Consider the following 72089-nt stretch of genomic DNA (forward strand, 5'->3'; position numbering starts at 1 on the left):
TGTTTCAAGCTGACATTACTTAACAAAAGACTCGATGTTATCATGTTATGTCTTTATGTAAGCTCTAAAATATAACATATATTGAAGTACAAGCTATATGTTGCACACAATGTTCTGAATGTGTTCTGTGACCATGGTAGAAAGATAACTTGTCTGTATAAATATTCTAGGCTTACAATCCCTCTCTGTTGTCAGAATGCATGCAGGTTGCTGTACTGTTGCTTGACCCCTGGGCAAAGGTCAATGAAAGAAAACCTGCTTGTGCATGCCAAAAGTTATTTCTGATTTCTGCAACAAGCTTAGCGTCTGATGAGGATATCCAGGAATGACTAGAAGTGGAGTTTGAGATGATCATCCTGGAAAAGTGCATTTCCAACCTTTACCTTTGTAGTGAAAGAAAATCTGTATTAGATTGACAATAGTGCCAAAAGTAGTGATTAGCTTAGCAAATAGATTGAAATAGATTTGTGAGCGTGGAACCAGATCTTGTGAAGAAATTCCCAAAGAAAAGGTGGATTCAAGTCTCCGAATCTGGGTTATAAGAGGGAAAAATATGGTGACAGGGCTATCAGTGTAATGCATACTCTGTAAAATGTTCTGAGTGTATTTGTAAGGAAAATAAAAATGAACAAAGTCAAAAAATCACCTGAAGGCATTACATGTGTAGACATGTAATTCAGAACTTAGGGATAAAAACGGAAACTAATGAAAAGGCTCAGGGGAAAAGTGATTAAGTAATGAATCTCCTTAGAGAAAATCTTTTCTGTATCTCTCCTTAGAGCTTCAGTTTGTTACAGGGAATCATGGCCTTGACTCTGCCCCCGTAATGCCTCCTACTTGACCCTGACCTCCACTGCCATCGTGAAACAAAGATGGACAGAGCACGACGCCAGCAGACTCTTCCAACGATTCATTACTGACCACAGCCGACCACCAGCGTTTTCACATCAACAAGCTGACTCACTGAGAAGGAAAACCACTTCCACGTCAGAGTTTGCTACACATAACCCATCACAAAGGACAGTGTGGGGACCCTCCAGCTGCCTCTCCAGCTACTACTAATGTTTTGAACTTGGCTAAAATTGAAGAAGCCAAGTTACAGCATCTGTGCCAAAACCCCTGACTTCAACCATGTATCAAGCTCCTGCCAGAGAAAGAGAACAGGACGATATGACCTGGAAATCTGTTTCAAGTGCTTTCAAAAGGAACAGTGGGCTGGAGACTGCCTCAACAGGGAACAACATTGCTGATGACAAGCATGGTGAAGCTGATTGAGGACGGGGAGAGGCACGGGAGAAAAGTCCAGCTACTCTGACACAGCTGACGCTTGAAGTTGACAGTATTACACCCAGGATAGTAATCATCCTGTTCTCACACTAGTGACACAAGCCGATGATAAATTGTTCCCTTTTAGTGGCATCTATGAAAGAAAACTTTACTGTACCACTTTTGTGCAGTGATGACTCAGGGAAAAGTGAACTTAATGAATGGATTTTTGCTCTTTGCATGTTGCCATATAAGTTCATTTAGGTTTTATCTAGTGTGCTGTTTTGTTATCATCTTAATTTTAATCTGTCAAACTGGTTAAATCTGAAGGGTTTGAGCCTTAGCCATTTTAGCCATCATAGGTGTGTTCTCTTGTAATAGCTGTATTGAGTTTTCCTGTGGCACATGCTCTCAAGGAAAAATAATAATAAAAAAATCAATTATCAATTAAAACTAAAAATTAAAAGAGAATTAGAAAATACAGAACTATAATAATTCTGACTCTCTCTCTCTCTCTCTCTCTCTCACACACACACACACACACACACACACACACACACACACACACACACACACACACACACACACACAGTGCATGTAGTCTGGCTCTTTGCAATGCACCTCACATATCTCCGTGGGAGTAGATAGTGACTTTGACAAATAGACCTACAAGGACAAATTCAGAAATTAATGCCTTACTATCACACGCTTCTTCTGGTCAAACATAAATGTGCAGCTATCATCGACACAGTTTAAATGTTTAATGTATCAAATCTGGTCCTCCCATATTGCTCTCAACGGATGGGGAGGTTTTGGCCCTTTTCCATGTCAAATACAATATAGTCCTGCTTGGCATAGCAAACAGCACTATACAAAAGCTGAAATGTTTTACACTCTCTAAAAGGATGAATTCAGATATGGACTCTTTACTCTTTTCTAATTTAAGGGTGCTCTCCTCATCCTGATGTTTCAGTGCTTATGAAATCATGTTTGCGAGGTTCCAAGAGATTGGGGTGGGATCTGTTGACCTCACACTGACCACTGTGAAAGTGACATTTTGAGATACTGCAAAACTTTGGCTTTTGTGTTATCCCAGATTCACAGAAAGGTAAAGGAAGTTGTCCCCCACTCTGAATAAACATCAACTTATTCTGGCAAACATAAAGAGCAGGTGGGAACAATGAACGTTCTCTGCTGCACAAAAAAAACAGGGTAGCCAAAAAAGTCTCACCTTTGCTTCGTTGCTTCAGTGGTGAATGAGGAGTGCTGATTGAGCTCTGCTGGTGCTCCTGAACTCCAGTCACTGGGCAACAGAGGAGCAAAGGGTGACAAACTGAATTGCTTCCGTACACAATGGCAAAACAAAGGGATTAATTCTCTTTTTTGTCCATACTGCAGTGTGACAAATGCAAACAAAACCAGGCATGAAAGCTAATATGCGGTCTTATTATCACCAGTGTTATAATTGTGAATACTTATGTATTCAGTGAGTGATGAAAAGAGAGGGAAGCAATGTAATTTTAAATCTTTCTGCTCTGTGTCAAGCTTACCTTATTGAAGACTTTATTATGTCACATTCTCTCTCTATGCAATCTTTCACGTATACCACATGTTGATGTACAAACTATCAACGATGTTTTGGATTTAGTCTATGAACAGGACAGATAGATAGCTTGTCTGTATAAATATTATAGGCTTGTTGTCCCTCTTTGTCAAAAATGCTGTCGATACAGTTATTTGAACCCTTTGCAAAGGGACAAAGGTAACCTGGTTGTTCATACCTAAGTTTATTTCAGATTTTCACAGTATCGCAGAATGAGAAAAATACAGGGTCTTGATTTTTTTACATAAGCTTAGATAAAAGACTTTATTTTGCCATACTGCAGTGGCATGTTTCCCTTTCTGTCCTTGATGTTTTTTTTATTTTATTTCAGTCTTAAGTAAAGAATCTGGCAGTAAAAAAAAATAAATCCTTTCATTCCTTTCTTATATTTGTGCAGTGTCCAAATATAGTAGTGTTTGTCCCATTCCTGATTTCCAGTTTTTAGTATGTTTGCAGAGGTGGGAAGTAACAAAGTACAAATACTTCATTACTGCACCATACTAGTAGAATGCTCAGATATCTGTGTTTCACAGGGAGAGAAAAGAAAAACGAAAGAGCAAACTACACTCAAAGATGCAAAAGATTAGAAATGCAGGACAGGAGAGGAAGGAGAGAGATTATATTTAAAGGTAAGAACTGCTCAGTGGTGTTTGATAAATGGAAATGTAAAACTTACATCTAAGTCTTCATGTTTTTAAATCAGATATTGTGTCTGTACATGTGAGACTGAAGTCAAGTTTGCATTATTATTTGTTATTTTATTATTACTTTAATATAGCATGGTGTTAGTTAGCTTTGCACCAAAAAATTAATGTCATGAAAAGAGATACTGTTTACTTTCTTACTTTGAGCACATTTCAGACCGTGCACTGTTTTTACTTTTACTAATCGAAAGAAGGTGAATCAGTACTTCAACTTTTACTGGATTATTCTTCAACACCAGTATCTGTATTTCTACTTAAGCCCTGAATGTCTGTACTTTTGATATGATCCAAAACACACCAGAAAGGCTTAAGAAAATAAAATGCAGACTTTGGAGTGGCCTAGTCAAAGTCCTGACCTGAATGCGACTGAGATTTTGTGTCATGACCTTAAAAAAGTGGTTCATGCTCAAACCCACTGATGTGGTTGAATTAGAATAATTCTGCAAAGATGAGAGGTCCAAAATTCCACCACAGGGCTGTAAAAGACTCATTTCCTGTCACGATCTGCAGGATCAGCCAGGTGCTGATCAGAATCTCTCCACTCCTAGCCCTCCTTCTCTTCTCTTTTTCACTCTCTCTCTCCCCCTCTCTCCTTCTCTCCCTTGTTTTGCCAGGGCGGAACTCATGGCGGGTTCACGCCCTCGGTCCACGCCTTCTTGGATTGTGAACACCTGGGCCTCATCAGACCAGCTGGTATATTAGAAGGAGGAGATCAGCTGTTCAACGCTGGATTGTTGTGAAGGCTCTAGTCAGTACACGTCTAGCTCAAGTTTCCTGTGCCTCCGTCTCAGAGACTTAACGAGTGTTTCTTTGTTCCTAGATTCCCCGGACCCATCCCCGTGTTTCCCCGTGTGGAGTGTGGAAGGAGTGACTGGTCGCTAGCGGAGAAGAGAGAGATTGAACTGAGTGGGTGTGTGATTTCCCCGTTTTCCCTGGAGCCCTGCCCCTCACGTCTTGTATATAGCACTGACCCCACACTGTCTGTACTTACACTTGGTGAAGATCTGTAAATAAACAGTCTCTGTTTAAACGCTACTCAGGAGTCCTGCGAGTGGATCCTCTAAGCAACCCATGACATTTCCAGTTACTGCAAACAGTTGATTGCAATTGTTGCTGCTAAGGGTGGCCCAAGCAGATAGGTGGTGTGGATGATCTGATAGAGGCGGTTTCTCTTCTCGCAAGTGAAGTAGATTTTTTGAAGGCGTTTGTTTTTTTCGAGGTTGCGGATGACGTCAGGAGAAGGTGATTGGTCACTTGCAATGTTGAACCTGGAACAACATTATTTATGATGACGAGGGAACAACACCAACACGAGGATATCAGATCGTCCAGGAGAGGTAGGGTGCAATCACTTTTTCACACGGGCCATGTAGGTTTGGTGTTTCACACTTAACAATAAATGATTTTGTGTTAAGTTTTGCTATCTTTGTCTAATACTTAAATTTGTTTGATGATCTGAAACACCTAAGTGTGACATACACTCAATAAATAGCAAATCAGGATGAGAGCACACCACTTCACACCACTATAGGTTTTATTACAACAAAATGAATCTGAATAAATTGTTTCACAGGGTCTAGCAGCATGATCATAAACTGTGAAAATATAGTTAAACATCACTGAATCAGTGTTTTTTTTTTTTTAACATTTCCAAACAGTATCTATTTCCACTTTCACTGATTACGTACTATACAGGTTCTCACAAAATCAGATAAATAAATAAATGAATGTGTTATGCCTTTTGGTCAAAAGTCAGTAGTTAGTGCATAGTCTGATTAAGTTACATAAGCAAAGTGATAAATAAGTTCAAAGTTAAGAAATGTTATAAGTAATTCATGCTAAAAACAGTTAAAATGTATGGGTTCGAAATTTGCTCAGAGTGAGACATCGTTATCACAAGCGATCTTCTGTATTGTATGTGCGGAAATGGGAGCGAGGGAGCGCTCTGATCATTCGCCTATCTTTGACGTATTTTCTCCGTTAATGCTTCGGCAGTATTAAAAGAGTGAACGAGTTCATGTACACGCTAAGAGTGCCCTACACGCTTGTACCTTGGGAAACGTTCGTCTTTGTGAGTATTAATGTGTTCAGAAACAACTTTTTTATGTGTTTACCTGGAGTGAACTGCGACGCTAATGTAACGCACGTGTTAAGCTAGGCTAATCAGTAAGTTTCTCATTAAGATGTGTATTAGCTAGCAATTTATTTTCACTTTCTGTATATTTCAGTTACAAATAAGAAATAGCAAGGAGAAGCCTTGAGAGAGGATAAGGCTTTAAAGGAGTTTCATTAAAAGCAAGAAAAGCAAGCCTTGTGTGGAAGATCTGGTCTATTTTGTTCGCTAGCTCTCTAGCTTCACATGGTCACGTGTCGTGAGGGTAGCATAGAATGCATTGTGCAGCTACTATATTCATGCACTGTGGAAAGATATGTGAGTTTATATAGTTTCATACAGCTCCATACAACTTTAAACATAAAGCACTACCAACTCCAGGGAGCTAATTTCAAATGTGTCCTTGGGTTAGAACCTCTGCAGGAGCTCAGTGGAGTACTGGGGTTTGGTCCTATCTGAGAAATTAACACAGTGAGAATGCAGTGATGGAAGGGAAGTATAACCATAACAGTTTCAGTAAAACTCTGGACACCCAGTAGCTCTTTCCACTGACATACTCTCTGGCAAATTTAACAACAGCTTGAAGTCACAGGGTACTTGAAAGGATGGCTATGTTTTTTTTTTTTTTTTTAATGAATGAACAACAACAAAGCTTTAAGCTCTATATGGGTAAAATGAAATACCATATAAAAGCATACTAAATGTGGTGTAATATAATGAATACCATAATATAGGGAATATTAAATGGGAAGACAAAATATTTAGGCAGGTAATCTACTCCTAAAATAGGACTTTAAATAAAAGAGCAGTGATTACATTACTTCTCTAACCACCACCTTTTTGAAGTTTGTCCAAGGATGACCTACAAAAAACGACCATTTGGAAACCTGCTGTGATGTGTTTTTACACAGCGCAGAAGAAAACTTGCCCTGCATGCCAAATGAATTTCACAAGTTCACATTTCAGGACTCCCTTCCCAGTAGAGGCCATAAAAATTATAAATAAATAAAAAATAGAGGTGATAGAAGAGAAAGCTGAAAAAAATTGATGAAAGAATAGTTATCAGAAATTAAACAAAAATGCTTGGAGTCTAAAATGGAATCCTTAACTGTCTTGGTGACAAAGTAAAACCACTGGATAAAATTCATGCACAATGCTTTAAAGCTAAACAATCAAGAGTTTTTGTTGTGAGGGTTTCCATTAGTTCAACAGGCCAGGTCAAATATGTTTTGGTTTTAAGGTTAACTGGCATAATATAGACATTGTGACACTTGCTCTCACATTTTAGTTTAGTAGTTTAATGAATTTATTTGTGCTTGCTGCCATTCAAACTTACTCTTTAAATCCTCCACATCAGAGAAAAGTTTATGGTTAATAAACATCATCCTACTAATCATCAAGACATTCAGCCCTGAGCTTGGTTCTGCTGGAGGTTTCTTCCTGTTAAAAGGGAGTTTTTCCTTTCCACTGTCACCAAAGATCAAGGGGGTCATCATATTGTTGGGTTTTCTCTGCTTCCTTTGTGGTTTTTACCTTACAGTGTAGAGCAGCGGTCCCCAACCTTTTTTGCGCCACGGTCCGCGGATAAATACAACAAAATAAAACTAGTACCGAAAAAAAGAAGATTTATTCATAACACACGTGAAAAGACCCAGGAAAACCGAGTTAACGATAAAAACGATAACAAAATAATGCTGAAAACCGATAAAAACCCTGAAAACTATATATTTCACACCTGAGCCTCAACTCTCGCGGCCCGGTACCAAACGACTCACGGACCGGTACCGGTCCGAGGCCCGGGGGTTGGGGACCGCTGGTGTAGAGCACCTTGAGGAACCTTGTTTTGATTTGGGGCTTTAATGAACTGAAATAAATGAAATCAACATGTGTATCAAAGTGAATATAATCTCACTGTTCAACTTGAACACTGCTCTGTCTTTAAATTTCTAGCCTGTTTGCTTGTATTCTTTAACTTACTGTTGCTGGAAGCTGGATTGAATCTGTAGTGTCTATCTTTATGGCTTAAGTTTGTCAAGCTGAATAAATCTCTGGTCTTTATTGGGAGACTAATGTGCTGGTTTTCACTGTTCTGAGATCAGCATCTCAGATTAGTGTAGCAGTCCTTTTGCACAGGTTAGAGTAAACAAGGAAAACGTTTATGATGAGAGGACACTTCACTTCCTACCATGTCCCACTTTTCTCAGTATATATTGACAGCTGACTATATCACACAGCACTCAACCCTTTTAATTTAGCTGTATTTTTTGTGTGTTTTAATAATATGAAATTTAAAATCAAGATCTAGAGCTCTATTCCTCAGCTCATTTTGGTTTTAGCCTGTTTGCCTTTCCGTAAAACACACCACACACCACAGTTCTACTGACAGTTACATTTTATGTCAAATTTGCTTCCAAGACACAATGTCATGAATGGGCAGTGTCGGGTAAATGTATCTATCTATGAATGCGATATATATAAAAATAATAGGATTTCGCTATAATTTTGATAGTCTGAGGTGTGTTATTCTGTTATGTTTGCCACATATTATGCTTGTGTACAGAGTTTAGTGATCAGTTTGAGGAACTCCCTTTAAATTTTTGAAAACACTTCATCTAAAACTTCTGCTCTTGCATAGCTACAAAACCATCTTGTAGAAAAGTTGACAGGTTTGAAAGTGATAGCCAGCATATCTTGAGTTTAGTCTCTGCCACATGTAACTCTGGACAGTAATCCATTTGACAGGATGACAGATGTGAAGGAAGTGGTAGAAAATCTATGCTAAAACAGGCATTAACTTACTAACTCTCATAGAAACTATTAAGGTGGCTGTAGCTCAGGTGGCAGAGCAGGTCAGCCACTAATCAGAAGGTCGATCCCAGGCTGCCTCCTGGCTGCATGCCAAATATCCTTGGGCAAGATACTAACCCCATGTTTGCCTACTGGTGGTGGTCAGAGGGCCCGGTGGCGCCTGTGTCCGGCAGTCTCGCCTCTGTCAGTGCGCCCCAGGGCAGCTGTGGCTACAATGTAGCTTGCCATTGCCAGTGTGTGAATGTGTGTGTGAATGGGTGAATGACTGAATGTAGTGTAAAGCGCTTTGGGGTCCTTAAGGACTAGAAATGCGCGCCATTTACCAAGTATGTATGCTGTGGCAAGTATGATTAAGCTTTCCATTAATTATTAATTTTGCTATGAACCTAATGCAAGTGTAAGCATGCCTTTTTCTGGATGGAAATCACAACTTCCTCCTCCTCTTGTCCACCTGATTAATGCCAGGTATGCACACAGACCTCTTCTTTTATTTCAGGCCTAGTATGGCACCCTTGCCCACCAGCTGTCACTATTCAGTTTCTTGCTTCATCTTATTACTTGATCCTGCCTACAGCTTACGATTTCTCTCATCTCTTCCAACACCCAACAGTCACTTTTGGAACCTTATTTATTCAAATATCACCTGATGACTCTGTATTGAATTGCCTCTCCTACAGAGGTGTTTATCTATTAATTTACTTAGACTGTAAGCTTCAAACGGACTTTTCCATCATCGAGTGACTATGTAAACTGATCCAAACCAGTGTATTTTGCTCTGAGTTTTATAAGTTCAGTAATTATATAAAGAATATACACTACCTGGTTTCATTATTAGGTTCACTGCTCACTGCAAGGTAACACAAGTATTTAATTCACTAATCACACCATTCAAGTGACCACGTTTTGAATGCAAAGGGGAAGAGCATCTCTCAAACCTCAAAACAGATGGGCTGCAGAGGACCAGGATTAACTTCTGCCAGCTACGAAAAGGAAACTACAAGATGTTTATAAAAATGTTTCCTGATGGTGGCGTAATGGTGTGGGGGTTTATTGTGTTTACATGCTTTAGAGTCCTCAGTACAAAGGAACATTCTTTAAACACCTTAAGGTCAAATGTAGGAATACCAAAGTAATGGTAAATAAAATAGACTAGTAAATTTACAAGCTGCTGTGATATCAGCATGAATTCACCCACTTTTCAAATCCCTAAAAAAGGTCAATCTGACTGTGTCATAATCCTGACACACACTGACATTTTATAATTTTTCATAAACCTAGGATTTCTCAGCAGCAGCTTGATCTCATTTCATTTTCCAAATTCATTTAATATAGAATAACACGCAGGATAGAAAACGGGAAAAAGTGCACTTTGATGTCAGAATATTCTTGGCTAGAGCAAATAAGATATGAAAGCCAGCGCTGCATCTAATTCTTACAGATCATACAATGGCTTTTGCATTTCTAAACTCCGTTTTGTATGACATGAAGCAGCAAGAACAGGTTTTCCCTCTAATTATAATGTTGTATTTTGTCAATGAGTGATGACAATTTGGGCTGAACAGCTTTGCTCCATTTGGCTGCATAATGTCACTGCCACAATGATAAGACCATAATGGGGGAAAAAACACATTAAAATGCACAACATAAAGACAAAGATAATGTTTTGTATTCAAAAAATAAATTGATATTTTAAGAAAGTGTGTATTTTCTTGCTTTGGTGTGTTCTGTAAGATCAGTACACAGCAAGTACTTGGTAAGACAAACAACACAGCCACAAGTAGTTCTCTGGACACTTCATGGTGACAACAATACTAAAGTTATTGTACTGTGCTGGCAAAAAGGGGAAAAAAAGTTACATTTTGTGTAACATTTTTTTTATGACCCTCAGGAAGGCACGTACATAGAGATATACGCACAGTGCTTTAACTGTCACGCACACACATCCACACGCACACTCACTCACGTGCACTCACACATACACACAGGTACGCGCATACACTCACTCACGTGCACTCACATAGACATACGGGTATGCACAGGCACTCACATGCTCATGCACATAGACACAGACACAGAGTTTGCAGCACACCGTGGGGGTTTTATGATAGGGTCACTCCTACAAAACTGTGTTTCACAGACAAAGGAGTGAAGATTTTGCAGAAGGACACCGGCCTGGCAAGTCTTCCCTTCTAGAAGAATGCATGTTTAAATGAAGATGAATGAAGATGAATAAAGATGAATAAAGGTTTTGTGAAATGACTACTGAGTCCGGTGCAAGGTTATTATCGTTAACGAAAACGAACGAAATAACAAATAAAAAACATTTTCGTTAACGGAAGTAAAAATAAAAACAAGACTTTGCAAAAAAAGGAAAACTAACTAAAACTGAAATGACCATTCGCAAAACTAACTAAAATTAACTAAATTTATAGAGAAAATGTGTTTAGTTTTCGCTGATGTGTATGTGTCATACATTAGTCTAGGGTGAGAATGAAGTGTAGTTTCCAGGTTATGTTCTTGCTGTGCCTCATTATGCCAGCAGGTGGCAAGTACTTCAGTCGGGTCGTCTGTGTTGCCGCTCCGTCCACGCGTAGCATCATGTCAGCAAAAGTCGGGAGAAAGTGCCAGAGTCCAATTTGGGATTACTTCGAATATGACTGTGTTTTAGATAAAAGCAAGTGTCTTGTAGTGGAAAGAGATAAAATATGTGGGACATTTTTATAGGGGAAAAATCCCACAAACCTTAAAGTGCATTTGAAAAGTTCGCACAAGAAGGCTAACCTAGCTTACCTTGAGAAGGTAAGGGAGCACGCCCAAGCCTCATCCCCAGAAACAGAAGCTAACCCCAGGCAAGGCAGCGTGATGCATGCTGAGACAACCCCACAAAAAACATTAATGCAGTGCTTCCAACGGCGACCCGATGACTGCTGGTTGGTCAATTCGCAGGAACATCACAAGCGAGAGGAAGCGTTGGTGAATATGTTTATTGAGACTGGGATATCTACACAACTGTGTGAGTCAATTGCCTTCAAAAAGTTTAGCAATTCACTTGAACCAAAATTCCGAACACCAGGCGCTGCAAGAGTTAATTGTCTCATTGGGGCCAAGATGGATATAGCAAAGCAGAAACTGAAAGAACTAATAAAAGAAGCGAGGAAGCTAACACTGTGTGTAGATGGCTGGAGCAAAAGGGGATTAACAGCATCTTTCATGGGTGTGTCGGCTTGTTTTTACCACCCACCTGGAGGCCAGGTCCACCATGCTTTGCTTAACCTGCACTGACTGGAGCACCCACATACCGGGGAGGCCATCGGCCGCTGCATTGATCAGACATTAGAAGAGTGGGCTGTAGGGAAAGAGAAGGTGCTGCTCGTTGTAACCGATAACGGGGCCAACATCGTCAAGGCCGTACGGCTTCTTCAGAATCATAGGCGAACTGATGATACCAACGGTTCTCAGGATGAGCAAAGAGCTGCTGGAGAGGGCCAAGATGAAATGTGGATGGAGTCTGAGTCGGAGGAGTCAGACACGGAGTGTGAGGAACGTGGAGATTTTGGTGAGTGTTTTTATAGGAGCAAACACATTGTCAATTTTTTTTCTTTTTACTCATGTAAACCGTTGCATTAATCAACAGCATTTGCAGCTATAATGTTAGTTTCCTAGTAAATTTTCTGATGCATGTGAATATATGGATGAAATCTACTTCCTCTCATTTACTGTAGCTATATTGCAGACAGCATATATGTTGCAGAAAGGCTGGAAATGGAAACTAGCTGTAGCTTGTAAAGGTTCACTATGTTTTTGTAAATGAAAGTTCCCCAACTTTTTTTTATTTAAACTAAATAATTGCAATGCTGTTTATGCTTTATTCACATAAAAGGCTGCCGACATCATTTGACTCACAAACCCCAGTAAAAGCTTTAATCAGTGCTTCTGCTGTGATCCTGCTCATGGCTAACACTATTAAGAAGTAAAATGTATTGAAACAGGTCTGCTTACTTAAGAGACCTGCAGCACAGAGCTAATGTCCATAGTTTACGAAATAGTTTTTATTAAATCAAATACATACCTCAAGTGGAAATATAACAACATTTTTAGACTATTGCTTCTATGTTTATAATGTTTACACGTTTTATAATTGTCTGTTTTGTTTTTTTAAGACCTTGAGCTGCAAGAATATGGGGAGAGCAGCAAGTTCCACAGAATGCCTCGCCTAGCACACACTCTCCAGCTCACAATCAAAGATGCCATTAAACACCCGACTGCTGATTCAGTCATAACTAAAGCAAGAAAACTGGTACATGCTGTAAGAAAATCATCAGTGGCAAATGAAGAAATGATCAAAAGGTGTGGCAAAACTCTGATCCGGGATTGTACCACTCGTTGGAACAGTACTTTTGACATGTTGAGACGACTGCTAGAAACCAGAGCTGAACTAAACCAACTGCTTGAGCAGCTGGAGATGGATACACTTCTCACAAGTGATTGGGCCAAGCTGGAGAACCTTGTTAAGCTGTTTGAACCCTTTGCCATTCATACAGACCAGCTTCAGCGTGACAGCCAGTCACTCTCACAAGTAGTGCCATGTCTGCTCAACCTTGAGGCACATCTGCTGACGAGTCCTTTTAGGAATCCTTTAGCTCAAGTGCTTCTGAAGTCTTTAAGGGAACGGTTTGCTGGTATTCTTAATCCTGATTCCACACAGTTTGATGCTACACCAGCAGGAGCCTGCCTGCTGGATCCAAATGTTTCACTGATTCTTCAGTCACCAGATACAGCATCGCTGATGAAAGCAGCAAAGTCCTTTGTGCAGAACCTGGCAGCTCAGTATAACCCACGCACTACTTCTCAGGATGATTGAAACTGCAACAGGGGTCCCTCCTAGTGTCCTTCAAAAATACCGCTTCCTTGCATCCCGTATAGAGCTCAACTTGTCATGTGTAAATCAAGATGGTCTGTTTACTGAGATGGAGAAGTCACTGAGGTCAAACAGGGTGTGTTTAATGAGACACCGCTGCATTTCTGGAAAGCAAGACAGGCTGTCTATCCAAAACTTGCCCCAGTAGCTTTAGATCTTGTTAGTGCCCCTGCTTCACAAGCATTTGTGGAACGCATCTTTTCTGTGTGTGGACTCCTGTCATCTGGGCTGAGAAACAGAACAACCACATCTCTGGAGCAGCGAGTTTTCCTTAACATCAACAAAAAATTGTTACTTGACTGATGTACCCTCATGTACCTCTCCTTTTTCACCCACATGCACACTTGCAGTTCAGTGCTTTTTTTTAATTTTTTACTAATGTATAACTAAACACTTAAAAGTTACTCATGATGGCTTGGCTTTTGTGTTGTGTTATTGTATTGCTAGTCAGTTGCAGTGTTTTATCACAGCTGTAATACCAGCATTGAATGTTGGGCTTCCTAATGTTTAAATTAAATTTCATCCAAGTTACTTTAGAGTTGGCTAAGCTCTGTTTATCTACACTACCTGCTTTTCAGATGCTGTTGTAAATGTGTCTACTAAATATTAAAGCCATATATCTTTTATAGTTGCCTGGTATCAATGTTTGTTCATCTGCCCTAAATTAATATTTTTCAAAAAAAGAACCCATAGGTTCCCCATAGGTGTGAATGTGGGTTGTCTGTCTCTATGTGTTAGCCCTGCGACAGACTGGTGACCTGTCCAGGGTGCACCAGGGTATGGTAGCTGGAATAGCAACCTATCCAAGGATAAGTGGAAGAGGATGGATGGATATGATGAAACTGGGATTTTGTTACACTTAATTATTTCCATTTTTTTTAATAGTCTTGTCCCTGGTATGTAGCTCATATTGCAAACAAGACTAAAACTATAACTAATAAAAACTAAACTGAAACGAAGGATTTTCAAAAAATAAAAACTAAACTAAACTACCAAACAAATGGTAAAAACTAATTAAAACTGATATAGAATTGAAAATCTGAAGTCAAAACTAAATAAAAATAAAAACTAATGAAAATTGCAAAACTATTAAAACCTTGGTCCGGTGCATCTCTGGAGGCCCGAGGAATAAAAAGAGCTGGGGTAAAACTGATTTCCCAACAGTTTTGGTGCCGAAACCCAGGATTCGCTCGAGGCTCAGAGAGGATGAATTGGCAGAGCTGAGATCGTGAAACGAGGCGAACAGAGAGCTAGCTTACATGATTGCAAGGTAAGCACCACCTGTTTATTTTCGAAGTGTGCATATTGAATAAATTCTAAATTATCTGTTCGCTAAGTCTAACGTATCGCAGTGTAAATTCACTCAGTAGAAAAAGAGGCGGCTAGCGTCCGACTTTTGCTAAGAACTCAGGTTGATGTTTAGCGCCCCGTAAGAACATCTCAGTGCATTAAAGCAGGAGACGTTTGTTACGGATTAGTAGAATCGGTGTTTCATCCGTCTTAGTTATTAGGAAAAAAGTGGCGGTGTTGTGATCCGTCCTCCTGCGTTAAAGCAGGAAACGTGTGTTACTATTAGTTAGAAAGCGGGGCTTAAGGCCTTGTCACTGGTTAAGAGCCGTGTGAGCTCCGAGTTTGGCAACTCCACCCTCCTTCGGACACCGGGTTGGTGACCTGGGCACTGGGGGTGCCTTAAATAACTAAAGCTAGGTGTTGGATCCTAGTCGCGGTTGATAACCTGCATGAGAGTGGGGGCAAGTTGCTTCTTAGTGAGAGTACAACTGCGTGTGTGTAGATTGCGTAGTGTGTGAAAGCGCAGTTAGAGTCGGCGTCACGTCTGAAGTACGGGAGTCAATTAAAGTAACAAAAATAATTTGTGTCTAAAAGTGTGTGTTTGTGGTGTGCAGAAATCGTGGCAGGAGGCCGTGTCACGAGTTGTTGCAAACTGTGAAGTCAACTGGGGGGTTTAATTTGGTTTTATATTTTTTGGTGAAGAGAAGCCGTGGTATCGAATCCGTGGCGCAGTTTGAATAATTTGTGAGGTGTACAAGAGCAGACGGCACCCGCTCTGTGTGCTGATCAGGGCGTTGTCCTGAATCAGCAGAAGAAGTGTCTCGCAGAAAGTTTGTATGGGACTGCGAGAAGCATGAGGTGTGTGTCAGCCAGCCTCGAGGGGCGGGCTCACTGGTGGAACATAGGAGGAGTAAAATGTGTGTGTGCGTGTGTGAGAGAGAAAGAAAGGTGGGGGGCGAGTGACCAGGCTGTGTGTGTGAATTCCTTGATGACAAAAAGGGAGACAAAGTACATTAGTTGATTTTCTGTGAAATAATAATAGTTGAGAAATCAAAGTGATCAAATAGGAGAAAGTCAACTAAAATAAATACATAAAACTAAACAGTGGATTAGTGTTAAGGATGAATGGAGAATTTGATTGCTGACTGCATGAGAGCTGTTGGGGTGAAAGGAAAAATGAGGTTGGAGGATTGAGTTAACAGGTTAACCCTTTAAGACCTACCATAGAACCAAGTCCGCCAGAGCTTACTTTAGATTTTTACATGCTGTAGTGCCATTTTTGGGAGCATTTCAAGTTGCTATACATCAATACAACTGTTATAGCCCATATTTTAATAATATGTATGCATTAAGTCCATAGTAACTACATTAATTGCAAAAAAGTGCAATAAACTACAAAAAAATTGAAAATCGTTTTTGTTTTTTTACATATATTTCTACTTTGAGAAATTTAAGAGGTTTATCCCTCAAAACGTTAAATACAAAAAAGTTTCAAAAAAATAGTTAATAACAACAGGAAATTTATTTTGAGTGTCTTCCTAGTTTTAATTTTGAGATACACCAATTGTTATATACTGCAGGAAAAATGAAAACTAAACAACACTACAGATCCTATAATCTGATTTCTGTCTTTTAGTTTATTAAAAAGTGAAGCGCCAAATACTAGTTTGTGTCATTATCCAGATGTACATAAGCATGATTACACAGGTACTAGTGGGTTTTGATTATTGATTAAAATCGATTCTAGCTTGGATAACGTGATATCGAGTCATTAAAATCCTGAATCAATTTTTAATATAAATATTACTACCTTTCAACCACCACCAAACAGCTAAAACAGTAAATGAGAGCAGGTACACCGATTCTGCACAAAGACGTAAACACAAAGCGCTGACGCATCAGAATCAGTGAGATGTCGCCTTTCTCACCAGACAGCACGGACACGGTCGGGGCTGAAAGCCGACAGCTCACTGATTCTAATCTAAGGCATCTGCTGTGATGCTTACACATTAGATAAAGTCTCGAAAGTGTCAGCTTTCTTTTTATAGTTATAAAAATATGCAAATGTACTGATCTATGATCTGAATTATACTATTGACTGACTGTCTGAGGCTAACACTTACACAATCATACCAAAACTCTGTCCTGATAGTTTCCACTTTCTCTTTTGTATCACACATACTGAGACAATATTCGGGATGAATAACCAAGAAAACAATTTATTTATTCAGTTTAGAGGTTTACACATCATTATAATCACAGAGCCCGCTTCACTTGAATTGTCCACTTGATGGCGCAGTAGAGCAAATGAATCATCACAATGCTTCGAACCATGAGTCGACCAATTGGGTGGAAAGCTTCAGTTCATCAAGAGGCTTCATCTCACCATCACTAGTATTAACCCTACTAACACAAACACACATGTATTGAAGCTCATTAGGATCAAACACAATTTTAAGTAGGCAATACTGTTACCATCATTCTGTCTGGTTTATTGAGTGGGTTGAGAAGTGATACATAGACAACTCAATTAGTATTATTTTGGGGAATATGATTGAATGATAGCAGAATCCCGCAGCCAGAGTTAAAATGAGTGAAATTAGCAGATTTTTAGTTTTTTGTTTTTGTTTTGTTTTTTGTTTCTGATGTATGGGGGAGGTTTTACCATGGCACACACCTGGGGACAAAATAAGAAACTTATTATTTCAAAGAATATTGCATTTGGGTGAAGTGTGTGGTTGGTTGATGAAAGTTTTGGGGATTTAATTGGTTGAGGTATTTTTCTTTTTCACCAAGTTTTAGATTTGGTGTGTTTTTACTTTTTAGAGAAAGAATATTTTGGGACAAGTCCTAAGACCGGGCTTTTGTATTTTTATTTTTCATTTTCATTTTTTGTTTTTTGAACAGTGCACTGAGAGTTTTCTTTGTGAATTTTTTTCTTTATGCATGATGGGAATTAAAAGCGCTATACGACACGTCAAGAAAACCGTTGCAAGTGAGTTTCTCTAAAATTACAATGCGCTCTGGAGTAAGCCGCTTATTTGGGACAATTAGAAAATGAGAGTCCCTAAAAAGGATTCAGCAAGGTAATCCGATCTCAAGTTCTTCTTTTTCTTTTTGAAATGACGTCATTTTGCTGAGGGTGGAAATGAAATGTGACGATAGTTTCCACTATCAGCAAAGAAAGAATGGATGAATCAATGAATGAATTAATGAATGAGTGGAAAACAAAAAAACTGACTGACTGGTAAAAGCTGACAAAAGCTGACAAGACGTGACCACGACTCAAGGTTAACCTCCACCTAGACAGGACGAAAGGGTGGATGAATTTATGTGTGTTTCTTTTTACAGGAGCAGAAAGATGACCGCAACATCCTAGGTTGCATGAACGTTGGGCTGTGCCGATTTAACTTTTAAATGCCACTTTGTGTTTGGGAATCTACCAGGGGTGTGTTATTCATGGGCTTGTGTTGCTCACAGAAGTTACTGTGAGAAAGAGTGTATACACCTGCGCAGCGCTAACATTTGCATTCTCTTTTCTACAGCAGAGGGTTAATCATGTGGTCTAATGATGTGTTACAGCAGGACACACTAATGGTTAATGTTCTTTCTACTACAGGATTACTGGGTTTATGTGTGAAGAAAACTGTGTTTTCAAAGAGAGGTTAATGTTGAGTGGAAATTCCTCAGGGCATGCCTGGGTGGGAGTCTCAAAGTTTGTAACTGAATAACTTTGGTTTGGAAGGGAGATGGACTTTTATGACCCTCAGGAAGGCATGTACATAGAGATATATGCACATAGTGCTTTAACTGTTACGCACACACATCCACACGCACACTCACTCACGTGCACTCACACATACACACAGGTACGCGCATACACTCACTCACGTGCACTCACACATACACACAGGTACGCGCATACACTCACGTGCTCGTGCACATAGACACAGACACAGAGTTTGCAGCACACCGTGGGGGTTTTATGATAGGGTCGCTCCTACACAACTGTGTTTCACAAACAAAGGAGTGAAGATTTTGCAGAGGGACACCAGCCTGGCAAGTCTTGTCTTCTAGAAGAATGCATGCTTAAATGAAGATGAATAAAGATGAATAACGGTTTTGTGAAATGACTACTGAGTCCGGTGCATCTCTGGAGGCCCGAGGAATAAAAAGAACCGGGGTAAAACTGATTTCCCAACAACAGTCACTCACGTGCACTCACATAGACACACAGACACAGAGTTTGCAGCACACCGTGGGGGTTTTATGATGGGGTCGCTTCTACAAAACTGTGTTTCACAGACAAAGGAGGGAAAGATTTGCAGAAGGACACCGGCCTTGCACATCTCCCCTTCTAGAAGATGCATGCTTAAATGAAGATGAATAAAGGTTTTGTGTGAAAATGACTACTGAGTTCCGGTGCCGTCTCTGGATGCCCGAGGAATAAAAAGAACCAGGGTGAAACTGATTTCGTAACACTTGTTAAGAGATCTTTACTGTGTAATCACATACTCTACAAACTCTGTGTGTGGAAATGGAAGTGCCTTAACAATCTGACAAAGCATTTTACTGTGTAGCCTATCCAAGATTTACAACACCAAAGGGATAGGATTCTCTCTGTGTGATAATCCCATTTACGAGCATAACAGTATTGTGACAAATTTCTTTTCAACCTAAAGCTCTTTGTTTAAAACATGGAGCCTAAAAAATAATGTTCAAGTTTTGACAAAAGTCTCCTTCAATTACATGCCTCAGTGTCCAGGAGGAGCACAATGTTTCTTTAGTTAAATGCACCCTAAAAGCTTTTTGTTCACTGTGAGCTACCAACTGCCACATATCATGACTAAATTCTCCATCTTAAGAAAATTAGGCTGGATTCTTGTCTGCTAGAATTTAAGCCCAGCAAGCATTGATCAGAGAGGGCTGGGGGGTGTTGGAGGCCATTGTAAGACAGAGGTACGTAAATTTGCAAATGTACAGCAGTGGGAAAAAGTGTTTGCCCCCTTACGGATTTCCTATTTTCTCTGTATGTTCGTCAATTTAAATGTTTCAAACAAATTTAGATATTATATATAGGTAACACAAAATATACACTGGTTGGCTTCCACAAACAATATGAAAGATGGAAGTTGCCCATTTGTTTTTCACTTTGCATTTTGATGAACCAGAAGTCACCTTATATGGATAAATGGATGAGTGCTAATTTATCAGCTAACACTAGCTATGTAGAAAGTATAAAAATGGATGTAGCTATCATGACATCACCAACTGGTTTCTGAAGGCCTATTTGAAAACCACAAGCAAGTAGGTCTAACTGTGAAACTGCACACTCACTGACTTGAGACTTATAAATGATTAGCCAATGAATGACCTGGATAACCTAAATTTACAAAAAGATTATTTTTTAATTTAAACGATTTTAAACTGAAAACGATTGAGAAACTGTTTAGTGAGATCAAGATAGAAAGCTGTTTTCCCAAAGACTTCAAGAGTCCCAAAAGTTTTTTTTTTAAAACCAGTTATTGCAATCAAGTTGTCTTAGTCCAAGTTAAGAATGGACTAACAAAAAAGTAGAAATTTACTTTGAAGCACAAACTTCTAGATAGTGATGGTAAATTTGATTCTTTTTACTGAATCGAGTTTTAATGAGTCACTCACCAAAGTGAATCGGGTTTTTTGAGTCATTTGATTCACCGAGTCAGTTGACCAGAGAGTGCAAAAAATGTACATTTTCACTCAAACTTAATTTGTTTCTCTTTTCATGTAAATCCTACTGCTAAGATGAGTGATTCTAAAAGAAAACAACTATTTTATAGAGCAAAAAAGAGCAAAAACATTTCTAAAATTAAGCAATTTCCTATCAAAATTGCTTAATAAACATTTATTTTGTTTATTTTTATTTTATTAGTATTTTCCTTAAATGTGTCAAATTTATATTTTCTCATCTAAATGTCCACTGAGCTGTGAGCCAGGGGGCGGTAATGCGCCTTAACATTGGTTGCCAACCAAGAAGAAGAAGAAGCTGTGAGCCAGGAGGGAGGGGGTGAGTGATTCGTTCGCTCTATGATTCAGAACAGGAGGGAGGGGGTTAGTGAGTCCTGAGTGATTCACTTACCCTACGATTCAGCACAGGAAGGGAGGAGGTGAGTAGCTCAAATGTGCTGTTAGCATGTTAGCAGAGCAATGCTACTATGAACCGAGGAGCTATTGTCTTGATGTGAGCTTCTACTCAGGGTTTTTTCTTCCAGTTCAGAGCAGAATTTTTTTTGTTAAGATACTGGATGTTGTGTTTTTCTCCACAATTTTAATTATAAGCTAGATATATTGATGCTAACAGCAGCAGGGATGAGTCAGTGAGTCAGTTGGGCTTGTGAATCATGATTCATGAGTCAGTAAAGTGATTCTAGAGTATTGAACGATTTGTTCATGATTCGCACATCACTACATCTAGGATGCTTTGTACCACAGAGCAAGCCATAATATTACATTCCAGACAAACAAACAGTTCTCCAAAAAATACCAACTGGACAAACATAGTGAAAAGGTCCAGTTCAGTGATTTAGGGAAACGGTGGAGATGAGCCCTAGCAGCTGTTGGGTCACCTGTTAATCAGTGTTGTCGTAGCCAAACACCCTTATCCAGGTGAATGAGTTCTGAAAACCCATTCACAGTTGCTGACAGGAAACTATCAGTAGATGTAATGCTTTTTGGGGGGGCTAGGTTGTAAATGTCATTGTGATTTTAACACCGGAGCCTGTCGGGGCTTTGTTTTACAGCTATAGAGGCTGCCCCTTGCTCTCTTCAGCCTCCAGTCAAGAAATTGCAGTTTTTGAGCTTTCTGCTCTGGCTGCATTTTATTAGACCTGGAGAAAAATACTTGATAAAAACAATCACAAGTTTCAACTAAACTGTTCATCAAAATCTAAGACACCAGAAATAAACTTAACACGGTTTGGTTGTTCACAGATGTGATTTATTAAACACTCTCTGAACTCAGTTTCACCAATTCAGTGATTTGATTATTTATTACTTCAGCAAGTGGGTTTCAAATTAAAAATCCATGTCACAAATACACATTTGTTCAAACCCAAAGTACTTTAAACTCGTGTTGCATCTTATGTGCCGTGCTACACTTTGTGGGAATCTGTACTAAAGATGTCAACATTTCCATTTTATCCATCTTATCAGCAGCTGATGAGCAGACTAGCAATGTCTGATACTGTGAAATAAAAAATGTGAAATACAAAATCATAATGTTTGGGTAGAACCAGTCAAATGTCATCTATCTCAGTGAGAACCTGTCTCATCCAGGGGACCTGTGTCATCTGTCATTTCTATTATGTCTGTCTCTTTTCACCGTGACCTGTTAACTGAAGCATAAATGCCAAACACTAGTCTACAAAAAGAGCAGATCTCGGTCAAAACCTAATTTATTTTGGTCAAAGGTCAAAAGAAACTTTATCTTCAGTCAAGAACTCAGCTGTAGTCATACAAATTATGATTACATAAAACGCATAACTAATTGCAACAAAAAATATATTTCAAAGTTCATTTATACACATTAAAAAAACTAAATTATGAATACAATGTGTATATCTTGACACAAAAATCTCATTTTGGAATATTGTTCAACAGGGACTCGCACTAAGGGAAAGTTTATGGTCTGGCTTCACGTAGAAAAAAAAAATCTTTCACCACAAAACCGATACTGGGTACAAACCCAGTCTCCGGTGTTAGAGTCATGCACCCTGCAGCCCTGCATCAACCCCAACCACCTGGCAATTCTACAATATCATATGTGGTGTTTCATTAACTTAAAAGAAAAAGTTGCCTTTTGCTGAACTGCTCTGGTCCACCTAGAAACCGACCCAGTCACATCAGTAACGGCAAAAAATCAATGTTATGCATGTTATGAATTTAATTTCAAGGAAACATAGTTGTACAATCTATAATAAAAATAAATATATAAAATGAACACTGTATAAAAATAGGAGAATGATTTAGTACTAGTAGCAGTAGTATTTGACTGCTGTTTCCCATTCTCTGTATGTAAGAACCAGGGTCAACAGGCTATTCCAGAATCAGCAAATTTGATATCTTTGTTCTTGACAGACCCAAGAGAATTACCTGGATTCAGTCATTGGGGCTCTGAGCTTGTGGTCACTGTATCAAGAAATTACATCAGTACTTGAAACCACATATGAATGAAACAGATCAAACAAACCAATTTCATTTTAACAAGCGCTTCTGTGAGATGGCTAGGAGAATTTTACATAGATGGATCACAGTAAAGGCAATATCAAGAAAGAAGCTCTTTGTCAGAGCCCTAGGCAGGAATGAGAAATTATATAATTTTAAGTCATTTTGGCACAATGGACATTGCCTCTGTTTCTGATAGCCCTTATTGTTTAATTTATTTATTTTGGTCATGATTTTCTATCCAGGCAGCACGGTGGCACAGCGGTTAGCGCTGTTGCCTCACTAGAAGGTCCTGAATTCAATTCCACCATTAGGTCAGGGTCTTTCTGTGTGGAGTTTGCATGTTCTCCCCTGTGTTTACGTGGGTTCTCTGGCTTCCTCCCACAGTCCAAAGACATGGAGTTAGAGGGGACAGGTTAATCTGAAACACTAAATTGCCCATAGGTGTGAATGTGAGTAATTTTTATTGTTATCCTTGCCAATGCTGATTTCGTTTCCGATCCGATACCAAGTAAAATTCAGGCTTAAAACACACACACACAAAAACGTGATGACAGTATTTAGAAAAAAGCGTGGCTTATATATATTATCATAACTCCGGATTTACTGGCCTGTAATTAAAATTTAAAAACTCGGAACTTTCAATGTGGGCTGAAATAGAGTCAGCATGGCTGCAGCTTGTTGCTATGTTAGCTACAAAAGATTGATATCAAACTGATCACTTGACCCATATTACGTTGCTTGCTCTTCAAGTGAATCAACAAAAGGCGAAATGAAAAGCCGAACAACAACAATGCTGTTTCTTTAGAGTCTTAGCTTACATGTGTGTTTATTTCATATTTTCAGTTGTTTCCCTCCACGGCTAAATAAATCAGTTTCAGTAATGTACTGATATACAAGAATGGACATAAGGGTAGATGTTATTTTATATATTATGCTTTGTATGTTGTTCAGTATATTTCTATGCAAAACAAGAGGAATTTCAATACACAGCAGTATATTCACAGTTTAAACCAGATATTTACATACACTTTATGGAAAACACAAGAACATTTTTTTACTGTACAGCATCAATTTAAACTGTGAGTAAACTTGTTTTGTTTTGGAAAAATAAATATTGAAATATTTTTTGAATTAATTAAATGTCAGAATAAAGAGAGAGAGCTGTCTATGTTTTATCACTTTCATCAAATTTAGGAGTACATATACACTAAGTTTAGTGTTGATTAATAAGAAAACTGCAGACGATTCCATTATGAGCTGAAGGAGCTTCTGATAGGTTAGTAGAGTCCATGTGAGTAAACTGGTGGCACACCTGTGGATGAATATAAGGCAAAACACAGAGCCTGTTTCTTTGAAATGGGAAAATCAAAAGATATCAACCAAAACACCAGGAAAAGAGTTGTGGAGCTCCATAAGTGTGGCTCAATTTTGAATACAATTTGGTGCCATTTACAATTAAGAAATACAGACAGTTTCTCTCTTTACTCTTAAAGTTAACAAATATGTTTTTTATATTTATCAACCTAAAAAAATAAACATGTAGTCTGATTTGATGTTACAATTAAAAAAGTGTTTGTGTTTTTATCTGAAGAGTTTGTAAACATCTGGTTTCAACTGTATATTTGATGATGTTGGTGTTTGGCTTGATTGTCAGCACAAAGAGGGAGAGAGAGGAACAGAGAGGGAGAGAGAGAGAGAGGAACAGAGAGGGAGAGAGAGGAACAGAGGGGGAGAGAGAGGAACAGAGAGGGAGAGAGAGGAACAGAGGGGGAGAGAGAGGAACAGAGATGGAACAAGAGCAGGTGAGACACACGTTAGTGAAATGGTTGTTTACCAAAAGTACCATAGGTACTGTATCATAGGTACTCATGTATCTCGTACCTGGTGTTTCTTTTTAGGTTTGTTATTTTTCAAATTCTATATTTATTAAGTTTTGCAGGCTTGTTTGCACAACAAGGCTAAATAATTATATAAACTTTTCTGAATCTAAATAGTGGACTTTGGTAGAATTAAAAAACAAGTGTAGTGCAGGTCTATGATGATTTTTAGTGCTACTATCATCTAGTTCTGATTCTGTCTTGGTTAAATCCTAAGTAGTCCTGATTTTGAACTGTTGTAGTCCTGTTTTAATTCCGGATCAGTTCTGGGTCTGGTTGAATTGGGGTATAGTCCTCGTGTCTTGATACAGCCCTGATTTTGTTCTACCTTGCTGCTTAATTAAAAGCAATCCCACATGCATGCTACCCTTCAGGGCTAAGCCCCGGGTGTATCAAATGTCTGCCTCCGCCTCTGCTTTCAAGGACTGCGATTTTGATCACTGGTATCCCCAGATGTTTGTCTAGACAGAGTTCTAAAATCTGGTGTTATAAGTATTATAGTAATATTTTAATCATTAAAATAAAAGGTCAGCATCAGTGTGGCATGTTAAAGCCAGTATCAATCTCTACAAATCATGTTTATTGTTTAGTTTAATCTAGCACATTCAGAAAGACATTTTCTGGGCGCTGGTTTAGCTCAGTGGAAAAAGGAGGCAGCCATATGGCTAAAAGCAGCTAGCCCGGATTTGAGTCTGATCTGCGGCCCTTTGCTGCAGGTCTTCTTCCCTCTTCCTTGGCCTCTGCTTTCCTGTCAGTCTTCACTGTACCTGTCCAATGAAGCCATAAAAGCACTTCTGTGAAGTATGCATGTTCTGACCCCCCAACCAACCCCGAGCTATTCCATCCCAGAAATCAAGCACATCATGTTGACCATCTTTTTCTGCATACAAACCCCAAGAAATGTGAGAGATGCCATTGGTGGAATTTCAAGTGTTTTAATAGCAATTTTGCAATATTCAGTCTAGCGTTAACCATCTTTTTCTTACATCTGTAAAGTAGACCTCAGTGGCATATATACACAACCTCTGCAATGCTGGAAGAGCCAGTCCCGATTAGTGAAAACGGCAGCTGCTGTGTGATGCATTAAATGTGACATTTGTGTTATTTGTCTGTTAGTAACAAACCAAATTGATTTTCAAAGTCCAGATGCAAATCCACTTTAAATATTTCCCTAACAGTTAACTGCAGAGCATAAGGTTTCTGCTATGCAACTAAAAAGGTTTATAATTATATTTCAATTTTTTCTAAACATGATTTAATGCATTTATAAAAAGCAAACACTGCCTTTTCTCCTCACTGATACAGAAAACAAAAATGGAGAAAATTAGATGTTTGACTGTTCTGCATTATTAAAGATTTGATACGGCAGTCAGCACAGATCCGGTCAGCACAACACACGAGGCCAATGAGAAGATCAGGCAGTTCGCCAAGCCCTGTGGAAAGAAAGTGGGAGAAGTTAATCATCTGAGGATGATTTTTCTCAGAAACATTTAATTAAAAATTCTTCCTTTTGGGATGGTAAATGCCTTCCTGATCAACTGCAGTTTAACTTGATATTGTTTAGAATCTCCCCTTTGTAAACAGCACACTTACATGCAAGCCTTTGAGCTACTGTACAGTCAAGAAACAAGACTAGCTAATATTTTGATCGTTACCTTAATCTCTTTAAACACCAGGCACCCCCACAGAGCAGCAACCAGACCATAGCCCTGAAGAAAGGAAACCAAACAAGCTGTTTGAGCTTAGACAATTGACTTGATGAAACTAAAGTACCAGCTAAAAAGAGCAGGATATAAATGGGTTAGCCATTTGTTCCAACAGTGTCTGATCCGTTTAGCACTTTTAGCTGTGCATACACATCGAACATTCACTAAAGGTTCAATGCAATAGACAATCTAGATTATGATATTTAAGCACTAATGGCTTTTTCCATGTATGAAGGATACACTTAATTGATCTTGTTGCAACATGCTTTACCGCAGCTACATTGCTTCTGGGGAAATGCAATTAGGTAAGAAAACTGCAAATCGTAGCTCAATAGCTTATGTCTTCTATGTTGTGAGATGTGATGATCCATGTGCTATGTGCTGAGGTGTTTTTTCCCCCCTGTTCTCAAACTGATCTCCCTGTTGGAGTTCATTCTGGGGGGAGTTTTTTTTTTCTCTTCATGTTGCGCATTTTCCATAGTTTCAGTTTGGGTCGCTGCTCGTGCTAACGACCGGTCAGTGAAACCTAGCCTGACCTGTCTCCCCAATGTGATGTTTTTGTATTGTATACAAAACAAGGTCGACAAGGTATCATCTATCTTAATTGCCCTTGGGGATAAATTAAGTCTCTCTGACTCTGACACACCCTTAAAATGTTGTCAGTATTTTAGATCCAACTTCTTTTGAAAATATTCATGTAATGCAGAACAATGTGAAAACCTTCAATATCAATCTGCAGTATATCAATCAAGTGGTTTCAGAATGTTCATTGTTTTACTTATTAATTGAATCCTCCCAGCTGTCAGAATATGTTGTACTTACCGCTGTGATAATTGGAAATGTAATGACAGAATTCAGGTAGTTATTGGCCAGGAACCAGCAGTATGTCCCAATTGCCCACATCAGTCCAGACAACAGACCTGAAGAGCAAGAGGAGACCGTAAGGTACTTATGTTTGAGTAAAAAATGCATTAAAAACAAACAACATTCCTATGATTCCTTTGATCTAGAAAGGAAAAAAAACAAAACAAAAAACAAAATAAGAGATTAGCAATATGAACACAGTGTGTGTCTATAAGTCTCCACAGGACAAGTGACATGCCGTTATATGATCTCCCTATCGGGAGATTGTTGACAGGAGGTCTTACGCAACATAAATACGCTTTTTATTAATTCCCGTCATTGCCTAATTCAGTATAAAATTGTACACAGGTTACATTACTCAAGGGAAAGAATTCGCAAAATGTATCCAGACTGCTCTCCCTTCTGTGAGAAATGTATAACACATTATAGAAATCTGTTACATAGTTTTGCACTTTGTCCAAGGCTTCAAGGTTTTTTGTTTGACATTTTCACTCTAGTATTCTTAACCCCCACATTTTTTACTCTATGTACCTTTGGAACTAGCTTGGTTCTAAAAAGGTACACATCTCAGGGTGTCATAAAATATGCTTTTTAACAAAAAACAAAACAAAAAGCTGCCGTACCAAAACCACATAGGAAGAGGTTAAAATTAGCTTTAAAGGATTTTTTCCCACAAGATTGACCTGCTGTGTATTTTTGGGTAAAGTCTTACCTTTTGTGTCTAGTCCATCTGACAACCCTGACCATTGAAAACGTGACAGTAAAGGGCAACCTGGCACAATAAGTAGTAATAACAGGGTGACACTGATCGACTGACAGTATACAAGTAGGGTGTGAACCTGAACTCAGAAAGTAAACAAAACTGTGGAAGCTTGTTTCCACTTTTTTGCCATACATACATCACATAATCGCAAAATTGCAACAATTTAAAATTGGAACGCTGAGAAGAAAAAAACAAAAAAACAACAACAACTTGAAACTTAATATACATTTTAGAAAAATTTGGACTGACATTTCCCCCTCCAGTCATGGGAAAGGAAAAAGCAAACAAACTAAAAACAAAACAAAAAGGCTACTGAAAGCTTTCATACAAAGTGCATGTTCATAAACACTGGAGAAAAAAAAAAAAAGGCCAGAGTAATTTAAAAATATAAATTCAGTCTCTTCAAGGATACACATTGATTGCTTGTTCACAATAAATCATCACTCAGTAACCTGAGTAGAATTCCAAATTTGTTCAAAGCAGCCCAATCATTAATTACTAAAGATCACAGTCATACAATAGGCTTTGGAAGAGTGCCTTTTCAGAAATAATGTTCTACCTGGAAGTACAGCTCTGGGGTAAAGCTTCGGCTTTGTATTCATGGCAGCGCAGTAGATGGCAAAGTACACAGTGCTTGCAATGAAAATACCACAGCAGTGTGCATGAACATAGTCGAGATCTGTGAAAAGATAGAAACGGGAATTAAATTGGAAATTTTACACCTGGTTCTCAGGAGGGACTAGTATTTCATCAAACAGCAACTGGATCCATCCTTATATCTATGATAAATGTATTTTCTTCAATACTTCCTTCAAGCCAGCTTTGCAAAAAAAAAAAAAAAAAGAAAAGAAAAAAAGTGCAGCATAAAGCGGTATCCAACACAGAAAACATACCGTAGACACTGGATTCATAGAACATGCTGTCATGCTGCACAGAATTGCTCTTAATGTACAGGACCGGTATGATGGAGAAAGCATACATGAGGCCCGCCACAACAGCAAGGAGAAAACCACTGGTGAAAAGGAAGCAGAATACATTGAGGAACTGGATGAAGAATGCGTTTTAAATCTCCACTAATACATCATTCAATTTCTATGGTTAATTCCAAGATATTACAAAGAGCCGATAAAAACTGACAGTGCATGGGTAAATGGGTATGCAGGAAAACACACAGCACAAAAGTGATGTTATTTTTGCACTGTTTTTTACATTTATTGAATATCGGCTGTGACTGCTACATTTACAGCCTGGTGTTCACATTTTAAGTTTTTTTCTGCTGCTAAAACAAAAACTCAAAGTAAGAGCAAGGTTGTCATGTGTGAAACTGTTTTTAGTCATGACTTAAAACTTGTTACACCTAAAAACCACACTGGCAGGCAGCTTCTAAACAAATAACTAAGACCTTCATTTAAAAGATGCAATGTAAATGAATTGTTTTACTTTTTATTACTTTTTTAATAATTAAAAAGTGTAAAATTGTATTCATTCATCTATGATTTAAATTCCATGACAGAGTGGCTGCTGTAGCCGTTCTTTGTCAGCAATGAAAAATGATAATAGTAATAATGCACACATCTGAGGGGCTCCTAATGAGATGAGCTCACATGAATCGTTTGCTCCTTGGTCCAATGGTGTCTATCCAGGATTCAGAGGAATTTTGTCCATCGCTCCCTGAATTTGTTCTCTGCAAAGAGAAACATCGACCCAATTTGTATGTACACCACACAAAATACATGATAAAGTGATGACAGGCTCTAAGAAAGAAAGCAGTATTTGCCTTGAGTGAATAGGAAGAAAATAAAAAGAAAGTATTTTCTGAAATCAACTTACATCGACAAGCTGATAAAAATAAGTCAGTGACACACTCACTCTGTCAATCAGTAATGGAATTGTTTCTGGACTGTGAAGTGGCTCTACATCCGCTTTCACAAAGAAAAAGATCAGCCCACTGAATCAAAGGAGGGAAAAAAAGTGTCATGTACATCCAGCTGACATGGTTTGAAAAATGACAGCAGCAGGCAGTAGCCATCGCTGTTTTTGGGTGGGGGTAAATAAACAACATAGGCTGGGTCGTTACAATTCCAAACGCGGTTTACCTTAGCAGACACAACCCAGCTCCACAATAATTTAATATTGGACGTGAAACGTTCTGTGCAGCAATCCCAAACCAGCCAAATCTAGGACAGACACAATCAGTGACCAATTCAGTTATTTTTCATTAAATCCAAATCATGCAAAGACAGGATTATTTTATTTTCGATCCAGAGTGTACATACCATTAACTCAGCTCAACTCACCTTGAACTGGCCCAGCCCATCAACAAATTAGAGGATCCCGAAATTAAGATGCCAAGACCAAGGCCAATAGCTTTAACAAATGGAACAACTACTACATTTCCTGTAGACCATATGGATAGATGGAAGAAGTTAACATGGAAATGTTACTGACAAAGTTAACATGCACCATTTCCATTGCTATATCTGAATGCAAAAATACATTTTATTTATTCACTTCTCATTAGTACATGGAGTCTAACTGACCCAGGAGCCATTCCCAGTCCCCTCTGAAGTCTTCCCCAAACCCCAGCCTCAATTCATACTCAAGCCATCTATCCTCATCAACTACAAATGCTATCAAACCTGAATGAGGAGCTAGTGAATATCTGATATTTAGAGATATTCATGAAACAAACAGTCTGTGTCCATCTGTGGCACTTGATTCTGTCTAGTAAGGTATGGCAAAGATTATAATGAAGCAGTTTTCAATTCAATTCATTTTAAATTCATTTTTTTAAAAAAACGTTTTGATCTGGCAAATTTAAAAACCCTGGAGAACTTCAACGTCCCAGTTCTTGCCTCAGCAACTATGTCACACTATTCCCTCAACAGTTTCTGTTGTTTAACAACATGACTAATGAATACTCGCCACTACAAAAGTTTTAGGGACATTTTGTATTGCACTCTAAATACCCATTGATCTGTTCAACGTAAAGCACATAGCATTATGAATTTAAAGCATGAAATTGGGTCACACTGATTTCACCCCTAAAACTGTTCTAAAACTGTTCATCACTTGTTGGAGATGTAAAACATCTCCAACAAGTGACTATCAATAACCTAATTTTAGAACAACATCCTGCTGGACACTAGAGTCCAGTTTCTGGAACCTTTGGCATTAAACTATTTGTTGTTAAATTAGAAAAAACAAACAAACAAACAAACAACAACAAAAAAAACCCTCAACTTCCACAATACCTGTGGCCCAAAGCACACCTCCGAGCATTGCAAATGGGCAGAACTTGGGTGACTGAAGCATCAAGTCTCCAAACATAGATACAACCCATATTGCTGCACACTGAACCCACTGAAAAAACATACCTGTAAATAAAACACAAAGATAAATGGTCTCAAAACTTTGCCAAATAGTGTAGATTTTCCTCACTTGAAAAATAAACATTTAAAATTGAGCTTTCGTCCAAAAATAACACAAATAAGAATATTCAAACTCTCAGAAAAATAAACAATTATATGCTCACCATCGCCAGTCTCTACTCTTTTGACAGGAACGAAATTGCTTCCATACAAAAATACAGCAGCCATATTTGCAGTAATTCCATAGGCAAAATGTGAGATAGCCCTAGATGAGTTACACGTAATATTAAATGATTCCAGTTCACCGGTTCCATCATTATTGTAGCCATCTTCTGCACCTGTAAAGTTTTCACAGCAAGAGGTTAAAGAACAAATCTGACTTCAAACAAAAAGCCAACCTAATGCAACCACACGCAGCCCCTATTCATCACAGACCAATTATACTTTACAAACCTTCAGCGATATGACAGCTCGCAATCAATAAGGCAGAGACGAATAAAAGCAAAAGTAAGGATTTTGCTTGGAGCATGTTAAAACAGAATATTTGTTTTGCTTTTGATAATTCAGGTCTACAACATTAAAAACTGCTGGAGGCTGTCTGTGTCTGCAGTGGTAAGTCAGTCAGGTGCTGCCAGTTATCTAATTACACAACAGCTGCAGCTGCAGAGGATGTAGCGCATATATGCATATACTTACAGGCAAGAAAACACACAACCATGAGGGCTTGTCATCATGTCTGTTTTCCAGAGTAATTTATCTTATGACATTTATAATACTGCTGCTTATAGTATTTGCTTATTTATAGCAGACAAAGAGTAGGCCTAAACTAGACGATGTATAGTTAAAATAAGTATATATGTGTGTATATATATATATATATATATATATATATATGTATATATATATGTATATGTGTATATATATATATATATATATATATATATACATACATACATACATACATATATATATATATATATATATATATATATATATATATATATATATATATATATATATATATATATATATACATATATATATACATATATATATGTATATATATATGTATATGTGTATATATATATATATATATATATATATACATACATACATACATACATACATACATACATATATATATATATATATATATATATATACTATTGTACTTCAGAAAAGGAAATCCTGTACGTGGACTGGTGCGCCCACCCCACATTCTCCCAACACGTAAGGAATTTTTTTACTACTATTGTGTCTCCACAACGTAATCAGCTTTGGGAGTTGCCATGAAGAATTAGGACAGTATACCACCAGATGTCGCCTGAAACGCATACAAATAACATGTAAGCGATCAAATATTTAGTTTTAAACTATTTCATTTTCAACCTAGTTAATATGTTGTGTAGTGCTTAACTTCCTTATTTCAGTTTTTGTAAAATATGTCTATACCTCGTGTAAGTTCAAAAACACATTTGCATTACCCCTTATAAACCTTCATAAGGAGTTGTGGTGTACCCTAATGGGCTTCGATGTGGATTTTGATAGAGTGACTTAGAAATATCAAAGGTTAACTTTAGAGATATTGCAGTGCACTTTATCAGGTTTGAATATCACATGGCCTGGGTGTGTTAATTAAAATGATTAATTATAAAACAAAAACTTGATAATTTAGGCTCTCATTGGCCAAGTCTGTACCTGAAGAGAAGGAGAGAAAAAAACTATAAGGTTTAAATTGCTTCTCATTTCCGAGAAGGGTGGTATCCAAGCATGACCCTCCATTCACTGCGCAGTTGTGCCCTCCATTCTACTCACAGAAATCCTCGGAAGTTTTGCGCTCCTCCCCAGTAAGAGTTTGTCGCAAAAAGGACAAAGTCGTGATAATGACATAAATTCTAATGGGGAAGTCTGGCTTTTGTTGGCTAAGTTTCCCTATTCTAAAACTGACCGGCAACTTTCGCAGGTGCCCTCTTTCAAAAAGAAGTTTGATAATTGCGTCTGTCTGTGTAATCTATCTGCTTTTTGTGTTTTCACAAGTTGGATACTCGCAACTGCACCGGAGCCGAAGGATTGATGAGAAGTACCGGCACACCCGTGGATTGTATAATTTGGAGAGCAACGATGGCCAGCCACACTCTCCAGACTTGCAGAACGATGCGAGCGTCATAGTCCCGACTCGCTACAACGTGGTGTACATAACCTTAAAAACTAAGCGTCGAAAACCAGCACATATAAGAGGTACAGTCCGACCCAAAGTGAGGAGAAAAGTGAGAAGAAATAAGTCTTCCAATCTGTCTTTTACCCAGGACAAACTTCGCACTTTGGAGGGGGATGCGGTACAAATTAAGCGCAATTTTGCACCCATACCTTCAAGGAAGGAAGCCATGGATGTTGACTATAAATCACTGGATATAAGCCATAACATTTATAAACATGAAGAAGCAGACTCTCAGATTAGTTCAATTCGAATATACAGTCAAAGGCCGCCACCATGGTTCAGCGCACAGGATGTGAAAACCATGCGCTTTCTTGCGGATGCCAAAGTTTTGCGCATGAAAGAAGTCTCTCGTGGAGACGCTCTTTCGCTTCTGATATTTGAGGGTGAGGCAAACGTTCAACAGGCGAACCAACAGCACGCAAAAACGAGCACTGTATGCGGAGGGCAATGTGGAGTCATCCACAGCCCGGTGGATACCACAGAGGTTTTTGCTTTTCATTTGGACAGAGTGCTGGGACTTAATAGGACGTTGCCAGCTGTAAGCAGAAAGTTTCGCTTTTTATACGGTAGGTCATCAAGCACATGGACAAAGTTTTCCTTTTTGACACTTGTTTAAAATATACGGTTTTGTTTATGGTTATTCTAACTACATTGCCTGGTTTTATCATGCTAAGAATACTGTGCAAATGTCACTACAGTATCCATTGATATAGCGACAGAAACTGCAACCTACAGATTAGCCATACCATAAAAACTGTTTATTTGTTACCTTAACCCACTAATGGGGTCTATGTGAAATACAGATTCATTCAGGCTTGGAATCAAGAAGAACCTTGTTCTTTGGGGGTGGACACCAAAACTTCACCTGCACGTTGTGTCCTGTGGATGTGATTTTTTTTTTTTAAGTCATTGAGCAAGACTACCTAATCCTAATTCATATTCAATGGAAAAACATTATTCACATTGCTCATTGTCATTTTGTAACATTAATAGTAAAGAAGGAACAAAAACTGAGGGAATACACATTTTATACACATATTCAGGGGAAGAGAGGACCAAAAAGTACTAACATCCTCCTTTTTCATAAATAGCACAAATAATGTATTTTACATGATGACTTCACAAAGTGTCAGCACAAGGGTTTGAACAGATTTTGGGGCCATATTCAGCTAGTGACAGGATACCTCTGTCCTCTTTCCTCATTTTCTTGCATAACCATTTTTTCCATCTGTGGGAAATGTCTGTGCCTCTTTTTATTTTTAGCATAATACATTTAGAAATATTTTTACATGTCTATGAGTTAGTTCATTGTTTGGTCTTGAGGTGCAAATATGATAATCAGTGTGTGGACAGTCTTCATCATTGCAGGGAATAAGTTCTGGTAACACGAGTGTAAAAAGTGTTTATAGACATTTTCTGGTTAATAATAGAAACAGCTGCTAAAATCTAAGCATGTAATTATTCTTTCCTCCCTCTTTAGATGGGCAGTCCTGTCCAGTTGTGTCATGGGATGCATCTCTATACCCAGCAGGCCTTGCTGCAGGTTTGACCAGTTTGAAGTTAACATGGGGGGAGTACCAGAACTCCCTTAAACAGAGATGTTGGCAACAAAACATCAGCCCAAAGTCTGATTCTGGCTGCTCTACAATTCATCACTATGAATGGAGCAAACTTGCTCTGTTTGACTTTTTGTTACAGGTAACTGTTAAAGAAAATGTGCTCCAATATCTGATTAAGAAAAACAAACAGGAAGCTCTTGCTTCCTGTATGGGAGGCCTCAGTAAATCACATTTTATGAGAACTACTAATTTTAACCCATCATCATGACAGAGAAACCAAAGTAGACAGACGAATCTTAAAATACTTATTCGGAAACACTGACAATCTTTATAAGTTAAATTGTCTGTTGAGGTCATGGTGGCACAACTTTGATCATTCACATATATTTCCTCATTGTTACAAAACATCTTGTCAAAGACATTAGTGAACTGAATAGAAACTCCAATCTTATCACAAAAGTACTTTTTTTTTTATTCTGACTTCACCTCTCGTTTTGTAGAGCAAAATGCCTGCACACTAAAGTTAATGTAACTCATACAGTTCCTCTAACAACAACTAGCATGAGATAAAGGAAACTGAGAATGTCTAAATGTCTAAATGTCTATATATATATATATATATATATATATATATATATATATATATATATGCCTTGTTTTATATTTCAAATAAAATACATTTTAAAACCAATAATAACTTCCAATGAGTTTTAGTCTAACTTTATTATTATTAATATTATTGTTATTATTATGGCAATTGAGTTTTCTGTTAAATGTAACACACCAGCACCCTACAGTGTTGAGGCAGACGATCGTCTTAGATATTTGAATAACTAATAAATTTAATTTTTTCATCAAGTCAAGCTACAAATAACATTTGTATTTCTGTGACAGCTCTGGAAAAGCTCTGTTTTAGTACTATTAGCTGCATGGATGCTTGTTTGCAAGGTAATAAGGATCTATTTCATTTTTGTCCAATTCAAAGCCTTACGAATGCTTATTCATCTAGGTTACCCTAAACCTCAGGCCTTAGAAAACCACGCCTGTGAGCAGCACTTAGTCCCATCTAAATCTATGTGTGACATTTCATCTTGTCTTACTCTGACAGCACTGTCTGAAGCCTGCATGACTCAAATGATTTCACATAAAGGATTAAGAATGGATGAGGCCTGTAGCTAAATATAGAGTTGTCATTCCCTGTGGAGAAGCCTGATATACTTAAGTGAGTTTCCTGTACAGTCATGTGACTCAGCAGTCTACATGACTAGTTGATGTTGATGTCCAGTAAACTAGTGGTACAATAGAGTCAGTGCAATTGCCAGCCCTCTAGGTTTGTATGCTTTCACTGCCAGCTGAATGTTATCTATTCATGAAATTATTATTTAGATCATGATAAAGAGAGATCATCAAAAATGCAAAGTAAGCCCATTCAGAGTAAAACTGTGCTTACCTTTGTCATTAAAAATATAAAAACGCAAAAGAAAACCCATTGAATAAGAAAACTCTGTGCATGCCACTCTGAACTGCACTCTTAGTCTCAAAACATCATCTCCAAGCATTTAATGAAGAAATGTGTGAACTGTATTTTTAGATTAACAACCGCCTGGACCAGGGTTGCTGTGGGTTCAGGCCTCGGCAGCAGGATGTGTGCATTGAACTGGGTTACCATGCTAAATGTCAAGATGCTAACCACATACAGCTAGAAAACATCATCTACAGGAGCCACAACCCCAGACACCTGGTCTTCACCAACAACAAGGGATTCTTTGACCGTAATGAGGACAACTTGGACTTCAGGCTGTTGGCGGGAATCAAAGAGTAAGTTTGGAGCATTAACATGAATGAATAATTAATTAACCTGTTTAAATATATAATGTTTTAAAAAAAACATATATTCCTACTACTATATATTCCTAGCCTAAAATACAGCTTTAATCCCCTTAATGAAATAGATTATATAATTTGTTTATTATGAGCTATAGATCAAATTAATTTCAATCAGATGTTTACAAATAATTATATATCAGAAAAAGACTCTAATAAAGGCCAGAGGCTGAAACATGTCCTTCGAGTGATAAAGCTGCTGTTTATACTACAAGTGTTGTTTGAGCTTCAATGTCTTTAAAACGATTACACACTGAAAAATGTGCAAGCAACAAGTAATTGTGTAAATCCAGTTTGCTGTTTACATATAGATCAACTTGTTTAAAAGTAAAAATTTGTCAGAGAGTCTTCTACATTTGTAAAAAAAAAAATCTTCACAACATTCAAAACAACATTCAAAACAATGACCCTGAGTTGTGTATTGGTACTTATTTTTTGAGATAAAAAAGTGTCCACACAGAATAGGAACATCTATGGACAGTCTAGATTTAGCTGCTTTCAGCAGCTGTTTTTCTCATTTCCGCCCTTGACAACATATTTGAAAATTTCCAGCACACTCAACAAGCATATTTAAATCTCCATCTGGGATCTGGGAAACTCTGAATTTGGTTCACAGTAATTGGCCAACCCATACACAAATCAGTGACTGCAGGTTGTGAATTTTTAAACTTTAAAGTTAAAAGTGTACTTTATGATTTAAAATTTTCAATTCTAACTTAGAATGTTACAATACTTTAAATGTTAAAAAAAAAATGGTAGTTTGCAGGTCGAGTGTGCAGTTTGTGAAGAAACACATGCCAAAAGACATCCTTTGCATTATTACACGTCCCATGATGAGAACACATCGCTTTTTGCACCACAGGTCTATGTGGATTTGTAAACGTACGCTCCATAGGCATCCCTTTCATTTCATCCATCCTTTTGATCAATAAATCAGGGACTCGCTAAGGAGACAGCAGAGAATCTGGACATGTGAACCTTCCATTCTGGCATTCAAGTAAGATAAAGCCATAAAAGCTAAATTCTAAATTCCATGTGATGTCTGCGTTGTGTGTGTAAGGTCGGGGGCGGGTTCATTCCACTGCAGGGCAACCTGCATGTGGCGAATAAAATTTGAACTTGAACTTGAACTTGATCTTTAATTTCATGTAGATCAGAAGAGGTGTTATCTCGCTGACTTTTCTCAAAGCCAAAATGACCAATGTTTGACATTTTATTCAAAGCGAATTCTGAGCAGTAATGATACAAAGTTTATCTGAAAAATATAAACGCGTAAAAATCTAAACTCATTTAATAAACAGCAGCCTGTTCATGGCTCTGGTGGATCTTGTTTCTAGACAGGCAAAAACTGCACCTTAAAGTCAAATCACAAAACACTATCTCTAAGTAAGAGCACCACTTTAACTTTTAGCATTGTTCATTCACAGTCATCTCGTACAGAGTAGGACAGGCTTTGTTTTGTTGTTGAAATCACATGAGATGGAATTTACTTATACGTAGTGCTCCATCAAAATCAAAACAAAAAACAACAAAACCCTCTAATCCTGACTGCTGCAACTAATTGCTTCACATGATATACGGTTCTCACTTTTCATTTCATTTGTATGAAGGGAGCTTTTACCCACTAAAAAGCAATTTAAATGTCAAAAAAAAAATCCCATCCATGCGCTAAAAGTAAGAGTAACCCGTCATTTGATTCAGGTGATGTTTTAGTTACACAAACCTCCAGTTATGTGATTGTATAAATGCAGTTTTTACTGCCAAGAAGGAAAAAAGCAAAAACATTTCAGACTTCAAGGTTGCTGATGTACAAAGACAACCTGTCATAACCACTTGGTATAAAATACAGACATTTAATTTTGCCATCTCTTAATTATTTTTTATGGGTTTGGCACTTCCACAAATTTATTTAATAGTCAACTTTAGTGAAACATTCTGTTATCATTGGCATCTTCAGACCAGAGGAACTGCAGGAACTGCTTAGCTAAATCGCAATGTCACCACCTATGTTTACCATATCTATGAAGAATTACATTTTGGACATGCCTATTTGCACCTAATTCCATTCTGCAAAAATGAAAGTCAGATGTGATGAAACTTGTTGGGGAGTTTGGGCTTAGAAATAACATATAAATAGCTACATGGTTAGAGTTTGCATGTTCTCCCCATGTTTGCGTGGGTTCTCTCCGGGTACTCCGGCTTCCTCCCACAGTCCAAACACATGCACTTTGTGTGGATAGGCTAGTTAAAAAATCTAAATTGCCCATAGGTGTGAATGCGGGAGTGAATGTGAGTGTGAATGGTTGTCTGTCTCTGTGTTGGCCCTGCGACAGACTGGCGACCTGTCCAGGGTGCACCCCGCCTCTTGCCCTATGACAGCTGGGATAGGCACCAGCACCCCCCGCGACCCTGAAAAGGAAAAGCGGAAGCGAATGGATGTTTAATGTATAGAATCTGCACAGTATTACAGTGTGACTACACTTCCTCCTGTTTCCTCTTATGCCTTTCTAGGTTTCCAGAGCAAGCTGTGTCTGTGCTGAAAACCAGAAAACTGAGGGAAAAGCTTCTCCAATCTCTGTTCCTTGACAAGACATACTGGGAAAGCCAAGGGGGTCGCCAGGGCATTGACAAGCTAATTGATGTTATCGAGAGGCGAGCAAAGGTCCTCCTCACCTACATCAATGCCCATGGGATCAAAGTGATATCAATGAATGTGTGATGAAGATAAATCTTTCATAAATCTTTTAAATCTTTTAGAAGACATTGGGGCTTTATGCTCGAACATTTTATAGGTTGGTTGGGATAAGAATAATAGCAGATGTGTGACAATTTTTAAATTTATATCACAATAGCTTGAGATTTTGTCAAAGATAATTATGTGATATTAGAAAAATGAAATTTTTCTGATGTTTTATTTTCCATTATATAAAAAAGGTCATAGTTCCAATGAGGGACTTGCTAAAGCTTCTTTGAGTAGCCGGATGCTCAATTAGGGTCACACAACCCACACTGCACTGATAACAATGACTTTAATGAGTTTTTGTTTGTTTGTTTTTTACTTTGTGTACCTTGAATACAATCTTATTTTGTTTTTTGTTAGTTTTTTTTATTTTTATTTTTATTTTTACAAAAGATAAGAAGCTTCGCCTTGCCTATAATTTCCAGTTATTTAGGCACTTATAGTCACAATTAGAGCATGGACACAGTGACTATAAATTATCAAGTGAAGATTGAAGTCATAAAATGATAATGATGACGAAAAAAGTTTTTACAGGATTCCATGCACTTCTGTGAAAAACCAAGTACACCCTATAGTTCACCTTGTAGAAAGTTGCAGCAAAAATCTTGGACTAATGCTTTCTGATATATACGACATTAATTCCAGAAAAGTTGGAAGCTCTTTAAATGTAAATAAATAAGTTTTAGATCTAAAAAACAAAACAGATTTTATTCACAATAGAACATCGAAAGCATCAATGTTTAAATTGAGAAAATAAACATTTTTAAGAAAAACTTTAGCTCATGTTGAAATTGATGACAACAACACATCCCTCCAAAACTTAAGAGATGGCCATGTTTCACTGGGTCTTCTTGTGGTACTTTAGGTTTTAAACTGGTGAAATGTCTGAACTGCAGGGAGGCCAGTTCAGGTCCCAGTCTCTTCTAATACAAAACCATTCTGTTGTAATAGATGCATTATGCAGTTTAGCTTATACATTCAAGGCCTTCTATGTAAAAATGGGTCCCCTGAATGGGAACATTTGTCCAACATCCTTTTCAGATGTGCAAGCTGCCAGTTCTACAGACAGTGATCAGGGCCACTCAGTGATTTCAGGTTGCATCCAAAATCCTGTAGATCAGCAGTCCATAACCTTTTTGCACCACAAACCATTTTATGTCTGACAATATTTTCACGGACCGGCCTTTAAGGTGACGCAGATAAATACAACAAAAAAACAGCACCAGTGTAAAAAAAAAAAAGATTTATTCGTAACACATGGGGAAAGACCCAGGGGAACTGAGTTAACGATAAAAGCCATAAAAAAATGCTAAAAAATGCTAAAACCCCTAAAAACTATAAATTTCACACCCAAGCCTCAACTCTTGCGGTCCCGTACCAAACAACTCATCGACCGGTACCAGTCCGTGGCCCGGGGGTTGGGGATCGCTGCTATAGATGCAAAACAAACCCAAACCAAAACCCCTCCATCACCATGACAGTTGGTAGTTCATGGTTGGTATGAAATGCTTCTCCTGATGTTTTTTTACTTGGTGCAGATATTTCAGATGTCCTGTAATTCGTTCAGATGTAACTTTGCAAACCTCAGCTGTGCTGATGTGCTCTTTTTAGAAGAAAAAGGCTTTTTTCCTGCCAATCATTCTAAACAGGTCATGAACATACAAGATTATGGCATTGTGCTTATACAAATCTGAATGCTCCAGACTAGGAACTTCTGCCTTTATAATGGTGGTGACACTGGGTGATGATCATTTAATCAAGTGCATTTGATTAGCAGCACCTGGAGGCTGCTCACCATCTTAATTCCTTGGGAAGTAAGGGTGTACTCAGTTTTTCATAGTCCTGAGAAAGCTTTCTTTTTCACATGAGTGTATATGCACTATTATTTTAAATGTGATGTACTGATGCATTTATTTATTACTGTGCTTTCTTTTTGTATTTTGTAGTGCAATTCGAACATGGGATACATCAATAAAAGTAATTACTGCTGATAGAGTTATATTTCTTGAGTGAGTTATGCATAAACATAATTATGCTTTACTGTGATTATAGATATGGTTTGAAAATGATTTTGTCTTAGATAACAAAGCCACAATCAAAGAGTTATCATAATAACATTTAATCTATAACATTTATCAGCAATTGCATTTTTCCTACCTATTTCTACTTGATATCAATCAGGCCCAGACAGAAATAGTCTGTGGCACAGAAATCTGATCCAGAGTGTGGAGTGTGCTTTTCAAGCTGTTGTAAACACTATTCTTTGGGCTCTCAGAAATAGAGCCGATAGGGCTCTGTGGGCTATTTTCTCCTGTTCGTGCCTCGCATTCACTGTGCTGTTGTTTTAACCCTTTGCACCTGCATTCGTTTGTCAGTGGGTTTTATGCCTCTGGATGTTTGTCCAGTCCAAGAAAAACCCCTCCAGCAAGAGCTGGACGAGACAGTTTGCTCCTGTACCTACATTTGGTAATATAAGTGTACAAAACAAAAACATGTTTATAGTAATACAGATCAAGCCTTTACAGGTTGCTTCTTAAGTTAAAGTCTCTTCAAGTAGCCAAAAAGCATTTACGTTTCTTTTTCACAGTAACAACAAACACATGGAGAAACAGTTTGTGCTTTAAATTAGCTAATACATTTGTGCAGAGGTTTAGGAAAGCTTATAAGGCTTATCTTCAGGAATGACTTGTTGAATGTATAACGTTATTCTGTCAGGTTCACACTTGTTTACACTGTGTGAACCAACCTTTTTGCTCTGTTTATGTTAAAGTTGCATTTTCTGGCTTCACCTCCTCTCCTTATCACAAGTTAAGGGTTTTCTCTTCCTCTTGTTTCCATGGGGGTATGGAATTTGAGAATAATTTGAAATGGTTCTTCGAAGCTGTGCCCAGCTGGCTGCTGGCAGGCCAGGCTAAAAACAAGATCCCAACAGAAGACTTCTTTATTGTTGTGACCTTGGATCAACCCCGATGACATCACTTTTCTCATTTCTAGCACTTGCTGTCCTCTGACTGTGTCAAAAATAAATAAATAAAATTAAAACATGTAAATACAAATTCAGTGCCCACTAGCAATTGTGATATGACTGAATTTAAATAAACAAAATGAACAAAAAACCTCCTAAACTAAATATAAAACAAACCATTGCCATCCCGCCAGATCATCTCATAATTTGAAGTCTGACTTTAACCTCCTAAGACCCGAACTCTTCCACAGCATGCATTTTTAATTTCTCTTTGCTATTTGGGCATATTGGGGCCTGATGAATGTAAAAACAAAGAATTACCAGATTTTTTTTACCTTATTTTTGTTTTTAAGAAAAATAAGAGCCACGTATGAGGATATTTATTTGACAGAACAGTAGCAGTATAATGTCCTCGTAAGTGGATATCAGGCCGTTGTAGAGCAACATTGAGTATTTTGGTCTAAATAACCCAAAATGTGATGTCCACATATGTGGACGGCAGGTCCTAGGAGGTTAAATATTTCATATTTAGCCAATATTTAGTTTCCAATAGCTTACACCTTGTAATTTAGAATAGTAAGCCATTTGTACCAGGTTAACAGTTTTTCCTGAGTTACTTGACATTTTATGGGCAGACATATATCCCCATTTCCCCATGACATTTTGGGGAACATTTATACCAAGCCTATTGTTCCTAATACCATGTTTCCAAGCAAAATGAATAAAGTAATTTAAGGCTTACAAATCTTATTATCTATTGCAAGCTTTTTAATAACCCTTTTATGTCTTCTAGTATCCCCAAAATCTTTAGCATTACACTGCACTTCATTGTGCTAAGAGACAGCACTTGGGAGGTTACTGTGGGAACACTCATGGGGCGATAACAAGAAAACTCAACGGATCGTCTCACTTTTGTCTACCTCAACACAAAAGCCAATAGACACAACAAAATGCTCCTGCCATGTTGACTCTACCACTGGTGAAGGACATTCTCCTTATGCTGATAAAAGAATTAAGAAGAAAGTTTGAATAGATGCCAACATATCTCAGATAAAGTCATGCCAACACTTGCTTCCTTCACCAAAAATACTTACAATCTGCTGCTTGGAGATCCATGGTTCGTGCACAAAGCGTGACAAAGAACCACCGTCTTTTCTGATTACTTTACCAGCATGTACAAACTTCTTTTACAGGACTGGCGTGCTGCCAAGATCTTCTAATCACATTCTGTTCTTGGTAAAAAAAAAAAAAGTTCAAGAGGATTTAACTCAGCTGTCCTGACTGGAAATATCTCATCCTACGAGTCTTACACTCTCACACTGAGTGTTTAAATTTCCCATCACTTGTCAGCCAATAAAACATCCATCTCCTTTCATAAATTCTTTTTCAGCTTCAGCACAGTACTGACATTTACTCCTCTATATTTTTCATTTTAAAGCAGACTTCAGTTTATTTCAGCTATTTTCCAAACAATATAGTTTTTCCTGTTGTTATGTCTGCAGCTTTTGTGCAAAGCTAATTATTAAAATGCCAAACTTGTTATCCCGTGTCAGTCAGCGCATTAGTGGTCACTTATGCCATTTAGTTTTAAGAAATAAATAGTGTAATTCGATAACCCTCTGGCACAAATAAGTCAGTGAGCAAAACAAATCTTCCTTTTGAGTTATCACTGTTGCTCAAATATAAATATGTAAACTTAGATGGGTCTCTGTCAGGTAAGAATGAAACCAAATGAAATAGTTTAATTAGTGGTGATTTGGATACTTGTCAACGATCCCTTTACACATTTAACAAAGAGAAAAATGGCTGAGAAACTTCCAATTCCATTTGGTGAATTTGGACATTTTTCTTTTCCTGTTTCCTCTTCCTGTCAAAGAGGAAAAAAACAAGTGAGCAGCTTCCTATTGTGCAATAAGGTTTATCTTTGATAACATCCAGATAGGATTATATGGAATAGAATCACAGTGCTGCCAGCCCCAGGAAAAAGAAAAAGAAATCAGCTCTGGGATGCATATATAAGCTCTACATTTCCTGTTTACTTTTTATCTTCCTAATTTTCAAGAAGATTTGCAGGTCAGGAGCAGTGCAGTGACAGATCAGTTTCCCATGGCGTTGATTTAAATTCAGTTTGCTGCTCAAGGTCATTTGAGCAGGACATCTGAGGTCATGGGGAATCAATCCAAGTGTCAGTCACATGAGAGCCTCTGCAGCCATTTGCCTGCCCCGATTTTATTTTGCAACTGTAATGGGAGCTTTTTTTTCTGTACACCTAATGCTGGTATTAGCTTATCCTGACCCTGGGAAGAAGAAAGATTTGCTGCATTATTGCTTCGATACAGTCAGCTACTTGTAGGCAAGGCTGACATGGTTTTATAGAAAAAAAAGAATCACAAAAAGTCTTGATCTTTCAATACAAATCATTGTGTGTTGGTTAGATGAATGCAGAAACTGAATGATGTGATGGTAGTTTTTGAGAGGGGCTTTTTTGCAACAATAATTTGATATTGCCGTGTGAACCTGTGTTGAAGTCCTGTAGTATCTTAGCACCTCTCTGCAAAAAGTGCAGTAAAGGCTTTAATCTTCCTTTATTGTGCATTGTCTTTGGTCTTTAAAATGTGACATTTGTAGTGACACAGTGGTACAGGGATTAGTGCAAACATGCATGCTGTGGGTGCAAGTGTGACTTGTCTGTCTCTATGTTCCCTGTCCAAGGTGTACCCTGCTCCTTGCCAAATGTCACCTGAGATTTAAGTAGAGTCTTTTTAGACTGTCAATTACAGACAGTTAGGTTAAGTAGCTGACAGACGGATTAGTCTACAATTAATGAATACACGATTGGTGCAGATTTTATAAAGTGTAGCTGGAAATGAAAAGTCATCATGCTGGTTGAAGTGTAAACTTGAGCAGAGAAATCTGAAGCTCTGGAACCAGATTAAAGGGATGAACGCACATGCTAGAGAATTGGGGTGAGGCATCCCCATGGACTGGCATCTCAAACATCTGCTCTCAGAGATATATGGGGCAGTCATGGGCTGGATATGTCACATTCTATATTTAGACAGCTTGTGATGAGAGAGGTGTGGCATGTAGCGCATGTAATAAAGTCTGAATGAGATCACTATGATTGATTACTCATGCTATTTAAGATTTCTGACACTTGATGGGATTTTTATTTATTTATTTATTTATTTACATTTTAGGCCCCCAATAAGGAAGGGAAGATAATGTAGGACCATCAAAGCCACATGCATTTAGCATCAGATCTGTTAATGAGTCACTTGCTGATTATGAAAAACATGCACACAGTAAAGGTTTTTATAAGACTCCATGAACTTGGTGGTTGGTGTTACACTGCTACTTAGCGTTTCCTCTTTACGTCCTGTGCTCTGTTTGGCAACACATCACAGTGGTGTTCACTTTTCTAAAATATTTGCAACTGGCAAAAAGAACCTTCATTTCAAACCAAAATGACATGTTTCACGCCAGAGAACATCTTCAGCTACCATTTTTCTCAATAGCTACCTTCAAAGTCAGACAATCTTAGCAGTAAGGTTCATATATATGCATCTACACTCAATACAAAAAGAAAAAAAATATGCAAAAAAGCAGCCTGTCATTACTTGTGCTTTAGTGTTCCCAATTTGAGAAGTGTCCCATTTTTAAACCCAGAAACCATCTCCCAGTGACCAACACTCAACCCACCATCTCTGACGGAAAACATCCAGACAAGTGGGAGTAAAAGAAACAACTTGTAAAGTCTAAAGCAGGCTCACAAAAGCTGCTTTGTAAAACTGACAACAGTATTTTTCTCTGAAGCTGATGCAAACATTTGTAGGCACTGATTGAAGATGTGAACAGCCTAAAGAAAAAAGCACCAAATATCCCTCACCTACTCCAGTGGTCCCTCTTTCACAACCTATTGAATGATCTGAAGCTGTGCAGGGAGAGGTGATTACTGTACATTCTTATCGTATACCATATGTTCTATACTATATATTTATATATTGATATATTTACATCAAAGCATTCTGCAATAGCGAAAAGTGTGAAGTGTATTTACATTTCTAAAATATTCACTTCATGCTTAAAAATTACAGACAGCAGAAGGTTCACTGAGATTTCAACTATTTCATGTTCTTCTGTTCTCATCACTCTTTATGATGAGAACATCTTTAACCCGTTTGTTAGTTTTACAAACCTTTAACTTGTCCTGTATTTTCCCTCCTGCATGTTAATGCTGGCATTTTATTGAGAAAAATAAAACCCAGTATTTTTGGGTAGCAATTTAATTCCACTCCACTGCCATTTTCACACATTGCAAAGCTATCCAGTAGGCCAAACTGGACCACTTGGAAGGCCACTTCTCCCCCCTGGCTGCATCTTTGACAACTTTGATTTTCTTTGGCTTTTTGGCTTCCTGACTGCTTATGCTTTCAAACTTCATATTCATATTCACAAACTACAGAGAAACAGTTTCCCCAGAAAACTCTAGGTCAGAGTCTGATGTTTTATCTTTCATTTTTCTTATCGTTTGTCATTGCTTAATTAATTGATTTTTTTAAACAAGTTTGGTAACAAAAAGTCCATTTATAATGTTATAAGAGCAGACTATAATGTTTACTAATAACTTTGCCTTAACTTTTTTTTTTTCCCACCAGCATACCTAATTTGAGATATGACAATACCGGCACAGTCAGGCCAAGTAATACAATGTGCAGTTCAACATTGCATGAGACATTGCAGTTAAACTTGGTAAGTTCCACTTTAGTTTGAAAGATTTAGTGACAAGAATGGGCTTGTGATTTACTGGGGATCATTCTGTAACAGCGAGGCAGCTAGAGTGATGAAACTCTTTTCCAAGTTGAGTCATTCCATTGCTTCATTTTGACGAGTCATTAGAAAAAAGGGGGGCTCACATAAAACTGTGGATCACTTCTTTATAACTGTTTTCAGCTGCATTTCCTTTATGTTATTTGACCAAAAATCTACTGTACTGACTTTTATCTATCAGTAAACCTTTCCACGCATTGTGAGTATGATTTCATTTTCTGCTTTCTACTTCTGAGTTGTTGTTTTTCTTCATTAGTCGAGTGATAACAATTAAGAAACACCAGCTTTCGAGAAACAGTGCACTAAGTACATAAGCAGGAGTTTATTTAAAGTCCATAACAGAGGTCTTGTTTTAACTCATTAATCTGAAAGACAACAGCTAACACAATAAAGTCCTGGGATGTTAATCCTTATGAAGGAGACGCTATTCTGGCAGAGAGCTAAATAGGAACCGGACCATGCATAAATGGACACTGTGAATCCTCGGCCTGGGTCACTGCACATGTCTTTTAGACATAAAGAGGCCACAAATCTAAACTCGCCAGTTGCTAATAGCTTCTTGCAAAATGTTTTCAAAGAAAATGGCAGTAACAGAATAATTTAATGACTTAATAATCATGTGCAGCAGAGATAAAGAGCATGTTTTATCACAGAAAGGGGAATGAAATCCTTTTTTTCCCTCCACAGTTTTGACTGTTTTCAAAGAAATAAATTAAGATTAGTCTGAGAGAAAGAAATAAAACATTAATGCTTCTATTCTTTAGGTCACTGTCTTTGAGTTCTAAGAGTCAGCTTGATTAAAGCTGTTATCCTTCCTTAAAGCTTATTTTAAACTTAGAAATCAGGTACTTGTATTATAATTGCAGTGAAAGGACTACTTCACTCAAAACCAGATGGAAGTCACAGGAATAGCTTTGTGAGATGCATAAAAAATCACTGAAATACATGCATTTACAGAGAAATAATAATTATAATAATTACAAGTGCAAATTAAAATCTAAATTTACTTGTTTTTAGACACCTCTTGGACATATCTACTGAGTGAAGATGGGTTGTATTTATACTAACTTATAACTCCAAATACAAACTACCACAAATACACCTTAACAGTGGGCAAGACTGTTGACATCTGGTAAAAGAAAACTGTTGTTGACAACTATTCACTTCTTTTACTGAGACTTTTTTGTATGATCCAGGGCTGTTTGAAAACTCCTTTCATTCCACAGCACTGGAAATGCTTCAGAGACCAAATGGACACTTTTGAAACATGATGAAATACGGTTTCACCAGCATATTTGACATCCTATCATAAATGACAGCTTTCATTTCATAGTCCACACAAGCTGGGCAAACAGGCATCTCCTCATAAGCCCGCATGAAGAAGGAAGAGGAAAAAATGCAGCACCACTGTGGCCGAGGCAACGCTCCAAAAAAAATCTTCCATGGTGAATGTTACCCATTGCTGTGGAATCCAAACAGGAACAGCCTGGCCTTGAGTTGAGCAGACTCACAGAACAGGACAAGGAAATGACTGAGCTCAGCCTCAGGGCGGGGCAGGTTCAGGCTAGAGGTCATGTAGTCTGGCTCACTGACATCATAAGGCAAGACAAACATAAAAAGATAAATGCTTAGTATTTCAGAAGTTGTTTAACCATAAACAGACTGGCCAGTGTAAGTTTGCTGGTTCAAATGAATCGAATGCAACAACTTTTAATACATCAGAATGATTTAAAAACACACACATCTCTAAGCTGTCCTGTGCTAATCTATCCCAGTGGCATTTGTTATTTTCTTTTTCTCTGAGATTTGTGAGTCTGGTGATTTCTTATTGCTTTGCTGTTTTTTAAATAAAGAATTGGTTTTAGGTGCATTTCAGAGATCTATTATTTTGGAGGTCTATTTTTAAACTTGCATGACTTCTTGACTTCTATCAGAACTATGCTCTCTGCGTCTCATTTTCTTCCCGGGCTCCCCCCCTGTTTGTCTCAATCTGCCTCTCTCCTCCAGGTAAATGAGCGTTGATTGGGTTACTCTTTAATTCACATATACAAACACACCACTCATTATTGATGGACTGACTGCATGTCTAACTTTCTTTGTTCTTAATTAAATGTATTTTTGATTACACACCTGTATGTTGTTCTCTACCAATTTATTCTACTCTTTTAAAACAGAAACTTCCTGTTATCAGTCAGCTGATACATTTCAGTAAGCAGCTAATTCAAAAACATGATGGCAAGTTTGTATGACTTCAGTCCCCCGGCTGAACAGAGTCTGACATTTAGGGAAAGAAACGTGTGCTCCATATAGTTGAGCATTAAGCAATGCCAAAAAGACATTTTTATTTAACAGTGAGACCAACATAGCACAGCAACAGTGGTATACAGTTGTTCTACAGTCTAAAAACAGTCTTTTCCAGTATGAACATGCATAACTGCCTTGAGCACAGGAAAACAGTGCCACCTAGGGAAAGTTACAAGCACCACAGAAATGAAAAATTGCAGTTGAACTGTCTCAGAAGAGGTTGGAGTTTTCCACCCAAAAGATTCATACAGGCTCTGCATTTAGATCTGCAGATGACCTGTCCCTAATACCGTGGCTACATGTAATTTAATAAATGCTCCAATGTCATTACATGGATAAGAAGCCATCATAATGGCCATGTTATTAAAGTAGGCTATTAGGTGCTACAGTGATTCTCAAAGGTCACTAATTACAGGAATGTTCACTTGAGTAGATGCGTGGATTTATGAATGAGGTGATTACAGTCACAACTGTGAAGCTTGAGAAGAGTGTCAGGTCATTTAAAAGCGCTAATCTGCTACCCTCTAGTGGTTGGATGAGTGTAATGTAAGTTGTCTCATACTGTAGGAAAATCAACTCAAATTATAAAGGTTTAAATCAACAAAATGAAATCGGTGTAGAATTGTATGAGCCAAGTTCTTATTGATGATAATATGGCAATTTTTTGCTAAATATTCACAGGTTTACAGGAAAGCTAAACGTGAAAATAGGAAAACTATAGGAAACAATAAACTTCAGGTGTCATCCACTGCTGCTCCTCTTGCAGAGTGTAAACCATTGTCTGAGAAATTACTTCAAGTTTCTTGTGTTAAGATTTAGGAAAGAAAGAAAAATACTCAGTGCAGTAAAGTTGGGGCACTTGAAACACCTGGGGAATTTTTAAAAGTAATCTAGGACAATGACAAAAGGAAGATAAAATAAACACAAGATATGAGACAATGGACTGTCAAAATAAAACAAGCAGCACTTAAACAGGGAGACACCTTACATGGGGATGATTTAAACAAAAGACAAGAAGACACTAGGGAGACTAAACCAATAAACACCAAAACACTGTCACAGGCTGGGTCAGGCCCAACGTTTTGAGTTTTATTCTGTATTTTTGAGGTTCTCATGTTAGGTTGGTGATTATAAGTTTGTGTGTTATTCTTATTTAGGTTTTAGTGGAGGTTAAGGTTAGCTATTGTTTATCATATGTTTACTTAGTTTCTGTGTTTGGTTTCTTGTCTAGTCTGTCATGTGATTCAGGTCTGTTAAGCTTATGTTGTCATATCTAAGCCTCCATGTTTCCTGTTTTATTTTGAAAGAGCTCTGTGTTCATTGTTTTAGTTTCACTTTGGTGTCAAAACACTAATCTGTATCAGGTGTGTCCCCATGTGTTTCCCGTCCCCTCGTCACCTCCTGTGTATTTAGTCTGTGGCTGTATCCCAATTCAGGGTCTGCAGCCTTAAAGGCCGCATTTTAAGGCCGATTACGTCACAGCGATGCAACAAAGGCTGTCCCAATCCAAAGGCTGCTCGAAATGCGGCCCTCAACTGCGTCCTTCATTTCCCTGAATTTTAAGGATGTGGCGGTATAGACTTCGTGGCCCATCATATCCCAGAATGCATAGCGCGGTGGTGGGTGTGGATAATTTTGCCGAAAAAAAAAACGTCGGATGAAGGGTGGCCTAAGAGTAAACTTTAAGTAAGTACTGAATATTATGTCACTTATTTATGTGCAAATGTTTAATAACGAAGAACATTAAAACATTCCTGTTGGCCACATGTCGGCACAGTTATGTGACATTAGTGACGTTTGTACTAACTTGGTTTTACAGCCTTTACTTTAAAATATACACCGTTCAATGGCTGACCTTAATCTTACAGAGAATGATCAAAGCTCACGTAGAAACAAACAAACGAACGAACAAAAGATTTTCTCCTTCATTTCTGTCAAACAAAGCTGTATGAAACGTTTCCAGCTGTTAGTATCATGGTTGCTAGGCAACCTGGGCAGCACAACGGACCGTCCCATTTCACAAGCCTCGCACTTCCGGTCTTAGCGGTCTTTGAGTACCGTTAAGGCTGCGTACTTTAAGGCTGCAGACCCTGAATTGGGATACAACCTGTGTGTCACGTTGTCTGTGCTACCTACTCCATGTCATGTCACCGTTATCCTAGTCGTTATCCCAGTTATTGTCGTAGTTAAAGCCTTAGTTATAAGCCATAGTTAGTCAGAGTTGCAGTTTTTTCAGTTTTCTCATAGTCGTCACACTTTAGTCGTCCCAGCATGTGTTTCGGTTTTGCTCATTCTGCCTTGTTTCATACTTGTGACTATTAGCCCCAAAAGAAAGTCTCACCTTGTGTTCAAGTTTAGTTTTGTCTTCTCGCCTGTGTCTGCACCTGGGTCCTCCACACACACCCCACACGGTCTGCCCTGCAGACTGTGACAAACACAATAATTAAAAGCAATCAAAAAGTTGTCAGACTGGAGCCTTGAGACTAAATGTTTTCTGCATACAGTTAATAGTAAAAAGGAGACTGAGATCAGAAACTGAGATCATGTAGGCTGTATATTGAAAAGACATTTTTCCTGGGCTTCTAATTTTTAGATTAGATGATTTAAGAAAACAAAAACAAAAAAAATTCCATCTCCATTTAAACCATGTCATACCAGTGATAAATTATTTCTTGCATGTCAAACATTGCTTCCATAGCAACACTGGATATGAGAAGTTGTTTCTAAGACACTTGTGTACATGAGTGCTGTGTATGCTTCATTAGGTTATTTTTTTCTCTTTATATCTTGTAAATTCTTCCTCTTCAGTGTTTCATCTTTTTTCATCTAATCTCTTGAGGAGAAACGCTTACCCTCTCCAAGTCTTTGTGATAGAGATACAGCTGTGTCCGACTAATGATCTACCGAGACCTGTCAACACCTGAAAAACGCTTCTAATGTGGTAGAAGCACAAATACCTGTACCTGTGTTAAGAGTAAGAGTTAAGAGTAAAAGTGAAAAACAGGCTCTGAAATGTACGCAAAGTAAAAACGTTATTTAAAAAAGTAAATAGTAGCTCCTTGAAAGTCATTTCAATCAGCTATTTTTATATAATAATATACAGTAATAATATTAGTAGAAGAGAATACTTAAAAAAAAAAAAAAAAAACCAAACCCTCAGATCCAAAATTTGGACATCAAACCATGACCCAACTTGGATGTGTCACGGTTCTGGGCCAGTTTTGACCCAGTATTTAGAGTTTTCATGTTTTAGTTTGATTTTGTATTTTTGGTTATTTTCTTGATCTATTTGATGATGATGTTCTATGTTCCAGCTTATTCTGGTTTATGTTTAGTTCTGCCCGTGTTAAGTCTGTGTTTCTTAGTCTGCGTCCTTGTGTATTGTTTCCTGTTTTATTTTGAAGGATTGTGTCTTATGTCAGTATGTCCAGCTTTGCTCCTCCTGTCTTGTTAGCCCCAATTTCTCCCAGCTGTGTCTCCCTCCTGTTTAACATTCCCTAATCACCTCAGTATGTATTTCAGCTCTGTGTTTTTCCCTACCAGTTGTTGCGTCCTCCACGTTTGTTGTGTGCGTATTCTTTGTCGTCTACCTTCAGGTTAGAGTCATTTGCATCTCCAGTCTAGTTAGTTTAAGTTGTTGTTTATGTATTGCCAAGTGTGTCTCACCAGCAAATAAAGCTGCCGTTTAAGTTAATGTTTTGTCTCCGAGTCCTGCACTTGGGTCCAGCCACTGACAGCCACACAACTCATCGTGACAGGATGTCAATATGACAACATTTGAACTTTGATAATTTTTTGGACATCATGTGGACGTCTATGACAGGTGCAGGCAACCTGATTAATATTTGTAATATGTTTTTATTTACAGATATCAATGTTGTTGTTATCAACATAATACATATGAATATGGACTATTTATTAAAAAAAATTAAAATGTTAAAATGTAAAGTAATGTTTAAAATATTTAGAAAAAACTTGGAATTCCTTTTAATATGAGTTAAAAGCATTTGTGTTATATACAGTCAAGTCCATAAATATTGGGACATCGACACAATTCTAACATTTTGGCTCTATATACCACCACAATGGATTCCAAATGAAACGAACAAGATGTGCTTTAACTGCAGACTGACAACTTTTATTTGAGGGTATTTACATCCAAATCAGGTGAACGGTGTAGGAATTACAACAATTTGCATATGTGCCTCCCACTTGTTAAGAGACCAAAAGTAATGGGACAATTGGCTTCTCAGCTGTTCCGTGGCCGGGTGTGTGTTCTTCCCTCATTACTCCAGTTACAATGAGCAGATAAAAGGTCCAGAGTTCATTTCAACTGTGCTACCTGTTGCTGTCAACTGCCAAGATGAGATCCAAAGAGCTGTCACTATCAGTGAAGCAAGCCATCATTAGACTGAAAACAAAACAAACCCATCAGAGAGATAGCAAAACATTAGGCATGGCCTAAACAACCGTTTGGATTATTCTCAAAAAGAAGGAACGCACCGGTGAGCTCAGCAACACCAAAAGACCCAAAAGAAAACAACTGTGGTGGATGACCGAAGAACCCTTTCCCTGGTGAGGAAAAAACCCTTCACAACAGTTGGCCAGATGAAAAACACTCTCCAGGAGGTAAGTGTATGTGTGTCAAAGTCAACTCCACCAGTGTTAATACAGAGGGTTCACCACAAGATGTAAACCATTGGTGAGCCCCAAAAACAGGAAGGCCAGTTTAGAGTTTGCCAAACGACATCTAAAAAAGCCTTAACAGATTTGGAACAACATCCTATGGACAGATGAGACCAAGATCAACTTGTACCAGAGTGATGGGAAGAGAAGAGTATGGAGAAGGAAAGGAACTGCTCATGATCCTAACCATACCACCCAATCAGTGAAGCATTGTGGTGGAAGTGTCATAGCGTGTGCATGGATTGCTGCCAGTGGAACTGGTTCTCTTGTATTTATTGATGATGTGACTGCTGACAAAAGCAGCACAATGAATTCTGAAGTGTTTCGGGCAATATTATCTGCTCATATTCAGCCAAATGCTTCAGAACTCATTGGGCGGTGCTTCACAGTGCAGATGGACAATGGGCCAAAGCATACTGCAAAAGCAACCGAAGAGTTTTTGAAGGGAAATAAGTGGACTGTTTTGCAATGGCCAAGTCAATCACTTGACCTGAATCCAATTGAGCATGCACTTCACTTGCTGAAGACAAAACTGAAGGAAAAGAAATGCCCCAAGAACAAGCAGAAACTGAAGATGGTTGCAGTAGAGGCCTGGCAGAGCATCACCAGGGATGATACCCAACATCTGGTGATGTCTATGTGTTCCAGACTTCAGACTGTAATTGACTGCGAAGGATTTGCAACCAAATATTAAAAAGTGAAAGTTTGATTTATGGTTCTTATTCTGTCCCATTACTTTTGGTTGTTTTGACGGGAGGTAAGAGTTTGTGCATGTTTGCGTATAAACTGGACTATCTACTTGACACTCTTTGTTGATGCGCACATTTTACAAACTGCCTGTGAGAAGCTTGAGACATTTCTACTCGAAATCCACCGTGCAGCTCCTCACTTTTGTTTTAGCATCAAGAGCCCAAGCCACCGTGAAGATGTCCGCTGATCCATTGTCCACAGAATTTTTGAGATAAAAGGTTGGAGATTGACCCATAATTAGCTAAGACCTTGGGTAAGATCTTCTAAATTAGTTAGTGACCATTTCCTCTCCAGCTTATGAGCTGTCTGCTTTAAGGTGAACACCACAGCCACCGTGCATTGTCCAACACAGTGTTCTGCACTTTGAATCCACCACAGTGTGGAAAACTAACCTTTTTATCTTGCAGTTTATCTGCAGTTTATTTTAATAAACTGCAGAGTATATTCATGCAACATTTGAATAACACAAAGTTAGTATACCTGAGTTCATGTTTCACTATGTTACCACAATATGAAAATATATAATTTAACTGTATGCACAACATGCAAAGATTGCAAAAACTCTCACTGTTTGTACCAAGACAGCAGGGAGAAGAACCCATTAGCAAATTAGACAAAGCAGGCAGAAAGAGTTTTATGATGGTTTACTTGCAGAGAAGCTTACAGGCAGAGTGACAGCAAAGCAAACACATGTTTAAAAAAAAAGCAAAATATGTCAAATAGATTATCCAGCAAACTGGTGGAAAAATCACAACTAGAGAAACCAAGCAACTAAACATAAAACCTAGCAGAGAGCTGGATGTGGAAACTATTACAGGGGCTGGATGGCAAACTGGAAACAAGCGTAATGCATGAAACAGACTGAGAGCAAAATGTAAAAGGGCATTCAGTGTGAGACAGTGGCAAACATTAAAGAATGATCTTAAAGGCAATCACTCATTTATTACTGTTTATACACCTCGCAATCAATATTTTTAAGGGTTACATCCATATTTTGATGCATATCTCAATTTTGTGTAATTACCAAGGAAAGTAAGGGTTTTAATGGTGCTATATACTGCCAGGCATAAATACACACTCGCTATAACTGGGAGACATTTGAGAAACATCCAAGACAGATAAAAGTATGTCTTACTGATTTCAGGTGTTTCTTGTTAGTTAATTTATGACAATTTTGGGCGAGAGCTCATATTAGACTAGTGCACATGATTCATTAGGTTTCAGGTTCATCGTTCCTTCAACATAAAACCTACAAAAGCACATGATATTCATATTCAGATAGACCTAATAATATAAAGGGACACAGGGAGGGTATATATTTCAGAATGCAGTTATGCATTTCAGTGAAAAGAGAAAAGTTTGTGAAAATGTACACACAAGCATGAAATGTCAACTATACAGTAATGTTCCACAATAAATCAACAAAATAAACTCTCTAGTGTATTATAGTGCTATATTTAGTGGCAATAATCTGTTTTACCAGATCAGAGCACATTTACATACCAGAATTAGCATACAGTAGATTTTTTTTATCCATATTACCTAATGAATCCAGATAATTGTGTACACAGTATCTAGTGGCCAAGCGCAGTCTCAACTGCTTCCAGTGTCATGTTCTACATACCAAACTAAACAGGGCCACCACACACCGTGTGATGAAAAATGCATCATTTACACCCACAGAGTGTTGCCTTTCTTGTCTCGCTGCTCATGCAGTTTTCTGACATGATGCCTCCTCTTTTGGGAGATGAGAAACTAGAAATACTTCGACCTCTTTGTGTCAAACTCCTTCCTCACAGCTCTCTGGTGGCACAGCTGACAGTGACAAACTGACAATGGCTGAATGCTTCACTTCACATTTCTAACCTTTCTCTGAAAATGCTTACCCCCCCCCCCCCTCCCCTTCTTTGCTGAGTTGGAGAGAAACAAAGCAACAAAGGTTGAGCATGGAAAGAAAAAGCAAAAAAAAAAAAGATGCATATCTTGAAATGATGTTACAGGTTAGTTTACAGCATGTTGCTCAAGGACACATCATATATGATCCTACTGGCTAAAAATTAACAGCCTTGGAAACTTGATGCCTAAGGACTTCATATGTGCCCATTAAATTCTTATGATTCTTGGCTGGCTGCTTGATAGATTGTCATGATGGGTAGTCTCCCTCTTTGGTCCATCTTGAAGAATCTTAAGTGCTGGAATGAAAATCTTTTAAAGATTTGAGTTCATGGATACTAGCAGAAGAAGTCGACTGACTCAGAGGATCTCTTGCCTTTGTTGTAGAGCACAACCAGTTTGTAAACATTATTGCCCTATAAATTTTAGCTTGTTTTGGTAAGGTACTCAAACTACATTATGAGTACCAGATGATAACAAATAATAGTCCATCAGCTCCAGCTTTGTCTTTAAACTAATGGGCAAAGGTCAGCATGCTCGTAGCTTTAAGTCTCAGAAAACATGGGTAAACATATGGGACAATTATGGCTTCCAAATTTGCAGCAACTTTTGAAAATTTAGCTGAAGGTTTGCAGTTGAAGTAGTTTCGTGCTTAGAATGGCAAAACCATATTACTTTGAACAAAATATTCACAAGGTATATTGTTATATATTAAATTATACATCACATCAGCAAGATGCGAAAATATAAACCCATAAATAACAGTTTCAATAATGCAAAATTATTTGCTGCATCTTACACTTAAAATGTCTTAAAGTGGTTAGTTTTCCACCTAGATTGCACAGATAGATGAAGGTCAATTTGTGAACTCAAGAAAACATTTAAATTCAGATCCTGCATAAAAAAATGATAAAATCCTATTTTTCTTTAAGGTACCTGTGTTGTAGGTATGAGAGTGGTGATTTAACCTTGGTAATTCTAAAAGTACCTACATATGCACAGAATGCAGATTTTACTACATTGTAATTTATACACATACATGCACAGAGGAAAGAAGACAGATGAGAGAAAGAAAGATGTCATAGCTGTGGGGACTAAACATGGCACAGGGAGGGGCTTTAACCTTGGATTTGTTGGGGGAGCATCCATCATGTCAGTCAGAATGAGATTGCTTCTTCCCACCTGCACAGCAAACAAGATGTTTCATTTACATGTCTTAGCTCTTCAGCAATCCTGTGCTTCTCCCTTGCATGATAGTTACAGTATCATCTATCATTTTCTGTGATTTGCTCTAAGTATACTAGGCAGCTTTTCTGATTAAGCTGTAAAATATTCTGTTACTTTTGAGTCGATAAGATAAGATCAGTTTTGAGTTGTTACTCAGAAAAATATGTATTAAACAAAACAGTTTTCTCAAGAGAAACTTTAGAGTAATGTTACTCAATTACTTCCAAGAGAAAGTAATTTGTTGCAATACTTGTTTACATTACTTTATACTACTACTACTTACTTGTAATTTCTCTGTATAATTCACTGAAATGCATTGTTTCATAATTTATATTTGATAATATAAACCTGTAGGCTAAAGTCCCACACATTAACACAAATGAATATCCTAATGAGGACACATATATGATCTTTCTCTTAGTATTTCAGTATGAACACGAAGCTGACATGTCTGTGAAGTGTCTCAGTCATTGAGGTCATGGCAATCCAAGGATCTGATTTGATGAAAGCCCGACTGGGATAACGACATGTTTTAAGAGCTTTCTTTACGCGTGTTTACTGCTTTTCTTTCCCTTCTGGCCTGGAGGGAACGTCTTTTGCCCAGTGTTCCAGGGTCCTGATTGCTCCAAGTTTGTGTTACAGATGGTGGTGGGAATCAAAGAGCAGGTATCTGTGTCTGTATGTGGGGGCGTCTGGTAAACTTCATTGCTGAGGTTTCCATTCTCCTCAATGCGCAGAGCACAGTCCAGAAATGGCAAACTGTTATCCTTTGTGTTTTCCCTGGTGAACTTTATGTTTCTATCCACTGAGTTGATGTGAGCTGGTTGCTGGGGTAAAGCTGGTTTTGCTGGTTCAGCCAAGTTGTCTTGTTGTTGTTTTCTGACAGTTTACACTGCCTCAGGTGTAGGAATGCAAGTGACGACCTAGACCACATCAAAGGACACTATGGTTTCATCTGGATCAAATTTCTGGACCTTGTTGGTGAAGTCAATGGAGTTTTGGATATGATGATATGATTTGATATGATGGGGTGTGCTCCGCAAGGGGGGCACTAGGTCCCAGATCCTAGCTTCTGGGGACAGAGTCACATTATTTAGTGGAAATGAATGTAAAACAATGAACTAACAAAAGTAATGTAAAAGGGTTCAAAAACATAAGCATATAATTCCTATATTTTTGCCTATTTTTCACTGAAAACATTCCCTCACCAAACATCCCATTTACTGAGTAATGTTTGCTTAAAAGTTCAGAACAGCTGTTTTTTTTTGCAATGGTTTAGCCATAGATCTTAAATATTTAGCTGCATTTGTAAGCCATTTTAAAATATTTATTTCTTCAAGAGGGTTTGTGACTAAATGCCTGAAGTATGGAAGTCAGAAAGCACTGAAACATCAGCAAACACACTGTTGGCTTTGGTATTTTTATGTATTCTTTGACAAAATATTCCAAATAATATTTGAAACATTTTGTCTAAGAATAATTACATTTTTTTAATGTTTATCTTAATGGAGTTTAATCCATTCAAAAATGATTGGGGTTATACATTTTTGACAACCATATTTACCCACAATTAAAATAATTTCTACTTTTGTTCAATTTTGAAACATGACACAGAACAAAGAGTAATTTTTAAAAGTTTTTTGTTCTGCAGCGCCGCACTGGATTGTAAACTGAACAGTCAAGATGTGATTGAAGTGCAGTCTTTCAGCTTTAATTCATGGGATTTTACAAACATTTTGCATGAACTGTTTAATAACTTTAGACTATTTTATTCACAATCCTCTATTTTCAAGGTTCAAAATTAATTGGAGAAATGAACATAAATTTAAATATAAAGTCTTGGATGAAAAAACTTTGCAGTCAGTGTCTGCCTGAAATCCAGAAAACCCTAGAAATTTACAGCCACCTTCTCTTGCTGCTTGTTTGTGGGTCTTTCTGCATTCAGTTTCGTATTTAAAAAAAACATTCTCTGTCCAACTGAGATCAGGCAACCGACTTGTCCAGTCTCTTAGATTACTATTGCAGTATCTTTTCGGTAACTATCCGAAAGTGCTGTCTGATCAGTTTTGCGATATTTGGCTGAATCTCTCAGCAGACGGTATAATGCTGTACCCTGGAGCTAATGGATTATTATCAGAAATCATACCTCTATCATTTTCATATGATCAATAAACACCATTGTCAGCCTTACATGCCTATGCTGCCTATAATGTGGTATGCTTTGGAGCCATTTCCTTCATACTTTTCTCTTCAAGTCATTCTGGTACAAGTGAATTTTGGTTTCATCTGTTCTTTCTTTATTTCTCCCTCTGTGTTTGCGTGTGTGTGTGTGTGTGTGTGTGTTCTGGCTCTATTAGATTTTCTGGAAAAATATAATTTGAATTTCCTGGTGTTCCTGGAGTGTAATGAGTGCTTTGCACCTTTGCACCAAATTCAACAATCAGAGTTTATGGACACGAGTATGCTGCAGTGCTGAATGATGCCACAAGGTGGTGCCTCCTCCTTATGACACACTGGACTGAGGACCACTCCAAGGTACCATGCATGTCCTCTGACCAGAGCTGAGAGTGGAATCTGTCTTGTAACAAGTTCGTGCTGACTATTATCTACATTTTACTGCCGTGTTTGACAACTTAATGAGTTGCCGTGGAGACCTGGTATTGCATTGTATTGTATTATATACTCCCAAATTCTCTCAAATAAATGCACCCTGTTCAGATCCTGTCTGTAGCTTCTCTGAGCTTAGCTGGAAATACCCGAGCTAAAGGCTAACATCACCGGCCTCTCCACCCTCAGGCGCTCATGCATTTCTATTCATAAAGACATGGACTGATTCTGGACTCTTACAGTGGTATATCTGCCTCCTCAAGTGTTTTTGACTTCCTTAGATACTGTGAAGTTGTTTTTCTTAACCACTGAAATAGTTCTTTCATCATGCACTCTAGTTGTCTTCAGTGGTCTTTCAGACCTTTTGCTGTTGCAGAGCTGTTGCAGTGTATTGAATATTTTTTATTCATTGGCACCATATTAGTAATTTGGCTACTTCTAAACAAATGGCTGTAATTTCTAAACAGTTAATGCAAAACTTTTGTAAAACCACTTGAATTAAAGCTGAACTCCATCTTAATGATTTGATTTGCAAACAACTGTATTGATATACAGAGGCAAAACTTCAAATATTATATAATTGTTCCAAAAATTATGGAGGGCACTGTACACAAGCTTTCTATACGTTTTCATCCTTTGGTATATCATAGATAACACTGCCTTCTTATTTTGTTTGTAGGCAATTGCGTTTGTATTTATTTTCATTTCCTGTCAGTTTATTTCACTAAATTATTTATTTATACAGTGCCAAATCACAACAATAGTCCTCTCAAGGCACTTTATATTGCAATGTAGACCCTACAACATACAGAGAAAAACCCAAGAGTCATATGACCCCCTATGAGCAAACACTCTGGTGACAGTGGGAAGGAAAAACTCCCTTTTAACAGGAAACCTCAGGCAGAACCAGGCTCAGTGAGGTGCAGCCATCTGCCACGGTGAGAGAAGGAAGACAGGATAAAAGGCATGCTGTGGAAGTAAATACAATATTGAGCCTTATTTTCACCATGCATTCACCCATTTTTCTCATTGTTTAAAGAACTTGGGACTGAAAACTATCCAAGCTGGCATTGTGCAATAGGCAGGACACACCCTTAAGAAGTCACCTCTCCATCACAGCACCAATGTGAGTTTTAATTGCTCACCAAAAATACCAGAAAGCATCAGTGCACATGATGAATGCGCTATATTTTGGCGGCGATCGTGGCTCAAGAGTTGGGAGTTCGCCTTGTAATCGGAAGGGTGCCGGTTCGAGCCCCGGCTTGGACAGTCTCGGTCGTTGTGTCCTTGGGCAAGACACTTCACCCGTTGCCTACTGGTGGTGGTCAGAGGGCCCGGTGGCGCCAGTGTCCGGCAGCCTCGCCTCTGTCAGTGCGCCCCAGGGTGGCTGTGGCTACAATGTAGCTTGCCATCATCAGTGTGTGAATGGGTGGATGACTGGTTGTGTAAAGCGCTTTGGGGTCCTTAGGGACTAGTAAAAGCGCTATATAAATACAGGCCATTTACCATTTATATTTATTTTGATCAGGTCAAAAACCTGTAATAAAACACACACAATCCTATTCCCTTATTATTTATTGTTCTTCCCAAAGCTGTAGTTTTACTGATTCTCCATTACAGCATGTATTGCTTCATCATAAGAAAAACAAAATCCCGATAATGAGTCATCTGCCAAATCTGAGGAACAGTTTGTGCTGCCTCAAGCACAGTGTGCCAGCTACCAGCTGTTAGTGCATTAAATATCACCCACTAAAGAAGCCTATATAATACGTGAAAGGTGGAAGGAGCTAAGAAAAAGAAAACAAGAGAGCTGCAAGGGATGCTGGACTAATAGATGATCTGATTATAAATTGAAAAATGACAAAATGGAATTGGATAGGTGGGTTAAAGGTGCAGGCATAAGAAGAAGAAAATAAAGGCAAATCAAGAAATTTAGAGAATTATACAAAACAACCATAAATAACAGGACAGAGAACAAGAAAGACTTTGAATTTCCATTTCCTCTCAACTGTAGCTAATAAAATGTTTTAACCACAAGGTTGTGCTGTTGCACTTCAGTCCTATTCAGGCAGGTTTGACCCCACTGAGGAAGAAGTGGAGGGTGGGGTAATTCATGGTGCAATTTTCAACAATTTACGCTACATAGCCAATGAATCTGAAAAATACATGTTAGAAGAGAGGATACAGACATGACTGCAAATAAAAAGAGACAGCACTCAGCAGAAAAATAGATAGATCTGAATAGATCTGAATCAACAGGCCACAGCAACAACACAGGATTAAGATGGGCAAATGCTGACAAAGCAATGAATGTGTGAAGAGTGGTAGTATTTTTGGATATTATATTATGCTAAATTCAAATGTAGCACATGGAGCTTGTAAAGGTCAGTCCAAATAAACTGAAAAAAAAAAAGATGCTTAAAAGCATATATAGCTCTCAGAAGGCTTAACATGAAAAGTTAGCTTACATTTATGTTGAACACTGGGAATAAATTTCAAATATTAAACTTTCAAAACAAAAAAATCCAGTGACATCATACTTTTATACATGCAAAGCCTGGGATCACCTATTAATTACAAGTAAACATGCTAGCTCCGTCTACTTTTTGCATGTATATTTGTGAACATAATGTGACACCAAATGTTGTGCTTTTAATTTGAGAACATGGACCCAACAATGCAATATGTATCTTAATGCGCAGGCTTAAGACTTCAAAATCAGATGTTTAGGATCTGGCATACAAAATGGCAAGATAGTCCCAAATACAGCTGACAGATTTATAGATAAATAAGCTTCTGTCCAGATTCATAATGACATTTATAAAGAAAGCAATTTACCTGAAAACAATCAGTTGCCTTGCTCACCTTACTCTCTTCTCAAGCAGAAATTCTACCTCTCATTTCTGCTCTTCCTACTCCTACACACATATTCTGCAGTAACTGAATACAAGGCTAGTGTATTTTCTGGGGGTGGTTAAGAGCATTGTGGGAGATGTAGGAAATCTGTGGATGACACAGGTTTTTTAGAATAGATGGATCTGGGTAGTTTCATAAATGCAATGCCATCTCACAATGAAAACAAGCATAACAATCTCTGTATGTATGTTGGATGTATGTTATCATCATTTTCCATTCAAAAAATAATCCAAATATGTACAGCTGGATAGATAAACTATTGATGTCATTCCACTTATGCTTACGCCATGTTCATTTAGTCTGAACCATTCAGACTGACTCGCCTGTCAGTCTGAATGGTAAGCAGTAAGCATTTTCTCCTCTACCTTCGCACTCAAAGCATTTTATACAACGTGCTGCATTCATCTATTCATACAAGCCCCTTTACTATGCTTTCTATGTAACATTCATACACATTCACACAATGGATGCATTAGAGAGCATCTTTGGGTTAGTATCTCTCTGAGGATATTTGGCATGCAGACTGGTCCAGCCAGGGATTGAACCACCAACCTCCCAACTAGTCAATGACCTCTAAATCCTGAACTACAGCCCCCCCTGAATACAAATCAACAGGAATAATGGCACTTTTCTTTCACCATCATGGTAAATGGCTTTGTAATAAGCACTTACGAATACAAGGTGTGAATCAGCCAGTGGATTTGTCTGTCTTTAATTGGTGTGTTTTCATTAACACATAAACTCCTGGGATGTACACTCTAGGGCCGCTTTGTCCTTTCTACTTGACTTGTTATACCGAACTAATCTCTTTTGTTTTTAGCTAACAGTGATATGAGGTTTATTTTTGCTTTCACCCATGTATTTTGTATATCCCCATTTTCTTTTAACCTCTTGTTTGGATAAAACTTGCCAAAATTAAACCTCTGCAGGGAGAGGAACGCACAGATCTAAGGATTTGTCAAAATGACCTCTTACTGCCCAAAAAGAAAAGGTCCCATAGCAACATTGAGCAGAACTAGACCTTTAACCCCAGAGAGACGTCTATGTTTGACATGAAATAAAGATTAATAGCAGGATACTGGGACTTCCTAATGAGCCATCCTGCTGTGGGCTGTAAAAAGAGTAAATTGCACAAAAGAAGACTTGAGTTTTCCCATGTAACAGACATGTTTCATTTGAGGAGACTAAAACAGATTACATCAGAACAGATGTATCACCAAAATTAAAACATGAACTTCGGGCCCCCAGTGAAATGTTTTGTTTCCACTATGATTAATGAATAACAGACGTGAGAGCGGCATGTAAAGCCAAATTTATAGTCCATTGCCAATTTGCATAGCTAGAAGTCAACAGATTGTCGCCAGTGCCACGAATGCTGATTCATTAAGAGGTTGGCCTGAACAGGAAAGAGTGCAATCACTGCATAGAAGAGGGGAAAAATGCAAGAAGAGAAATAAATTACATAACTAAACAGCTCACACAAAAAGTACAAACAGTGGTAGCCCTGTACAGTTTTAATTGTTGGCTTTACTCCAATTCAAATAAGATCTTTGTGTACTGGTTGTCCTTTTTTTGACACTGCCCCCAAGTGGAAGTTGACAACCACAACATACTGGCACACAAATTAATGCTTGATGACTATAAAAAAAAATCCACTGACTTTAGGCAGCACAGTGTCACGGTGCACGGTGGTTGCCTCAGTGCCTTTCTGTGCGGAGTTTACATGTTCGCCTTATGTTTGTGTGGGGTCTCTCCAGGTACTCTGGCTTCCTCCCACAGTCCAAAGACATGCAATTAGTGGGGTTAGGTGAATAGGTGGCTCTGAATTGCCTATAGCTGTGAATGTAAGATTGAATGAGAGAGTCTATCTGTGTTAGCCCTGCAACAGGCTGGCGACCTGTCCAGGGTGTACCCTGCCTCTGCTTCAGCTGGAATGGGCTCCAATTCCCCCGTGACTCTAAAAGTGGATCAGCAGAAGAGAATGGATGGATGAATATTAAATGACCACAGTGTTCAGAGAGTACATGGCCCAACTGACAGATATGTGGAACAAGTATATTTTGTCACTAGTTTATGATTCTCTCTGTCCAACTATTTTGCCAGTCTATTGATTAAAGGCCTTTGATGCTGTTCCACTATCATATAACAGCCCGTTCTCACTCCCGAGGCGTAACATGCCGACGTTTTGTCACGTCCCGCGGCGTTCCTGAGGAACGCGAAAGGAGACCTTCGGCGTTCTTATGGTACGCGGCGGGTTATGGCCGAAATCCAGTGCAATGACGCTCCCGCGGTAATAGACGTTCCAGCCCTGTATTCCAGCCCTAAACCTAACCGTATCGCTAGCCCTAACCATAACCTTTTTCCTGACCTTAACCAAGACTTTAATGATGTTAAATAGCGTGTTTGTAAGCGATTTGAAGATAAAGAGCGAACATGTGTAGATTGAGCCCATATGGTTCTCATATTTCCTCATTTTTCCGAGGTCGTCATTTAGGAACGTGGTGGGTAGCCGAAAACGTAATATGTTGACGATTTGTCACCTAGCGTAAAATGTTACGGTTTGGGAGTGAGAACGTGTTGCATATAAACTACATCCATTTCTAATTTCCATGTCATGTCTGAATTCACCTTTCTGATGGAAAATACACAAAAGTTGTTTATTTAAAATATTACTTTTATTTGAAATTTTTATCAGCTGAAATCACCATAGTAATTATTAGGTATTTGAAAACATTTAAATACTTTGAATCCCTTTATACAGTTTCATGCAGTGCTACCACTTATCTCTGATTATAATGCTTCATGCTGTTTAAACTACTTAAATCAGTCCATCCGAAAGGCAGTTTAATGGTAAAACAAAATCCTGTGGTGTAGTGTGTCACAGATGAACATGGATTGCAATCTGCTGGCTAACCTCAAACTCACACAGTGCGCTGGAGAAGATGCTATATAGGACAGCAACCATACCTGGCATCCCTCTGATGCGTATTTGCGCTCACACACACACACACATGCACACACAAACACACACAGAAGCCTACACAAATACATGACAGACACACTCTCTCATTGATGTCTTGACAGCTATGCTCGCTTATGTCCAGAACACAAGCAAATAAATCAAACAAGTGAATCAAGGTGAACAGACAATAGAAAGTTATTGTCTCAAATGAACAGCAAGTCACAATCAAGTCCTCTTGTCAATCTACACACACACACACACACACACACACACACACATGCACTATGAGTGAGGTCAGTGACTGGCTTGGAAACAACTGCCTTTCCAGCATGATGCTGATTAATTTGATTCCCACTGGTACACACTCCCTCCCACAAGACATGTCACTCCTGCTGCAAAGAAAATTACACCCAAGAGACAGAGAAAAAGAGAGAGAGACTGAGGAAGAGAGAGAGAGTGATGATGATGAAACAGAACTGAAGATGAAGACAGACACAAGCTTAATCATTTTAAGCACACACGATCAGTGTTTTCAGCTACATTCTCTCCAATCAGTCAGCAGAACTGGTCACTCTGGGATCACTAAGCACAAACTTGTTCTTTAAATGATTTAATTACAGATGGCACTGTTTTTTGAAGTAGGAAATGTTGTATGTCACCTCAAGTGTTATGAGCAATTTAAGTTTCACTAATAGAACATACTGACAACAATTCATTGGTCTATTAGTAATTTATGGAATGCTAATGGGATAAATGTGGCAGAACTTTTAGTGCGGTTGAAATAAACATGTTCCAAGTAGAACATTCTAATCACCGCTCACTAGAACATGGATTTTTGGGGTTGGATTTATCCTTCATGAGCTGTTGCGAAACCATCCTGTACTTGGCGAACAGAAGTAAAAGGAATCAAAGCAAAGTAAAGTAGAAATTAATGTAAATTATATAGATAAATACCACAAAGTGCTTGGCAACCAAAATGTTAAACATATAAAGATGAGTTTTGAACAGTTTACAGTTATTAAGGGATTCTCAAAAAGTTCTCAGGGAGTTCTCAGGACTGCCAGGTGGAAATGTGGGACTGATGAGAGAGTGCAATTGGAGTGTGCGCAGTCCGATGGAGAATAGGTGAGTTGTTTCTTTGGCTGAGAATGAGAGAAGCAGATTGGCTTTGACCAGAGGTTCTTGCAAGACTTGTCAGGTAAATGGAAATACAAATGAACAGATTTTTCAGGTCAAGATCAAAGTGGAGAACTAGGAACAAAATGGATAGGCAAGGTTATAGAGCCAGACCCTACTCTGCCATTACCTTAACAAAACCACAACCTATAGGAGACTTAGTCTGAAGTCTCACCGAAGCAATCTGAACAACTCTCAGACTTTACAGGGCGGTTTTGTTAAGACAAGTGAAAAAATAACTTAAATTATCCACACAATGGACCTCAATTTAACAATATTTCTTAATGATACAATAAGCACAAATCACAGATTTACATTAGAATCCAAAGTGAAAGTTGAATAAAAAGTCACTTCAAGGTTCCTGATAGAAGATCAGGCAAAACTGTCAAGGGGACCTAGAATTTTCATTACCTTAGGCACAAATATGTAGGTGGCACAAACAAGGATTGCCGTTTTCTCATTAAGTTAGAGTCTAAGCACTTCTGCAAGTTCTGTAACTTAGAAACGTCTTGGGGCTTAAAAGCGATATAAAACTGAATGTCATCAGTGTGGCCTTAACAAAAAATGTCCTTTAAAGTGCCGAAAATGTCCTGAAGAGAAAACACATATAAAAGAAATAATTAAAGTCTAAAATAGAACCTTGTGTCACATACTAGGCAAGAAAGATGGAAGAAACCAGCAATTCTCTCAGCCTATCAAGCATAACGTGTGCGTTAAATAGAGAGGATGGAGACGACATAATCATCAACAACAGTAGAATGAAAGATTGAGTTTACCAATGACAGAGTGAGTCTCCCTGTTGGAAAGCCGGTAGCAAAAGATGAAAAGATCAGAATCACTAAGGTAACCAGAATGTGTTGCCTAAGATTGTCCCACTGCTTTGAAATATGCATTATTGTCCACGTTTGGCTGACTATGTGACAATTTGATGAGATAATGAGATCAGGTTTGCAGGCACAATCGTCTCTGAAATCACTGCTGTTCCAAGTTGTAGATTCTTCATCCTGTTAATCTGTCTTGTTTTTTAACTGCTGTTTTTGGCATTTGGACATATTTATGTAACTAGATCTTCTTGGTCTATCAGCGTCCCTATATGCACTTTAGTTTTGTGCATGCTCATTTTCCAAATCAAAAGGATTTCGCGAAAAAAAAAAAAGTTTGTATCGCAGTTATAAAAGTGCAGCTTCCTCCCACTTCCAAAGATCATAACATAGACCAAATCTGTCAAGGGGTGGCATTTCGCTTTAAGAAGGCTAAATACATGATTCATTTTCTACTGAGAACATTTATTCAAATATTCAATAGAGTGGGTGCCAGCAAATCAGTTAAAGTCGTAATTATGTGCTGGGATTTCTGTCTCCCCAACCCACTCAATTCTTACAGCTCCAGCAGTGAGAAATACTGCAGCTGGGAAGTGAGAGGAAATCAGTGAGCAACATTTAGGTTGCCAGTTTTTAATATTTTATACAGAAATGCATTTAGGCATTGTATATGGCTTAGAATTATTTTGTACCTGTGGGGCTCTGCTCTGCTGCTGCTTTACCAGCTTTTTCTCTTTAATTATCAAAAGAACATTGATCAGCAGCACATTTCTGTTGTGGGCTGGTTGGTAGGTCCTGGTCCTGAGGTAGCTCTGCCAAAGCTTTCTGAGTGGATCCTCTATAATTAAAAGCAAGACAAGGCCCCTTTTTTTTTTTTTTTTTTTTTTTTTTTTTTACAGGAGGCCTTCAATGCAGTGACATTAAACACCACAACTCACTCTCGACACGGTAAATACTGAATGTCCCTTCTTGCTTGGCAGTCTCTCGTGAACCCTTATTTCTTCATCTTTTAAAACAAGTGCTCTCTCTTCTGTGTTGCAACAAAGGCTGCTTTCTCTCTTATAACACTCCCTCTTGCTGCACTTTGGCTCATCTTATCTTGCAAAGCCTCGAAGCTACGTTTTGCTGTTTTGTTTTGTAAATTTTGTATTTGTTTGAATGTCTGCATTACAAGCGTTGGATTTTTCACCCATTTTATGAGATGCTGTTGACACAAATAGTGTTTTTTTTTAAGTATTTGCTTTATTTTTCCTGCACATTTTAATTCCTATAGCATCCATGCCCATGTTACTAAGTAATACCTCCTGTCCATGCATGTCATTAATTTTCATTAAAAATAATATACAAGCTGTTGATAAGGGGAAAAAGATAAAATAAATAATAATGACCATGACAATCACTGACTCCCAGGGCAAAGTTTGTGACAGCTGGTGTAACAGCAGTTTCTTTGCATCCCACCTGCCATGAAATGATGCCAAGTCAGAGATCATATTTCTACTGTTGCTCCTGTGCTTCTAGCAGAGAATGAGATTCAATTAAAACTTAATAGTGGCCCTGAGAGAAACACCTAACAGGTGTACACAACAGACGAGTGCTTTAGCCAGTTAATGTCATCCTGCACATACACACACACTCATATAGCATCACCTATAACTCAAATTAAAAATAATTAAATTTAACTTGTGATTTTGTGCAAAGTGGGCAGACTCCAGACTCCCAAAGAGTTCTGAAATAGAAGAAGAAGAAGAAGAAGAACAAGAACAATCACTGCTCAGGAAGACATCGTCATGCCTCTTTGGGTAACACTTGAACCAAGGCGAGTCACAGATGAAGTGGAGAATTGCTGACAGTTAGCTGTGTTTCTGGGAGTTGTTCAGTGTTACAGAGGTCTTATCTTCTATCTCTTGTTTAAATGTGACAATGGCAGACAGTGACAGATTATGAGTGAATGCTTGGCTGAGTAATATGCCCGGATGGAACAACTTTAAATGTCAGTTTGGATCAGCACCTCTGTGCCCTTTTTGTTGAATAGCACCAAGGCACATGGCATTGCACTGTTATATGCAAAGATAGAGATGTTATCCTGGAGAATCAATGCTGAACCCAGACACTAATCTGTCGTGTAATGTGAATGATGGGAAGTGTTAAGGGATAACTCGTTTTCGCAGAAATTACCAAGAAATAACTCTTGTAGTTTATGGATATTACTGAAATTAGCCTCCTTTAACTCTAACAGTGCCTTAATTCAGGCACTGAGAAATACTATACCCCAAAAAGACTCAAAATGGCATCACAAATACTTTAAAATACCAAGAATCCCACTATCGTGGCATAGAGTGTTAGTCAAGTTACTTGAAAAAAGTCATCAGTAACTAATTACTGATTACTTCCCCAAAAAGTAATCCCATTACTTTACTGATTACTTATTTTCAAAAGTAATTAATTACTTAGTTACTTAGTTACTTTTTAAAAACACGATTTACAACCTGAATAGGTGATAAAGCGATAGATCTTTCAGCCCAATTCTACTTTTTCTGCATAATCCATCATACAAAATGTAATCAAATGGAAAACTCTCTTTTTTTTAACTTGTTTTATTAGTTTTAATCTTTTAACTTTATGCATCAAGCAAAAACTTAATTATATGCAACATTCTCTGACTTGAAGAAATTTGTTTAACATTTAAACCTATTCTCTGCACAAAAACATTCCAGCACATAAAATAAAATATTTTTTGTGTTTACACTCAGTCTTTCAAATCGATGCAAGTAAAACACAGCAGAAAATAAATAAAGTCAAAGACTAGCGGTCCTGTTGCTCTATTTTCACCTGTAAAGCAGGAGTGGGGTAGGCGGAGGTTTACCCTGGTGCAGGTGTGCCGCAGCGGTCAGTGGAAGAATCTGCGAGTTTCTCTGTGAGTTTCCCATGACGTCGTAGTGCACTCGGCGCTTGTTTAGTGTTTTTTTCGCTGTAAAAAGAAGTTTTCTTCCCACGCACAACAGATGCTAATGTTTTTTCACTTTTTATGGAATCAAACTCAAAGTAAGGTCAGTACTTCCACGC

The 72089-nt window shown here is 38.1% G+C and overlaps 3 protein-coding genes and 1 long non-coding RNA gene across 4 annotated transcripts; 3 read left to right on the forward strand and 1 right to left on the reverse strand.

The window, feature by feature from the left end:
- Positions 1–3286: 3286 nt before the first annotated feature.
- LOC146523975 (uncharacterized) lies at positions 3287–8048 on the forward strand. The gene is made up of 2 exons (XR_014877806.1): positions 3287–5644; positions 5802–8048. It is a non-coding gene; the product is annotated as an uncharacterized LOC146523975 (long non-coding RNA).
- A 3554-nt stretch (positions 8049–11602) lies between these two features.
- Positions 11603–13458, forward strand: LOC146523976 (zinc finger BED domain-containing protein 4-like). Its single transcript, XM_085135295.1, has 3 exons — positions 11603–11665; positions 11783–12050; positions 12655–13458. The coding sequence occupies exons 1-3, from the start codon at positions 11603–11605 to the stop codon at positions 13353–13355; spliced, it is 1032 nt and encodes a 343-aa protein (XP_084991421.1). The 3' UTR covers positions 13356–13458.
- Positions 13459–25698: 12240 nt separating this feature from the next.
- tmem144b (transmembrane protein 144b) lies at positions 25699–32144 on the reverse strand. The gene is made up of 12 exons (XM_085170782.1): positions 31942–32144; positions 31653–31826; positions 31372–31494; positions 30415–30514; positions 30214–30294; positions 29987–30065; positions 29722–29801; positions 29011–29129; positions 28677–28796; positions 27313–27410; positions 26440–26493; positions 25699–26217 (listed from the first exon to the last, which is right to left on the reverse strand). Exons 1-12 carry the CDS (start codon positions 32015–32017, stop codon positions 26134–26136), a joined length of 1188 nt encoding a protein of 395 aa, XP_085026908.1. The 5' UTR covers positions 32018–32144; the 3' UTR covers positions 25699–26133.
- A 1016-nt stretch (positions 32145–33160) lies between these two features.
- Positions 33161–43727, forward strand: gask1b (golgi associated kinase 1B). Its single transcript, XM_085131937.1, has 4 exons — positions 33161–34272; positions 35187–35404; positions 36857–37083; positions 39661–43727. The coding sequence occupies exons 1-4, from the start codon at positions 33387–33389 to the stop codon at positions 39866–39868; spliced, it is 1539 nt and encodes a 512-aa protein (XP_084988063.1). The 5' UTR covers positions 33161–33386; the 3' UTR covers positions 39869–43727.
- Positions 43728–72089: the final 28362 nt, after the last annotated feature.

This window comes from Neolamprologus multifasciatus, chromosome 2 (genome assembly GCF_963576455.1).
Source record: "Neolamprologus multifasciatus chromosome 2, fNeoMul1.2, whole genome shotgun sequence".
Taxonomy (NCBI): Eukaryota; Metazoa; Chordata; class Actinopteri; order Cichliformes; family Cichlidae; genus Neolamprologus; species Neolamprologus multifasciatus.

Coding starts and splice junctions, on each gene's coding strand:
- LOC146523976 (XM_085135295.1), top strand. CDS start 11,603: ATGGATATAGCAAAGCAGAAACTGAAAGAACTAATAAAAGAAGCGAGG. Junction 11,666..11,782: donor CGAGGAAGCTAACACTGTGT/GTAGATGGCTGG, acceptor CACTGACTGGAG/CACCCACATACCGGGGAGGC. Junction 12,051..12,654: donor TGAGGAACGTGGAGATTTTG/GTGAGTGTTTTT, acceptor TGTTTTTTTAAG/ACCTTGAGCTGCAAGAATAT.
- tmem144b (XM_085170782.1), bottom strand. CDS start 32,017: ATGCTCCAAGCAAAATCCTTACTTTTGCTTTTATTCGTCTCTGCCTTA. Junction 29,130..29,721: donor CCAAGGAGCAAACGATTCAT/GTGAGCTCATCT, acceptor CCTTTTCACCAG/TGGTTTTCTCCTTGCTGTTG. Junction 27,411..28,676: donor CCCCAGAGCTGTACTTCCAG/GTAGAACATTAT, acceptor CTTGCTCTTCAG/GTCTGTTGTCTGGACTGATG.
- gask1b (XM_085131937.1), top strand. CDS start 33,387: ATGGGGAAGTCTGGCTTTTGTTGGCTAAGTTTCCCTATTCTAAAACTG. Junction 34,273..35,186: donor AAAGTTTCGCTTTTTATACG/GTAGGTCATCAA, acceptor CTCCCTCTTTAG/ATGGGCAGTCCTGTCCAGTT. Junction 37,084..39,660: donor CTGTTGGCGGGAATCAAAGA/GTAAGTTTGGAG, acceptor ATGCCTTTCTAG/GTTTCCAGAGCAAGCTGTGT.